The 72,089-nt window shown below is 42.2% G+C and overlaps 1 protein-coding gene across 9 annotated transcripts; it reads left to right on the top strand.

Moving 5' to 3' along the window:
- The first annotated feature begins 13,148 nt into the window (after positions 1-13,148).
- On the top strand, positions 13,149-64,694 carry DDO (D-aspartate oxidase). 9 transcript variants are annotated; one of them, XM_044290019.1, is made up of 7 exons: positions 13,999-14,136; positions 20,417-20,771; positions 24,190-24,365; positions 43,753-43,814; positions 52,660-52,768; positions 57,472-57,648; positions 63,878-64,694. In XM_044290019.1, the coding sequence occupies exons 6-7, from the start codon at positions 57,542-57,544 to the stop codon at positions 64,443-64,445; spliced, it is 675 nt and encodes a 224-aa protein (XP_044145954.1). In that variant the 5' UTR covers positions 13,999-14,136; positions 20,417-20,771; positions 24,190-24,365; positions 43,753-43,814; positions 52,660-52,768; positions 57,472-57,541; the 3' UTR covers positions 64,446-64,694. The 9 variants fall into 9 exon arrangements, with proteins under 9 accessions (XP_044145950.1, XP_044145954.1, XP_044145949.1 ...); XM_044290015.1 differs by lacking the exons at positions 13,999-14,136; positions 43,753-43,814 and adding an exon at positions 13,149-13,187 and having other exon boundaries at positions 20,417-20,833; XM_044290014.1 differs by lacking the exon at positions 43,753-43,814 and having other exon boundaries at positions 20,417-20,833.
- Positions 64,695-72,089: the final 7,395 nt, after the last annotated feature.

Below are 72,089 nucleotides of genomic sequence, written 5' to 3'. Positions count from 1 at the left end.
ACTGTGATCTAATCACATTAGCAAGCCCGTGTGTGTCAGGCGCTCACACATACTCTATTGTGTCCACTGGCTAGTGGCTGGTTTGGCCTGCACTCATACCGTTGCAGGGTGTCATTCGCCCAAATACCTTTCAGAAAAATAAATTCTATTTAAAATTTAACTGTGATCTAATCACATTAGCAAGCCCATGTGTGTCAGGTGCCCACACATACTCTATTGTGTCCACTGGTTAGGCCTGCACTCATACCGTTACAGGGTGTCATTCACCCAAATACCTTTCAGATTTTTTTAAATCTATTTTAAATAATTAAATTTCTAATCACATTTGCAAGCCCGTGTGTGTCAGCCAGGCCCACACAGACTGTACTGTGCCCACTGCCCACCACTTATATAGAGTGGCACAGTACCTTGCACGCATAGTAACACTTATCTAATAAAAAATGACAGGCAGAGGCAGGCCACGCCGCAGGGGCCGTCGTGTTCGTGGTGCTGTGATTTCCACTGGCCCTGGAATAATGCCCAGTGTTCAGAGGCCACGTACCCTGAACCCAAAAAATTCTGAGAAAATAGTTGACTGGCTTACAAAGGACACCCAATCTTCAACAGCTTCCGCTAAGAACCTTGACGCACCATCCTCCTCCAGCTCAGCTTTGGTCACCACTCTCCCACTCGCCGCCACCACCACCACTACCACCACAGCCACCACAGCCGCTTCACTTGATCCCTCAGAGGAGTTATTTACACATCAGTTGGATGAAATTAGTGATGCGCAACCATTATTGCCAGGGGATGTAGATAACAGGGATATGTCTCAGTCAGGCAGCATTACACACATGGACGTACAGTGTGATGATGATGATGATGTTGTACCCGCTGCTGCTTCCTTTGCTGAGGTGTCAGATACAAGTGAAGCGGTTGATGATGACGATGTGTCCGTGGATGCCACGTGGGTGGCTGCTCGAAGAGAAGAAGAATAGGGGGAAAGTTCAGAAGGGGAGACAGAGAGAAGGAGGAGACGAGTTGGAAGCAGGGGGAGGTCGTCGCAAGGAGCTAGTGGCACAGTCAGACAGCATGTATCGGCACCCGGGGTCAGCCAGACAGCACGCCAATCAACGCCTGCTGTTGCCACCACCAGAATGCCGTCATTGCAAAGCTCAGCAGTGTGGCATTTTTTGTGTGTGTCTGCCTCTGACAACAGCGATGCCATTTGCAACCTGTGCCAAAAGAACTGAGTCGTGGGAAATCCAACACCCACCTAGGTACAACTGCTTTGCGAAAGCACATGATCGCACATCACAAACGCCTATGGGATCAACACATGATGACGAGTAGAAGCAGCACACAAGCTCAAAGCCACCATCCTCCTCCTGGTCCAGCATCTTCAGCCACGTCAACCACTGCTGTCCTCCTTGCCCCCTCTCAACCACCCGCCACTCCGCCTCTCACCTTGAGCAGTTCCATCTCATCTGCCCACAGTCAGGTGTCTGTTAAGGAAATGTTTGAGCGTAAGAAGCCAATGTCACAGAGTCACCCCCTTGCCCGGCGTCTGACAGCTGGCTTGACGGAACTCTTAGCCCGCCAGCTTTTACCATACCAGCTGGTGGAGTCTTAGGCCTTCAAAAAATTTGTCGCTATTGGGACACCACAGTGGAAGGTACCCGGATGATTTTTTTTTCTAATAAGGCAATCCCAAACCTCTACTCGGTGATTGAAAAGGAAGTCATGGCATCTCTGGCATACAGTGTTGGGGCAAGGGTCCATCTGACCACTGATACCTGGTCTGCAAAGCACGGTCAGGGAAGGTATATCACCTACACTGCGCATTGGGTCAACCTGCTGACGGCTGCCAAGCATGGAATGCGTGGCTCTGCAGCGGAGTTGGTGACACCGCCACGACTTGCAGACAGGCCTACTGCCACCTCCTCTACTCCTCCTACTTCATCCTCTTCCATAACCTCCTCGGCTGAGTCCTCTTCTGCTGCGGCGTCTGGCTGCACATCAACTGAACCCCCCCAGCTCCCCAGGGGCTATTCCACATCCCGGATACGACAGTGTCACGCTGTCTTGGAGTTGACTTGCCTGAAAGCAGAGAGCCACACCGGACCAGCACTCCTGTCCGCCCTGAACGCACAGGTGGATCAGTGGCTGACCCCGCACCAACTGGAGATCGGCAAAGTGGTGTGTGACAATGGAAGCAATTTGTTGGCGGCATTGAATTTGGGCAAGTTGCATGGCACATGTGTTGAATCTCATTGTACAACGCTTTGTGTCTAAGTACCCAGGCTTACAGGATATCCTCAAGCAGGCCAGGAAGGTGTGTGGCCACTTCAGGCGTTCCTACACGGCCATGGCGCACTTTGCAGACATTCAGTGCCGAAACAACATGCCAGTGAGGCGCTTGATTTGCGACAGCCCGACACGTTGGAATTCAACACTCCTAATGTTCGACCACCTGCTCCAACAAGAAAAAGCTGTCAACGAGTATTTGTATGACCGGGATGCTAGGATAGCCTCTGAGGAGCTGGGAATTTTTTTGCCACGTTACTGTACGCTCATGCGCAATGCCTGTAGGCTCATGCGTCCTTTTGAGGAGGTGACAAACCTAGTCAGTCGCACCGAAGGCACCATCAGTGACCTCATCCCATTTGTTTTCTTCCTGGAGCGTGCCCTGCGAAGAGTGCTGGATCAGGTTGTAGATGAGCGTGAAGAGGAAGAGTTGTGGTCACCATCACCACCAGAAACAGCCTTGTCATCATCGCTTGTCGGACCATCGCTTGTCGGACGTCTGAATGGAGCCTTACAGGGGGGTGATCACGCCATATAGACTCCCTGATCACCCCCTGTCATTGATCACCCCCCTGTAAGGCTCCATTCAGATGTCTGTATGTGTTCTACGGATCCACGCATCCATGGATCGGATCCGCAAAACACATACGGACATCTGAATGGAGCCTTACAGGGGGGTGATCAATGACAGGGGGGTGATCACCCCATATAGACTCCCTGATCACCCCCCTGTCATTGATCACCCCCCTGTAAGGCTCCATTCAGACGTCCGTATGTGTTTTGCGGATCCGATCCATGGATCCGCAAAACACATACGGATGTCTGAATGGAGCTTGACAGGGGGGTGATCACCCCATATACACTCCCTGATCACCCCCCTGTCATTGATCACCCCCCTGTAAGGCTCCATTCAGACGTCCGTATGCGTTTTACGGTTACACGCATCCAGGAATCGGATCCGCAAAACACATACGGACGTCTAAATGGAGCCTTACAGGGGGTGATCACCCTATATAGACTCCCTGATCACCCCCCTGTCATTAATCACCCCCCTGTAAGGCTCGATTCAGACATTTTTTTGGCACAAGTTAGCAGAAATAGTTTTTTTTTGTTTTTTGTTTTTTCTTACAAAGTCTCATATTCCACTAACTTGTGTCAAAAAATTAAATCTCACATGAACTCACCATACCCCTCACGGAATCCAAATGCGTAAAATTGTTTAGACATTTATATTCCAGACTTCTTCTCACGCTCTAGGGCCCCTAAAATGCCAGGGCAGTATAAATACCCCAAATGTGACCCCATTTCGGAAAGAAGACTCCCCAAGGTATTCTGTGAGGGGCATATTGAGTACATTAAAGATTAAAATTTTTGTCCCAAGTTAGCGGAAATGGAGACTTTGTGAGAAAAAAAACAATAAACAATTTCCGCTAACTTGTGCCCAAAAAAAAAATTCTATTAACTCGCCATGCCCATTATTGAATACCTTGGGGTGTCTTTTTTCCAAAATGGGGTCACATGTGGGGTATTTATACTGCCCTGGCTTTTTAGGGGCCCTAAAGCGTGAGAAGACGTCTGGGATCCAAATGTCTAAAAATGCCCTCCTAAAAGGAATTTGGGCCCCTTTGCGCATCTAGGCTGCAAAAAAGTGTCACACATGTGGTATCTCTGTACTCAGGAGAAGTTGGGGAATGTGTTTTGGGGTGTCATTTTACATATACCCATGCTGGGGGAGATAAATATCTTGGTCAAATGCCAACTTTGTATAAAAAAAATGGGAAAAGTTGTCTTTTGCTGAGATATTTCTCTCATCCAGCATGGGTATATGTAAAAAGACACCCCAAAACACATTCCCCAACTTCTCCTGAGAACGGCGATACCACATGTGTGACACTTTTTTGCAGCCTAGATGGGCAAAGGGGCACACATTCCAAAGAGCACCTTTCGGATTTCACAGGGCATTTTTTACAGATTTTTATTTCAAACTACTTCGCACGCATTTGGGCCCCTAAAATGCCAGGGCAGTATAACTACCCCACAAGTGACCCCATTTTGGAAAGAAGACACCCCAAGGTATTTCGTGATGGGCATAGTGAGTTCATGGAAGTTTTTATTTTTTGTCACAAGTTAGTGGAATATGAGACTTTGTAAGGAAAAAATAAATAAAAAAATTCATAATTTTCCACTAACTTGTGACAAAAAATAAAAAGTTCTATGAACTCACTATGCCCATCAGCGAATACCTTAGGGTGTCTACTTTCCGACATGGGGTTATTTGTGGGGATTTTCTACTGTCTGGGCATTGTAGAACCTCAGGAAACATGACAGGTGCTCAGAAAGTCAGTGCTGCTTCAAAAAGCGGAAATTCACATTTTTGTACCATAGTTTTAAACGCTATAACTTTTACCCAAACAATTTTTTTTTTACCCAAACATTTTTTTTTATCGAAGACATGTAGAGAAAAATTTATATATAGATGTCGTTTTTTTAGAAAAATTTTACAACTGAAAGTGAAAAATGTCATTTTTTTGCAAAAATTTCGTTAAATTTTGATTAATAACAAAAAATGTCAGCAGCAATAAAATACCACCAAATGAAAGCTCTATTAGTGAGAAGAAAATTAGGTAAAATTCATTTGGGTGGTAAGTTGCATGACCGAGCAATAAACTGTGAAATTAGTGTAGTGCAGAATTGTAAAAAGTGGTCTGGTCATTAAGGGTGTTTAAGCTAGGGGGGCTGAAGTGGTTAAGACACCACTCATATAGGGTGTCACAGCACATTGCTCCGTGCACGCGCAGTGCCCCAACTTGGGAGTAAGAGGACCGACCAAGCTGCTTTTCCATCTCCCGGTTCCTAAAATCAATTCAGTTTGGTGTATCAGAGTTTGGTCTGTCACTGTGAAGGCAGTCGAAGATACCCAACCTAAAAATTTTTTCACAAAAGGCAATCCCACCCTGATATGGGACGTAACAGGGATTAAACTGATGAGAATAGTACTACAGAAAATAGCACTCATATCAGGTGTGACAGTTAATTGCACGGCGCAGACGCAGTGACCGTGGTGTGGATTCAAACAAAGGGGAGGGAGCCAGCAATTTTTTAACCATCTCCCCGTTCGAAAAATCTATTTAATAAATGGACCCCAGATTGGGGACGTAACAGGGATTAAACTGATGAGAAGAGAGAACTACAGGAAATACCACTCATATCGGGTGGGACAGTAAATTGCACGGCGCAGACGCAGTGACCGTGGCGTGGATTCAAACAAAGGGGAGGGAGCCAGCTATTTTTTAACCATCTCCTTGTTCGAAAAATCTATTTAATAAATGGACCCCAGATTGGGGACGTAACAGGGATTAAACTGATGAGAAGAGAGAACTATAGAAAATAGCACTCATATCGGGTGGGACAGTAAATTGCACTGCACAGACGCAGTGACCATGGATTCAAACAAAGGGGAGGGAGCCAGCGTTTTTTTAACCATCTCCCCATTCGAAAAATCTATTCAATTTACCTTTCCGGGACCCTTGGTGTTGTACGTGGCTGGGTGGAGGAAGAAACCTTCAATGACATCAACGGGACATGGCTAGCTTGGTATCCAACCTTGTGCAAATGGGAAGTTTGCGGTTGGGCAAATGGACTGTTTGCGGTGCATTAAAAGGGGAGTTTGGTCTGTCAATGTCTGTGAAGCGGGCGTAACCCTTACACTACCTGATCGATACAACATCATACCTGATCGTTTACACACACTGGATGTTTTAAACCACGTTGTTAAAAAAAAAACGGATTGTTAGGTGATTTATGCCCTTTATGGATTAAAATCCAACTCTGCGTCAACTATGTAATTTTCCATGGGAGTTTTGCCATGGATCCCCCTCCAGCATGCCACAGTCCAGGTGTTAGTCCCCTTGAAACAACTTTTCCATCACTATTGTGGCCAGAAAGATTCCCTGTGGGTTTTAAAATTCGCCTGCCCATTGAAGTCAATGGCGGTTAGCCCGGTTCACCCGTTCGCGAACATTTGCAAAAATTTGCGTTCGCTGTACGCGAACGGAAAATTTTATGTTCACGACATCTCTAGTGACAGTACCCCCCCTTCTACGGGTGACCTCCGGGCACCCATGACCAACCTTATCCGGGTGTGCCCTGTGAAAGGCCTTCACAAGGCGACTAGCATTGACATCGGTAGCCGGAACCCACATTCTTTCCTCAGGGCCGTATCCCCTCCAACGCACAAGGTACAGAAGGGAGCCATGAACAACACGCGAGTTGAGTATTCTGGAGATCTGAAACTCCAGATTACCATCTACCAAGACAGGGGGAGGTGGAAAAGGAGATGGTTCAGCAGGTTCAACATACTTCTTCAACAAAGACCTGTGAAACACATTATGGATCTTCCAGGCCTGCGGAAGTTCCAGACGAAACGCAACCGGATTAACAATGGCCAAGATTTTGTAAGGACCAATAAATCTTGGGCCCAACTTCCAAGAAGGTACTTTCAACTTAATGTTATTAGTAGACAACCACACCAAATCACCCACACACAGGTCCGGACCAGTCATACGTCTCTTTTTAAATTAGTTTGAATCTTCCGCCAGATAGAAGACAACGAAGAAGAGAATCTCTCCTCTTCAGGTATACCAGAAGATTTAGTCCCAGAAAAAGTACTAAACTAAGGGTGTAAACCATATGCGCCAAAAAATGGTGACTTATCAGTGGACTCCTGTCTACGGTTATTCAAGGCAAACTCAGCCAAGGACAAAAACAAAGACCACTCTTCCTGATTCTCGGCGACAAAACACCTCAAATAAGTCTCCAGGTTCTGGTTAGTTCACTCAGTTTGTCCATTCGAATGACGATGGAAAGCCGAAGAGAAAGACAACTGAATATCCAGAGGAGTACAAAAACGCCTTTCAAAACCTGGAAACAAATTTTGTCTTCCTATCAGACACAACATCAGAGGGGACGCCGTGTAATTTTACATTGTTATCAACAAACACCTGAGCGACAGTTTTAGCATTGGGCAGACCTGACAATGGTACAAAGTGAGCCATCTTACTAAAGTGGTCTACCACCACCAAAATCACAGTTTTTCCAGAGGAACTCAGTAAATCAGTGATGAAGTCCATGGACAAATGCGTCCAAGGACGAGACGGGATGGACAAAGGAAGAAGAGATCCTGAAGGCCGAGTGTGAGCCACCTTAGCACTTGCACAGTTCTCACAAGCTGCTACATAGCCCTCAACACATTTACGCAAACCTGGCCACCAGAATCTCCAGGAAATAAGATCCACCATGGATCTAATCCCAGAGTGTCCCGCGAAGACAGTATCATGATGTTCCTTAAACACCTTGTGTCGAAGTTCAGAAGGAACAAACAACTTCCCTGAGGGACAGGAATCAGGTGCCTCACCTTGAGCCCCCAACACTTCCACCTCCAGTTCGGGATAAAGAGCGGATACAACCACCCCATCAGCCAAAATCGGAGTGGGATCCTCATAATTCCCCCCCCCCCCCCCAGGAAAGCTACGTGACAAAGCATCCGCTTTGACGTTTGTGACTCCAGGGAGATAGGTGACCACAAAATTTAATCTGGTAAAAAACACTGACCATCTGGCCTGCCTAGGGTTCAAACGCTTTGCTGATTGCAGGTAAGCCAGATTCTTATGGTCAGTAATTACTGTAATCGGATAAATCGCCCTTTTAGCCAATTACGCCATTCCTCAAAGGCCAATTTAATGGCCGGCAACTCTCTATTCCCAACAACATAATTTCTTTTGGCAGCAGAAATTTTATTTGAGAAATTTTTATTTGAGAAAAAAAGCACACGGGCGCCCTTTTGCTAGGAGAGGGATCCTGCGACAAAACTGCTCCGACTCCCACTTCTGACGCGTCAACCTTCACAATGAAGGGTTGAGACACCTCGGGTTGCATCAGAATGGGAGCGGAAGCAAAACATTCCTTTATAGCAGAAAAAGCCTGTAATGCTTCTTCCGACCAGACTGAGAAGTCCACACCCTTCCTAGTCATATCAGGCTTGACAATATAATTCAGGATACATTTTCTGTAGTAATTAGTAAAACCCAAAAACTGCATCAGAGCTTTCTGATTCTCCGGCTGATCCCATTCCAGTCCCGCACGGACCTTTTCAGGATCAATGTGAAAACCTGAGGCAGAAAGTAAGTAACCCAGAAACTGCAGCTCCTGGACAGCAAACACACATTTCTCCAACTTAGCATACAATTTATTCTCCCGAAGGATTGATAATACTTGTCTTAAATGATCGTGATGAGTCTCCATATCGGGTGAGTAAATTAGTATGTCATTGAGGTAAATAACAACCAACCTCCCCACCAAATGATGAAAAATGTCATTGATAAAGTGCTGGAAGACTGCGGGGGTATTAGTCCAACCAAAGGGCATGACCAGGCTCTCGAAGTGGCCCTCATGGGTATTGAAGGCCGTCTTCCATTCATCCCCTTCCCTGATTCATCAGATTATAAGCTCCTCTCAAATCCAACTTAGAAAACACCTTAGCTCCGACAATCTGATCAAATAAATCCAGGATCAAGGGAAGAGGATAAGGATCACAGACAGTAATGAGATTCAGTTCCCGGAAATCTAGACATGGTCTAAGGGTCCCGTCTTTTTTTTTAACCAAAAAGAATCCAGCTGCCATAGGTGACTTAGATGGCCTAATATGCCCTTTTGTCAAACTCTCGGCAATATATTCCCGCATAGCTACTCTTTCGGGTTGGGAAAGATTATATAGCCGAGATTTTGGCAATTTAGCTCCGGGAATAAGATTGATTGGACAATCATACTCTCGGCAACTCCTGATCTCCACCCTCAGCAAAATTAGAAAGAACGAAGGTAACGCCTTAGTGGAAACCGAAATAGATACGCCGAGACAGTTGTCCACACAAAAATCACTCCAATTACTGATTTGTCTAGTTTGCCGATCAATCGTAGGGTTATGTTTGATCAACCATGGTAAACCCAGTACCAAAGGAGTAGGCAAACCTGGACTCAACATAAGAATCACCCACCCTCAAATGAATATCCTGCACAATATGAGTTAGATACTTTTGCGAGAGAGGAGCGGAATTAATAGCAAATACTGATATCCCTTTGCTTATCCCTTTGCTTAATGCGCTTGTTATAAAACCATGACTCTGAACAAATTGATAATCAACAAGGTTAACCCCTGCACCAATGTCCACAAATACTTCTAACTCAATATTTTCAGAGTCTAGCGCCACCATGGCAGGCAGGAGAAATCGGGTACTGCAGGTAGAATACAAATATACCTTTTCTGACTCCCCATTCACGCTACCAAGGGTAATGGAACTCGTTTTATTGGAAATAACCCCCTTTTTTCCCCCCACTTTTAAACTTCCTAAAAGGGCACACATTAATGAAATGTCCTTCTTTACCACAGAAGAAACAGAATCTTCTCTGACCTCTAGAGTTCCTATTACCAGGGCAAGAAGAGACCTGACCTAACTGCATAGGTTCATCCTCAGGCACTGGTTCAAGTGTCACTGTGCACCGAGGGACAGGAGGAAGAGTTTTCCCACATGATAGTGCATCCTGGTTGAGGGGAACCTTGCACCTCTCCCTCAGGCGTCTATCAATCCGTATGGCTAGGGACATGGCCACCTCCATAGCTTTAAAACTAAAGGTTTACAAACAACATCTCTTAGCAACCATCAGTGAAAAACGTATTGCATCCGCACTTGCTTCCGGATGCAATGCATTTTTCACTGAAGCCCCATTCACTTCTATGGGGCCAGGGCTGCGTGAAAAACGCTGAATATAGAACATGCTGTGTTTTTTATGCTATGTCACTATTTGGATGTAACTACGCCCACAGATTTCATACTGCCTGTGCCTGCGCGATGTAAAAGGTCCTGAGGGCAATAGCTTTAAATTTGTCACTGGGCTCGGTGCATGCCCAGTGACACATTTGAAGCTGTTGCCCTCAGGAGCTTCTACATCGCGCAGGCAGTCCACGGTACTGCGCCTGCGTAAGATTTCGCCAAGCGGACGCAAAGAATCTGTGGGCGTAGTTACATCCAAAGAGTTTGGGTGTGGGCAGTTACTTATGCTGGAAGAGGCGTGCTTGGGTTCTAAAGGAAGGCGGGCTGGGCATTGTAGGGGGGAGTTACTGGACACCAGAGAAGGATAATAACGCCCCACTGGGCATCTTCGACACTCATTTGCATAACAGAAAAAGTGTATTTTATCGCTAATGAAACAATGAAACCAAAAATGAAGACTACAGCATGAACGAAGGTATTTTATTGTACATGGCAGTAGTAACACTTTAATATGCTCAAACCAGGTGACAGATTCCCTTTAAAGGGGTTGAAGGGTTTTTCTCACTTCAGTAAATGGCATTTATCATGCAGTTAATACAAGGCACTAAGTAATGTATTGTGATACTCCATATTGTCTCCTTTCCATCACATTATACACAGCACATATCCGTGGTTATTACCACCGTGTAATCCAGCAGTGGTCGCCGTGCTTATACACTATAGGGAAAGGCTTGAAGTGCGAATAGGCCAACACCTTTACCTATAGTGTGCAAGCACAGCCACCGCTGCTGGATTGCAGAGTGGTGAAAACCATGGATACGTGCTGTGTATAATGTGATGGAAAGGAGGCAACATGGACAATCACAATACAATACATTGTAGTAAATGCCTTGTATTAACTTTCTCTACATGATAAATGCCTTAACATGTATAGCTTGGAAGAAAGACGAGACAGAGGGGATATGATAGAAACTTTTAAATACATAAAGGGTAAAAGAGGAGAGAATATTGAAAAGAAGAAAAACTGCTTCAAGAGGACATCATTTTAAATTAGAGGGGCAAAGGTTTAATAGTAATATCAGGAAGTATTACTTTACTGAGAAAGTAGTGGATGCATGGAATAGCCTTCCTGCAGAAGGGGTAGCTGCAAATACAGTGGAGGAGATTAAGCATGCATGGGATAGGCATAAGGCCATCCTTCATATAAGATAGGGCCAGGGGCTATCCATAGTATTTAGTATATTGGGCAGACGAGATGGGCCAAATGGTTCTTATCTGCCGACGCATTCTATGTTTCTAATGCCAATTGCTGAAGTGAGACAACCTCTTTAAGTGTGCTACACTTAATAGGGTTAGGCATAAATGTCTTGGTGTGTGCATTGCGTGTTTCCTTTGTGTGATTGGTGTGTGCTATATATGATCTATATATCAGTGGTGTATGGGCAGTATGTGACATACGCATCAGTGGCATGTGAGCCATGTATAAGTGTCTTGTGTGCCACATCTGTCCAATGAGTGATTGGTGTGCACTGCATGTGTCTTGTTTCTGACTGACTTAAAGGGGTTGTCCCACTTCATTAAATAGGGTTACATTAAATCATTGCCCCCCACTGAACATTTATTCTAATACATATCATTAAAAAAAACATAGCATTCAGCCTAAAAACGCTCCTTTCACTCCCCTTTGTTTGTGCTGGTATCCCATGGATACGGCCGCATCTCGCCGGCCGCATCCATGCCGCACCTGCGCACTGGTAACTATTGCGATCCTACAGCCGGCCTCTCACTCACACTGTGAGCGCACACGTCGCATAGTTCTGCGCATACGCAGGCGCCCGATCATATCAATGTATTACTGTTTTCTTGTAGCAGGAGGGAGCGCACAGCGTCATAGCAACCGAGGACGCTGTGCGCTCCCTCCTGCCGCCGGAATACAGTGATACTCTCTTATAAATCATAGCAGTGTATTACTGTTTTCCGGCAGCAGGAGGAAGCGCACGGCGTCATAGCAACCGTGGAAGCCATGCGCTCCCTCCTGCCGCCGGAATACAGTGATACACTGCTATGATCTATAAGAGATGATGACATGATGTGCTGCTAATAAACATTGAGTGCGCCCCCCCCCAGTATAATAAACATTGAGTGAGGCCCCCCCCAGTATAATAAACATTGAGTGCGCCCCCCCCCAGTATAATAAACATTGAGTGCGGCCCCCCCAGTATAATAAACATTGAGTGCGGCCCCCCCCAGTATAATAAACATTGAGTGCGGCCCCCCCCAGTATAATAAACATTGAGTGCGGCCCCCCCCAGTATAATAAACATTGAGTGCGGCCCCCCCCCCCCAGTATAATAAACATTGGTAGCGCAGTGGGAAGTGCCAATGAGGGTTAAAAATAAAATAAAAAATTAACTCACCTCAACCAATTGATCGCGCAGCTGCCGGTCTCCTGTTCTTGCTTCAGGACCTGTGGTGACGTCACTGAGCTAATCACATGGTCCATTACCATGGTGATGGATCATATGATGTACCATGTGATGACCACAGTGATGTCACCACAGGTCCTTTGACAGGTCCTAAAGAAAGAACAGGAGACCGGCAGCTGCGCGATCAATTGGTGGAGGTGAGTTAATTTTTTATTTTATTTTTTTAACCCTCATTGGCACTTCCCACTGCGCCACCAATCTTTATTCTACTGGGGGGGGCCGCACTCGATGTTTATTCTACTGGGGGGGGGGGCACACTCAATGTTTATTATACTGGGGGGGCCGCACTCAATGTTTATTATACTGGGGGGGCCGCACTCAATGTTTATTATACTGGGGGGGGCCGCACTCAATGTTTATTATACTGGGGGGGGCCTCACTCAATGTTTATTATACTGGGGGGGGGCCTCACTCAATATTTATTATACTGGGGGGGGGGGCCTCACATGTATTGTCGGCTCCAGAAGGATGACTCATCCACATGAACGAGCACGCAAGGACTGAGCTCTCAGGGTGAGTCATGAGGAGGCGTGGCCGGCCTTCACTCAACTGCCGGAGCCAAACCAGGAAGTTATCAGGACATCTACTGCTGGTAAGATTGCAAAAAGCAAAGTGGAACAACCCCTTTAAGTGCAGTATATCTATATATGTGTAAATTCTGCCACATGTATGTTTGTGCATTTTGGAGCCTAAATGTGGGCGCCCAGAATCAGTTACAATGGTAGGACCTAAGTACGCAGTCCGACACTGCTTGGGTCTCTGCACGGTTCTTTATACCTGGCGCTAACATTGTCCTGTAAGGCTGAGTTCATACTTGAGTTATTTGGTCAGTTTTGGCCCCATAACTGCCCAAATAAGTGAAGTGTGCAGTGATTCTAAGTGCGACGCCTGTCATCTGTATGTGATACTAACTCAGAGTATTGTTTCACTACTACAGCAGACTCCCTATGCGTGTTACTGCAAGGCACAGTGTTCTACACCACTATAAAGGCTCTCTGCAACTAGGAAATAGCCGTTTTTTAATGCAATTCGACACAAATAAATTTGGATCGTACCAAATTTTTTCTGAATATCTGGCGAACCGGCTGAATCGAATTTTTGAGAAATACGCTCATCTCTAGTTGTAACATGAAAAAATGTTCAGGGATATGAATATTTTTTCAAGGTACTGTATTTGCCGTTGGGGTGCACCAGACCTTACCATCCCTTCTAGAAAGCAGCAACACATGTTGACAGCTCAACAATTTCCAGAGGACCCAGCTTGCCTTTAGAGCCACCCCAAACTCGGCTATTGCATAAACAGGCTTCTTAAAAGCAAAAGCAGAATGCAAAGCTGTTTCCTATAGTAAATACACACAGAACTCTATCCTGCTTGATGCCCTGTCATTGTCCTGATAGCTGTAGCTGCATGACGTACCAGGCTCTACACACGTTTGATTGGAGGACGCTAGCATTCACCCTCCCATCTCTGTTTCTAACTGTGAAGACTGCACACCTCTTCATTTCCAGAGAAGCCACAGCAAGTAACATGATCCTATAATGTAAGTATACATACATATATATTTCCATACAGATGTAAGCTATCAGCCTCACATGCTGAGATTTACACTTGTTTAACTGGATATGCAGGTAATTCATACACAGAATTGTTCCTGTAGACCAACAGCAGCACAGACTGATGGGGTTAATGAGGACAGATGGTTAGCTTAGCCATTCACATAAATAGCCGACCCTACCCCCATCCCCACTCACCATGTAATCAGAAAGACGTGTTTAAATGTGAACATGTCAGCGATTATTCAGTTTTGCAAACCCATGATGTGTGCAATTTCACACCCTGGTACCGCGTGGCACAAACACAACATCTGTACACACACGGCAAGTAAAGATATCGTAAAGATTCTACTTGTCCTTATTTTAATCCACACTATGCTTTGGCTTCAAAAACTGTATCAAAATAGCACATGTAACAATGCCTTCAACCTACCACCTTCAATTATATGAGAAGATTTACGGTACTACTGTGCTTATGACTATCCTTGCAAGTCGCATAAGAGAGGATTGTTACTCAGTTGTCCCAGATCCAGGTCTGAGCCCGGCCATGCTCCTCTCTTGGCTTCTTCAGAGCCTCTGTCTCCTCTGCGTGTTGGGTTTTCATGGCAACCTGACACATAGCAGTAACATGGGGCCAGTGGTTATTTAAAGGGGTTGTCCTAGTTATGAAAAAAAAAATATACATCACTGTAAATCTGATGGGCAGCAATATATAACTAAGCTAAGCAAGTTTTAGGCAAAAAAAATCTATTTCCTCATTTCCCTGGTTCTCTTCTGGCCCTTTGTTTACCTGCAATAACAACAATCTCTGCCCCTCCCCATGCACTGCTAAGGGAGTGAATACAAGTGCTGCCCTGAGTGACATGTCTACCTGCTGGGAGACTCTGCAGCATGTTGTATGTGTAGGACTACAAGTCCCAGCTGTACAAGGACACTGTTGATACACACAGGATCTTCCCCCCACCTTTTCTTGCGCAATGCTCTGCAGAACTCCTCTGTCAGCTCCTGTGCCCAGCATTTGTCTCCTCACTGCCTGCAGCTATTCAGTAAAGCCTTCAGCCCTGATTCTGTGCGACTGAAGGGGTTAATGTTTTCCCTCAAGAATCCAGGGAGAGAGCAATAAGCAGCAGCCTGCAGTACAGGGGGCGTGGCCAGCACAGTGAGCTCACGTGTACAGGCTCATATCTGCTCTCTCAGGCTTGTGCATGAAGCATCATCAGAGCAGGGAGAGAGGCTGACATGACAGGTCATGTGACCCTCAGTGAAATCTGAGAAAGCAGCAACTGGAGAGTAAGTGAATTGTAAAGTCCTTACATTTGCCTAGTTAGAAACATGCAAAGAACAAAAAAATAACTTAGACCCTTTAAGGCTACTTTCACATCTGCGCTTTTGCTGTCCGGTTTTTAGATCTGGCATGGGATCTTTAAAACCACAGGAAAACGCTTCCGTTATAATAATACCACCAGCTGTATCTTTTCTGAACGAATGCTGTTGTATTTTATCGAAAATAAAAACTGTGTATATTTTTTTATTGAGTTTTTTTACAGAATTTTTTTTAAAAACCATGAAAAAAATATATTTTTTATTTTAGTCTCCATATTCTGACCCTTATAGCTGTTTTGTAGTTATAGGTATGGAGCTTTGTGAGGACTAATTTTTTGCGGGGCAATCTTTACTTTTCACTGATACCATTTTGGGGTGTGTACAACTTTTTGTTTACTTTTCATAAAAATTGTGGGAGGAGAAGCCATTATGACCTTTCTTTCTGTTCCGCCATTTTCATTTTTTGCACGCCGGGATACCTATGATGCATTTTTTTTTATATATATATATATACAGGTCCTTCTAAAATTCTAAAAAAATTTGCATATTGTGATAAAGTTCATTATTTTCTGTAATGTACTGATAACTATTAGACTTTCATATATTTTAGATTCATTACACACCAACTGAAGTAGTTCAAGCCTTTTATTGTTTTAATATTGATGATTTTGGCATACAGCTCATGAAAACCCAAAATTCCTATCTAAAAAAATTAGCATATCATGAAAAGGTTCTCTAAACGAGCTATTAACCTAATCATCTGAATCAACTAATTAACTCTAAACACCTGCAAAAGATTCCTGAGGCTTTTAAAATCTCCCAGCCTGGTTCATTACTCAAAACCGCAATCATGGGTAAGACTGCCGACCTGACTGCTGTCCAGAAGGCCATCATTGACACCCTCAAGCACGAGGGTAAGACACAGAAAGAAATTTCTGAACGAATAGGCTGTTCCCAGAGTGCTGTATCAAGGCACCTCAGTGGGAAGTCTATGGGAAGGAAAAAGTGTGGCAGAAAACGCTGCACAACGAGAAGAGGTGACCGGACCCTGAGGAAGATTGTGGAGAAGGACCGATTCCAGACCTTGGGGGACCTGCGGAAGCAGTGGACTGAGTCTGGAGTAGAAACATCCAGAGCCACCGTGTACAGGCGTGTGCAGGAAATGGGCTACAGGTGCCGCATTCCCCAGGTCAAGCCACTTTTGAACCAGAAACAGCGGCAGAAGCGCCTAACCTGGGCTACAGAGAAGCAGCACTGGACTGTTGCATGTCATTCGGAAATCAAGGTGCCAGAGTCTGGAGGAAGACTGGGGAGAGGGAAATGCCAAAATGCCTAAATGTCCAGTGTCAAGTACCCACAGTCAGTGATGGTCTGGGGTGCCATGTCAGCTGCTGGTGTTGGTCCACTGTGTTTTATCAAGGGCAGGGTCAATGCAGCTAGCTATCAGGAGATTTTGGAGCACTTCATGCTTCCATCTGCTAAAAAGCTTTATGGAGATGAAGATTTCATTTTTCAGCACGACCTGGCACCTATTCACAGTGACAAAACCACTGGTAAATGGTTTACTGACCATGGTATTACTGTGCTCAATTGGCCTGCCAACTCTCCTGACCTGAACCCCATAGAGAATCTGTGGGATATTGGGAAGAGAAAGTTGAGAGACGCAAGACCCAACACTCTGGATGAGCTTAAGGCCGCTATCGAAGCATCCTGGGCCTCCATAACACCTCAGCAGTGCCACAGGCTGATTGCCTCCATGCCATGCCGCATTGAAGCAGTCATTTCTGCAAAAGGATTCCCGACCAAGTATTGAGTGCAGAACTGAACATAATTATTTGAAGGTTGACTTTTTTTGCATTAAAAACACTTTTCTTTTATTGGTCGGATGAAATATGCTAATTTTTTTAGATAGGAAATTTGGGTTTTCATGAGCTGTATGCCAAAATCATCAATATTAAAACAATAAAAGGCTTGAACTACTTCAGTTGGTGTGTAATGAATCTAAAATATATGAAAGTCTAATGTTTATCAGTACATTACAGAAAATAATGAACTTTATCACAATATGCTAATTTTTTTAGAAGGACCTGTATATATATATATATTTATCTGGGTTTTTCATTTTTTTCATTTTGGGGAAATGGGATGATTAGAATTTTTGTATTTTTAACTTTTTTTTATTTATAAAAACATTTTATTTTTACACTTTTCTTTATAGTTCCCATAGGGAACTATATCAAGCAATCATTGTATTGCTTTTATCATAGACTCCAATGCATGAGGATTTTACTTTATTTCTATGGAGCCCTGCTACAGACAAGGGGTCCATAGAAATTACTAAGGCCTCATGTACACAGCCGTTGTGGGTCCGCTCTATGCATTGGGGACCGCAATTTGCCACGAAAGTACTCAAGCGAATGGGTCCACATCCATTATGCGGAGTGCACACCAGTGCGGGCCGCAATATGGCCACGGGCACAGAACGGCCATGTGCAAGAGGCCTAAACAGTAGCCTTCTGTCACACAGGAGGAGAGAGGCTGCAACCGCCAGTTACGGATATTAGCCGCAGTTGCTTGCTGTATGAAACAGCAGACACAAGGCACTATGGTGCCCGCTCCGCTCAGGAGCGTATGCCATCTTTAAAGTCCTTACCATCTACGTAAATAGCCATATGGCGGTTGGGAAGGGGTTAATAAATTTGCCCCAAAGTAAACATGTAGTTAGCTCACTGGCACACTTAGGCTAGTTTCACACTAGCGGCAGCCTTCTCCAGCAGGCTGTTCCAGCGGGGCAACAGCCTGCCGGATCTGTGCTGCCGCTAGTGCACCGTGTCACTAGAGGTCCGACGGCAGCACATAAAACATGCCGAGAGGCAGCCGGAATAAAACTATGACATGTCTTACAGGGAATTTGTCAGTATGACTTTTCTACCTATCGTTTTGCATAGACACACAACTGTAATTCATAGAAAACACCAAACGGTTCCCATCAAGAGTCAATTTGATAACAAATAAAATACATACAGTATGTAAATACAATTTGTAGTGGCTCTCCCTCTTTTTCAAAGTTGGTGAGGGTGCTCTGTATTGTGTGACTCACCCCATCACAAAAATAATGATTATAAATGATAGAGGAAAAAAAAGAGACTCACCATCTGGAACCAATTGAAAATATACAGGAATACTTTATTAGACTTGATACGAATATTTAAAAACAGCCTAAAACTAGCTCTGACTATAACTGTCTATAATACATCAAGGTGGTACTATCAGATTGGAGTGTAAACCTCATTACCTCACAAATAGTGCATACATAAATTGGTGTGATTAATACATATACTGAAATACAAATAATAGGAATAAATAAAATATATAAATGGCTTGAAATGAAAAAAAGGTGTGTACAAAGGAGTGTCTCTTGATTCCACCGACAATTCCAGGAATTATATAATAGAAGAATAAATTATAAACAAATGTCCCAGATATAGGAATCTTGTGCAAATGTGTTACCCCGTGTGGTCACTCAGGGTTAGTGGACAAGGTTAAAGTTAGTATAAATCTTGAGCAAAAGTCAATGGCAGATGTATTATCCCGTGTTTTCATTCAGGGATAGTGAAAAAAGGTTAGAGTTGGTGTATAAATCTTGAGCATAAGTCAATTGTTACTTGTATCCACCTGATAGGAGTTACAATTGATGGGTAGATCAGCAAAATAGTTGTTATGCTGAACGTATTGGTATCGAACGTCTCTACTCACAAGAGACTCTTGTGTTTTTTGGCTGGAGTCAGGGGCGTTCCACCCGCTACACAGCCACTCACCTGTCCTGGTGTGTCTGCGCCGGCACTGTGTGTTTCTGTCTGGTAGTTTTGTGTAGCTGGCCTCGCTACACAAACGGTGTCTCGCGTGATTTGGGGTCGCTCACGTGATGAAACAATAAGGCACGTAGTATTATCAAAAGGGTCCCATCCAATACCACCAGACGCGTTTTGAGGTGTACCACCTCTTCCTCAGTGGCCATGAATAAGACCCGGGTCTTTCCTGCTTTTATATGCCCATCTTCTGGATTTGCCATAAAATGTGGGATGGATTGGTTATAAAATGTGGGATGGATTGGTTATAAAATGTGGGATGGATTAATTATTAATAATTGCTATACAGAGTAATAATTGGTATCTTGTATTCCCATTAATAATCTTTCTTTGCCAAATATTTAAGAAGTAAGAAGCATTTTAAAGAAAAAAGTATAAAATATTATAAAATATTGCATGTGTTTGTATTGCATTTTTGATGCGGTTTTATTTCAGTATGATGCATTTTTTTGTTGCTATTGTTTGCTAGTCTAAAAAGTATTCTAGATGGAAAAGAATTTGTTATTGAAACCCTCATCCTTGTTAAATCCCATTTTTCTTTTTTCTTAAATTCTTTCAAGGTAAAAAGCATTGCTATGTTGATGGATAAACACTCTTGTTCTAACTTGTATTAGTAGTTTTCTTGAGGCTCTAATGCAATCTGTTTTGATGGATATTACTACAATTTTCATATATGCATTACGTATGTAATATTCGTATGTAGTAAAGGGTTGTAGGTCTTACTCCGAGGGGAAATCGTGGTGCCAAGAAATCGGCCAGACACACGATGTCCCATCAGTGAAAGACCCACACCCAATGTTTACAGGAAACCGAAGATCTCAAAAGAGTTGAGGCCTCCAGGCATTAAAGTTTCAAAGTCATAGATACGTCTAGACTCCTGTCTTGACATTTTTGAAATATGATTCACACCTCTTCACTGTACTTCCACTTTCTCAAAAGCTGTGAATATCATTCAACTTGGGTCTTTATTGTGGTGTTGTTTGAAATGAAGGGATAATGCGTGTTTTTCAAATCCTTTTCTAATATTAGTAATGTGCTCTGATACTCTTTTTTTCACATTTTATGTCAAATCCAGAAGATGGGCATATAAAAGCAGGAAAGACCCGGGTCCTATTCATGGCCACTGAGGAAGAGGTGGTACACCTCAAAACACGTCTGGCGGTATTGGATGGGACCCTTTTGATAATACTACGTGCCCATGTCACCTATCCTTAAAGTTGGAACCTGTGTAATTTATGAACAATCCGAATAATACTCCGTTGCAAGTACAACAGAAAATCAGCATCTCGCAAATAGGGAGTAACACATGACTTATCGTGTCATCATGTGAGCAACCCCAAATCACGTGAGACACAGTTTGTGTAGCGAGGCCAGCTACACAAAACTACCAGATGGAAAAATACAGTGCCGGCGCAGACACACCAGGACGGGTGAGTGGCTGTGTAGCGGGTGGGACACCCCCGACTCCAGCTGAAAAACACAAGAGTCTCTTGTGAGTAGAGACGTTCGATACCAATACGTTCAACTATTTTGCTGATCTACCCATCAATTGTAACTCCTATCAGGTGGATACAAGTAACAATTGACTTATGCTCAAGATTTATACACCAACTCTAACCTTTTTTTCACTAACCCTGAATGAAAACACGGGATAATACATCTGCCATTGACTTTTGCTCAAGATTTAAACAAACTTTAACCTTGTCCACTAACCCTGAGTGACCACACGGGGTAACACATTTGCACAAGATTCCTATATCTGGGACATTTGTTTATAATTTATTCTTCTATTATATAATTCCTGGAATTGTCGGTGGAATCAAGAGACACTCCTTTGTACAAACCTTTTTTTCATTTAAATCTTTTATTTATTCCTATTAATTTGTATTTCAGTATATGTATTAATCACACCAACTTATGTATGCACTATTTGTGAGGTAATGAGGTTTACACTCCAATCTGATAGTACCACCTTGATGTATTATAGACGATTATAGTCAGCGCTAGTTTTAGGTATTTTATCTGTTTTTAAATATTCGTATCGAGTCTAATAAAGTATTCCTGTATATTTTCAATAGGTTCCAGATGGCGAGTGCCTGTCTTTTTCTCTATCATTTAAAATACATACAGTGCAAATACAAATACAAAGCTCTGAACCCATTCAGTACCAAGCCACTTCTGGCATCAGAAAAATCGTTATGTAGCTGGCTGACATTAGCGATGTGCTAATGTCAGCAGAACATAACTGTATGACTTATATCTTCCTGCCGCCGTACGCGCTAAATAATGACTTTTATTACATAATATGCAAATGAGCCGCTAGGTGCTAGTGGGGCGTTGCTGCAGCACCTAGAGGCTCCGTCCTCTCATCGTTTGGCACGCCCTTGTAAAGGTGATTGACATCCTCGGTCTCCTCCATGCCCCGCAAATGGACGGCGCAGGCGCAGTGAGTGAAGGACGGCAGCAGGCGAGCGTCCTTCACTCACTGCACCTGCACCTAATACTAAAATGGACGGCGCAGGTGCGGGATTTGCGGGGCACGAAGGAGACCGAGGATGTGACCCCATTTTGGAAACTACAGTATAAGGAGACAGTTTTATTGGTACTATTTTGGGGTACATATCATTTTTGATGGCTTAATAATACTTTTTTTGTGAGGCAAGGTAACCAAAAATGGCTGTTCTGGCACAGTTTTTATTTTTAGTTTTTTTTTTACGATATTCACCTGACAGGATAGATCATGTGCTTTTTTTTTTTTTTTTAGAGAGCAGGTCGTGACAATACCAAATATGTCAATTTTGGGGGTTTTTTTGTTTCAGTTTTACATAATAAATATAATAAAGCACTTTAGAAAAAATATAATTTTTTGTGTCTCCATTTTCTGAAAGCCATATTTTTTTTATTTTTCGGCCGATCATCTTGTCTAAGGGCTCATTTTTTGCAGGAAGAGTAGATTGTTTTTATTGGTACTTTTTTGGGGTATATATATGATAGTTTGATCGTTCAATATTAAATTTTTTTGGGCCATGTGACCAAAAAATGTGGGTTTTGGGATTTTTTTTTTTTTTTACAAAATACACCTGAGGGGATGATATTTTTATAGAGCAGACCATTACGGATGCAGCAATACCAAATTTTTATTCTGTTTTACACAATCATGTTTTTGTTTCTCCGTTTTCTGAAAGCCATATTTTTTTTTTTTATTGACTGTCAGTGTATTACCAGTGTAATAGGGAGCTGGGTCTCACAGGCTTTTGTAGGAGGCAAGCCTCGATGCCTGTGTTAGGCATTGGGCTGCCGTTCCTGCCATTGGCTCCCAGTCACTGCAGCGCAGGGACCGATGGGGACAGGGATGGAGCCAGTACCCTCTTCAAACCCTGTGTATGCCGTGGTCAGTACTGCTGAACAAGTTGGCGGAGGCTCCTGCACCCGATCAGAGCGCCTTACCTGTAAGGCGCCTGGACTCAAGTCACGTCCTGCAGCACCATACATGAACAGCACTGGGATCCTACAGGTTAAAAACCATAGCTTTTCATTCAAATATACAGTATGTCCTGCATTATTAGGAAAAGAACCACAATGGTCCTGTTTTCTAGGTCAGCAGACGTCTAATGTTCAATTAACGTTTTATGACCTATACTTTCTAATCATTTCAATAAGTCTTTAGACCAGTGCTTCTCAACTCCAGTCCTCAGGACCCACCTACTGGTCATGATTTGAGAATATCCCACACAATGAATACCTGTGGTAAGTCCTGATGCACTGACACTAATTATATCACCTGCTCAATGCTAAGGAAATCCTGAAAACATGACTGGCAGGTGGGTCCTAAGGACTGGAGTTGAGAAATACTGCTTTACACGAATCTGACTACTTGTGTTACGTTCCAGTCTTTACTGAATATAGGTATCAAGAAGGTTTCTTTCTGTATTCTCAGAACTGCAACACAATGGACCACATTTAGGCCTAGTTCACTTAGTCAGTGTTGGGTCAGTGATGCCATCAGTGATTTTGAGCCAAAACACAAAACAGGTGTAAATCTTTCCATTACACCTTATTCCTGTGTAGGCTCCACATCTGGTTTTGGCTCACAATAACTGATGGAAATCACTGACCAAATCACTGAAGTGTGAAATAGGCCTTATGATTGTTGGCTGCCCCGAAATTCTGCAGTAATTTAGTACATCTCATATATATGAAGCAAGTAAGCCAGAAGGAATAACCCACTACACCTCGACTCCAGTTGAGGGCCATGGCTTATTGTTTAAGATGTGCCATTCTTCCACAAAATGGCCCCTGTGATAAAGTTGGGGGATTTTTGGACTGCCTGTCTACATTTTAGACAAGATTAATAAATCCGCCCCTATGTTTAGTATAAAGTGTGGGCACATTATATGTTGCAACCTTGTAACATGCATTTATAGTAGTACAGAACTTTTTTCCTATTCTAGATTTACATTGCTCTTTTATTTGCATCTCTCTATATATTCTGTACCATTTTATTTTTCTTTTATTAAAGGGACTTTTCAAGACTTTAATACTGATGACCTATCCTCTGAGTACGTCATCAGTATCTGATCGTTAGGGGTCCGACACCCGGGACCCCTGCTTATCAGCTGTATGAGAAAAAACGGCACTCACAGTAAAGCTGTAGCCTTTTCGCAGCTTAGCCTAGGCAATGTGACGTCACGTTCATCGTTCTCATAGCCTTAGCACAGCTCAGCCCCATTGAAGTGAATGGGGCTGAGCTGTGATAACAAGCACAGCCACTATACAATGTATGCTTATTGTCAATGGTTTCGGAAAACCCCTTCAATAATAAGGCTAATACATAATGTTTCACCACAGGTCAGTGCAAAAGATACAAGTGGCGGTAATTGGAGGAGGACTGGTTGGTCTCTCAACAGCACTTTGCATTACAGAAAGTCTTCCGCAGTGCTCAGTCACTGTCATTTCTGAGAAGTTCTCCCCAAACACCACAGGGGATGTTGCAGCAGGATGCCTTATCCCTCACACCTATCCTGGTTAGTGTGACCCAGCTAATAATGCTTCTACAATGTACAAAAGCTAATACGTTAATCAGGAGACTGTAGATACCAAACCCTGAAACCTTTTTAGAATATAGTACATGTATGAAAAATCCTAGTAACATAATAATCTCCTTTTCATCCCTTCTCATATTGGGAAACAAATCTACGTGTCCCTGGAGGTATATATTACGTCGGCAACTCTGCAAGGGTACTGCAAGGGTTAATACTTTTGTTGGCTCTGCTGCTGCTGCTAGGCTGTTTCCAATTTGCTAATCAGCTTATGCTAGAAGGGCTCATTCACATGTCCATTGCCGTATTACGGCCCGTATACTGCGGGTCCGCAATACACAGGGCACCGGCGTGGTAGATTCACGAGGTGGACCTACGACAGTTGTCCCATGAATATGAGAACAGCTGTAGGGTCTGTTCCTCACTTTGGAAGAGGGTTGTGTGCCAGATGGTATACACTCCCGTGTCCCTTTGGATCCCTTTTCGCCATAAGCTCTTATTTGGACTCTATGAGTCTATATATGTATACGGGTGTTGGATTGTCTGACCAGTGATTGAAATGGCACGGTATGTCACTTCTACTCATACTGCGCTTGCGCCTATATATCCTTATAGTTTGCCATTTCCAATATGTCCATCGCAACCTCGGCGCGCTTGTGCGCAAGCTCCAACAGCGGCGTCATTGCAATTAAGGGCGGAACCCAAGCATGTGCTGTTGTGTTCTCTACACGCCAAGTTTGGCGAGGTCTGCGCACTGGTTGGTGTATTTTTAATCCTCCCCCCATCTTATTTTAACACATCATGATTATTGCACACGTCACTTTATTTTCACATATGTTATGAATTGGTGTTCATTTTCAATTATATGAAATATTGCTCTTTTTATTCTATTTATTATTTCACTTTTTAATGAATTGTTGTAATCACGTATGTTTGATTCTTATCCACTATTTTTATTTCACTGTATGATTATTGTACACTATGTAAGCATTTTCTTTTTATTTATTGAATAATTAATCAGTATTCATGTATGCAATCCACCATTCACATGGGTGAAAACTGTTTTTTTCAATTTTATTTTTTGGAGTGCAGCCCTTTTTTCTATTTTTATCTATCTATTGTAACTGCCACATCCTCTCCATTTTGATTGACAGGGCCAGGCAGTTGCAAACAGAGTAGTGCCTCTAGGTGTAACGCCAATGCCCCCTTTGCCCCTAGGGGCTTATTTGCATATATTTAAACATAATTTTTCTCAGCAATGCGGGACATATGAACATGGGACCAACTCAGATAACTTCAGCTGCCAAGCACACATGCAAAAGGTCAGGGGATTTCATAGGTGCAAATCTGCTGACCGATGCCCTTTAATACCCCATAATGACAAAATGAGAACAGAATTTTCTATTTGAAAAGGAAAAACTAAAGTATTGAATTGACATAAGACCATTTATTTTGTACTTAGTTGAAGCACCTTTACACTACAGCCTCCAGTTTTCTTGGGTATGATGCCACAAGGTTTGCACACCTGGATTTGGGGATTTTCTGCCATTCTTCTCTGCAGATCCTCTTTGTCAGCATGGAGAACATCAGTGGGCAGCCATTTTTAGGTCTCTCCGAGAAGTTCAATTGGGTTCAAGTCAGGGCTCTAGAGGGCCACTCAAGGACATTCACAGAGTTGTCCCTAAGCCACTCCTGTGTTGTCATGGCTGGGTTCTTAGGGTCATAGTCTCTATGAAATGTGAATCTTTGACCCAGTCTGAATGAAGAACACTCTGGATGAGGTTTTCATTAAGCGTCTCTCTGTAGTTTGTTCCTTTAGGTTTTAACCCAATCCTGTAAAAGCTGCTGAAAAACACCCCACAGCATGATGCTGCAACCACCATGCTTCACTATAGGCATGTTATTTGACAGGTGATGGGCAGTGGCTGGTTTCATGATTCTTAGAATTCCGGCCAAAAAGTTCAGTCTTGGTTTTATCAGATTAGAGAATCTTGTTTTTCACAGTCTGAGAGTTCTTTAGTTGCTTCTTGTTGATTTTTTTTGGTTTTTGCTCTGATATACATAGTCAGCTGTGAGACATTATGTAGACAGGGGTGTATCTTTCCAAATCATGTCCAATCAACTGAATTTCTCATAATCCGATCAAATTGTAAATTATCAAGAAAACGGAAGGCCCCAGAGTTAAATTTCCAGTGTCATAGCAAATGGTCCGAATACTTATGCCCATGAAAAATTTTACCTTTCCTTTTTAATACATTTGTAACAATTGCTATTCTTTCACTTTCTCATTATGGTGTAACCGTGTATTGAGTGCAGATTGAGGGGAAAAACTTTTTTTTATCTATCTATCTATCTATCTATCTATCTATCTATCTATCTATCTCCAGTAATGTATCCCCCCATTGTTTCCTGTGAGCATAGAGGCTGTTGGGGAACCTCCATACATACCTGCTCTAGCCTTTGACTGTGCAGGTCACCCTCTTGCAAAGAAATGCACAGCTCCAATAGTGTTTGGTGTTTTTGTGCAAAGGCCATCATTGTGATGTCATGGAAGGACATGATGTCATGTGCTAATATGCATCTGCAAATCTTTTTTTGCCTCGCAGATTAAAAACTTCAAACCTGTGGATGCAATAAGAAATGGGGCCAATATCCGCTATTAGCTGCTAGATGGGTGTCTGTAATATACTAACCGTACAGTGCATTTCATATCTATCATCTATCTATCTCATATCCAGTGTTGAAGTGGCTCACCAGATTACCAGATGATCTTCTAGTGGGCGCAGACATTGATACAATATTGGGCCCCAAAGGTCCAGGAGAAAAGGAACCTCAGTCCAATCCTGAAGAGGAAGTTGTATTTTTACTACATTGCCGCTACAATGTAAATAGGTACCACTTGGAACCAAAGTTCGGGAAATGTTTTTTTACAGTAGAAATCAATTTCTGAAGTTATTATGCGAAGTTTTGCGAGACTTCGCAAAGTAATAACTTCGGCTCATCGGAGCCAATGCATTCTTATACTGTATGGAGCACTCGCCCTGTACAGTATTGAAACTAAGTTTTATGCAAATCGACTTCAGATGTTTAATCCAAAGTCGATTCGCCCATCCCTACTTACAGTCTTGGCAACTACAGCGACCCCTCAGGGGAAATGAAGATGGGAGGAGTATTTTGCGAGGTGTACAGTAAAAGTCCTGAAATGGGTGTATATCTCACCCAGGTTCCTCAGCTGGGTAAGATAAGTAAAATCCAGGAGGATGGCGCTGGCTTCAGCAAACATAGTTGCTGGAGATATTTGTTTTGTTGGAGTACAAGGGCTGGATTTTATTTGGATTGGACAGGTAGGTTTGGTAGTGGGACCTTCCCAGTACACCCCCATTCCACGGCAGGTTTTTCCCTAGCCTGAGGTCATCAATCAAGGAGGCATAAAACCAACCCTCTGTGTGTCAGTCTGTGAAAAGAGAGGACTTGGAAGCAGAGGCCTAGTGAGGCTCTGGGTGGTCTCAGCCAGAAGGGCTGAGGAGCCACAAGGCTACGCAAAGCCAAACCTCTTCCCCATATGGACTTGTGTTTGATGACCGGATCTCCTAAGGCTTGGAGCCTGTGACCCTGTGTGTAAACCTGTGCTTAGAGGGGAGTCAGGGAAAACTACTGTGTATTAGTTAGAGCCCAGATGGGCAGGTGTTTATTTCATTTTGATGCCTATGTTTGTGTGGGTGCTGAAGTGTCACAATAAAGCAACAGTTTGGACATTAAATCCAGTTGTCTGCGAAGAAGTCTGTGACTGCAACCCCCTGAGAGAGAGTGATCCCTTACAAGTGTTAGTGGCTATGCTGGTGGTCGTAGTAGTAGTACTCAAAGTTCACAGTGGCAATGTTCCCTCTGGAACTCCCTGGGGCCATGCAGTGACTGGAGAACTTACCCGTTCTTGCTTTGGGCACACCCTGGTACTGGGGCTCCTGCTTGGTGGTAGTGGCGGTGCACTTTAAGTTAGGTATTTGGTAGCATGCAAGGCAGGTGGGCAGAGTCAGAGATCGACAGATGGAGGACTTAATAATAAGGCCCATAGGTTGCAATAAAGAAGGTCTTTCTTTACTGACTTGAAAATTGGAGCAGTAGTACACACAACAGTAAAAGGTACAGTTTCAAAAGAAAACACAATATAGACCTCCCAATAGCAGGGTATAGACAGCAACAATAATGGTAATTGCAGTACTCCGTGTCTCTCTTTCTTAGAACACTTTGCAATCTGCCAACAAAAGCACAGGCATGCAGTTAGGTCCCTGTTAACTCCTCCTGCAACTCCCAGGCTGAGGGGGTGCAGATTTGTAGATTTGGATGGCCAGTCCACCTCAAAATGTGGTAGGTGCTGAAGCAATATTCCCTTTCCACAGCAGAAAACTCTTTATGCCATAAATGTGCAAATACGTTGTTGTCTGAAGCTTGCACGGACTTCGAACCTTCTTATCGCCTTCCTTTAGGGTTAGTCTGATAAGAAAGTTGCTTCCTTGGCAGCTAAAACCCCAGATAGCAGGTGCTTTTACACAATATTTTCTCCTGCTCTGCTCAGACTAGACTTTCTACAAACCTGGGGGGCAAACCAGGTCCATTACACTTGTAACCTAAACAGTCTGTCAAACTGTTAACCTTTTGGTTGCCTATACATTGCTATTAGGGCACAAGGCACAACAAATCATAACATTTAACTCAATAACATTGCATTAACCCTTTTAGCTTTTGTTAACCCTTTGCAGTAGTTCTCCTGGGGTGCTACACAACTATCTCCTATCTGTCATCTCTTCTACCATCTGTAGGTTAAAAAAAACGAGGCAGTGGCTTAACAAATCACTGTAGGATTAGTTTACATATCATGTTAACATTGAGGTTAATTAAATTGCAAGGGCTTTGACAAAAGAGAGAAGTTGCTCCAAAATTGAACAATGCTATTGGTGTGTGAAGGATCTCCTGATTATAATGTATTTCCCCTTACTCTCAAAGTTCTCTGCAGTGCTGTATACAGGGAGTGCAGAATTATTAGGCAAGTTGTATTTTTGAGGATTAATTTTATTATTGAACAACAACCATGTTCTCAATGAACCCAAAAAACTCATTAATATCAAAGCTGAATATTTTTGGAAGTAGTTTTTAGTTTGTTTTTAGTTTTAGCTATTTTAGGGGGATATCTGTGTGTGCAGGTGACTATTACTGTGCATAATTATTAGGCAACTTAACAAAAAACAAATATATACCCATTTCAATTATTTATTTTTACCAGTGAAACCAATATAACATCTCAACATTCACAAATATACATTTCTGACATTCAAAAACAAAACAAAAACAAATCAGTGACCAATATAGCCACCTTTCTTTGCAAGGACACTCAAAAGCCTGCCATCCATGGATTCTGTCAGTGTTTTGATCTGTTCACCATCAACATTGCGTGCAGCAGCAACCACAGCCTCCCAGACACTGTTCAGAGAGGTGTACTGTTTTCCCTCCTTGTAAATCTCACATTTGATGATGGACCACAGGTTCTCAATGGGGTTCAGATCAGGTGAACAAGGAGGCCATGTCATTAGATTTTCTTCTTTTATACCCTTTCTTGCCAGCCACGCTGTGGAGTACTTGGACGCGTGTGATGGAGCATTGTCCTGCATGAAAATCATGTTTTTCTTGAAGGATGCAGACTTCTTCCTGTACCACTGCTTGAAGAAGGTGTCTTCCAGAAACTGGCAGTAGGACTAGGAGTTGAGTTTGACTCCATCCTCAACCCGAAAAGGCCCCACAAGCTCATCTTTGATGATACCAGCCCAAACCAGTACTCCACCTCCACCTTGCTGGCGTCTGAGTCGGACTGGAGCTCTCTGCCCTTTACCAATCCAGCCACGGGCCCATCCATCTGGCCCATCAAGACTCACTCTCATTTCATCAGTCCATAAAACCTTTCAAAAATCAGTCTTGAGATATTTCTTGGCCCAGTCTTGACGTTTCAGCTTGTGTGTCTTGTTCAGTGGTGGTCGTCTTTCAGCCTTTCTTACCTTGGCCATGTCTCTGAGTATTGCACACCTTGTGCTTTTTGGCACTCCAGTGATGTTGCAGCTCTGAAATATGGCCAAACTGGTGGCAAGTGGCATCTTGGCAGCTGCAAGCTTGACTTTTCTCAGTTCATGGGCAGTTATTTTGCGCCTTGGTTTTTCCACACGCTTCTTGCGACCCTGTTGACTATTTTGAATGAAACGCTTGATTGTTCGATGTTCACGCTTCAGAAGCTTTGCAATTTTAAGAGTGCTGCATCCCGCTGCAAGATATCTCACTATTTTTGACTTTTCTGAGCCTGTCAAGTCCTTCTTTTGACCCATTTTGCCAAAGGAAAGGAAGTTGTCTAATAATTATGCACACCTGATATAGGGTGTTGATGTCATTAGACCACACCCCTTCTCATTACAGAGATGCACATCACCTAATATGCTTAATTGGTAGTAGGCTTTCGAGCCTATACAGCTTGGAGTAAGACAACATGCATAAAGAGGATGATGTGGTCAAAATACTCATTTGCCTAATAATTCTGCACTCCCTGTACAGATTGCAGGCACTATCATTAGTTTCTACTCTTTGTCACATCAACATATGATGGGTAGCAGACAGATCTCCGCCGGGAATTCCGGATCCAAAGAGCTCCAGCAGGTTGTTCTCTGCTGGAACAGTCTGACAGAACTCCTGCCGGAAGTTGCCAGCAGTGCGAAAGAAGCCTAATAGATACAGCCAAAGCTTTGTTTTGTAATACACAGCTCCAAATCTCCTGCATAGACATAGATTTAAAGTAAATCTGCAATTTTTTATTTATTTTTTGCTGCCCGCATTTTGGCTAATATCAAGTATAGCATCTGTTTTTCTCAGTGGTTATGTCCGAGACCATTATGTCTGTTATGTTATGCAGGTAAGCTGATGGCTACCAGTACATGACTCTGATAGTCTGGATGGAAGCCATGGGCTGAGTTGTTTGAAAGCCTAAGATGCAGAAGTTCCCCAGGAGTGGTGACCCTAGGGTGCCTGAACTTACTGGGTGCTGGATTCCACTGTGTGATAGCACTATTGCGCACACTTCACTTTCTCATATTTTGAGGGTGCTCACTCTCTTTGCTTGGGCTTTCTAGCTTGGTAAGGCTGCTTTCACACTAGCGTTCGGGTGTCCGCTCGTGAGCTCCGTTTGAAGGGGCTCACGAGCGGACCCGAACGCAGCCGTCCAGCCCTGATGCAGTCTGAATGGAGCGGATCCGCTCAGACTGCATCAGTCTGGCGGCGTTCAGCCTCCGCTCCGCTCGCCTCCGCACGGACAGGCGGACAGCTGAACGCTGCTTGCAGCGTTCGGGTGTCCGCCTGGCCGTGCGGAGGCGTGCGGATCCGTGCGGATCCGTCCAGACTTACAATGTAAGTCAATGGGGACGGATCCGTTTGAAGATGCCACAATGTGGCTCAATCTTCAAGCGGATCCGTCCCCCATTGACTTTACATTGAAAGTCTGGACGGATCCGTCCCAGGCTATTTTCACACTTAGCTGTTCTATGCTAAAATAATGCAGACGGATCCGTTCTGAACGGAGCCTCCGTCTGCATTATTATGAGCGGATCCGTTCAGAACGGATCCGCCCGAACGCTAGTGTGAAAGTAGCCTAAGATGAGGAAATGGAAAGCATTCGTTTATTTATTGTCTCACTTCAGTAAGTGGCATTTATCCTGTAGAGGAAGTTACAGGGGTTGGCCACTATATAAATACTTTACACAACATTGTTGGAGGCAGGGTACAAATGAGTTTCCAAATATATTTTATTTAAAAACAATCTGTCTGCTAATCTTTTTATAGTAAGCCACGCCCCCCTGAGCCCCGCTCTGCAGTGCAGCCAGTTCGTCCATGGCTGCACGCGACATGGAAGAGCTTTAGAGAAAGCTCGTCCATGCCTTTATTGTAACTGCACATGCGCTGCTTTTGCTAACCTGCTTAAGAGCAGCGCATGTCCAGTCTGCCTCCTGGTGATCGCTCTGATTGGCTAGTTTGTACAGACTAGTCAATCACAGAATCCTAATGCCGGCTGAAAGGTTCTGATCCCCACAGTCCATGATCAGAACCTTCTAAAATGTGTGTGTGTGTGTGTGTGTGTGTGTATACAGTACAGACCAAAAGTTTAGACACACCTTCTCATTCAAAGAGTTTTCTTTATTTTCATGACTATGAAAATTGTAGATTCACACTGAAGGCATCAAAACTATGATTTAACACATGTGGAATTATATACATAACAAAAAAGTGTGAAACAAATGAAAATATGCCATATTCTAGGTTCTTCAAAGTAGCCACCTTTTGCTTTGATTACTGCTTTGCACACTCTTGGCATTCTCTTGATGAGCTTCAAGAGGTAGTCACCTGAAATGGTTTTCACTTCACAGGTGTGCCCTGTCAAGTTTAATAAGTGGGATTTCTTGCCTTATAAATAGGGTTGGGACCATCAGTTGCGTTGTGGAGAAGTCAGGTGGATACACAGCTGATAGTCCTACTGAATAGACTGTTAGCTGCTTTTTTCTTGCCATAATACAAATTCTAAGTAAAGAAAAATGAGTGGCCATCATTACTTTAAGAAAAGAAGGTCAGTCAGTCTGAAAAATTGGGAAAACTTTGAAAGTGTCCCCAAGTGCAGTCACAAAAACCATCAAGCGCTACAAAGAAACTGGCTCACATGCAGACCGCCCCAGGAAAGGAAGACCAAGAGTCACCTCTGCTGCGGAGGATAAGTTCATCCCAGTCACCAGACTCAGAAATCGCAGGTTAACAGCAGCTCAGATTATAGACCAGGTCAATGCCACACAGAGTTCTAGCAGCAGACACATCTCTAGAACAACTGTTAAGAGGAGACTGTGTGAATCAGGCCTTCATGGTAGAATATCTGCTAGGAAACCACTGCTAAGGACAGGCAACAAGCAGAAGAGACGTGTTTGGGCTAAAGAACACAAGGAATGGACATTAGACCAGTGGAAATCTGTGCTTTGGTCTGATGTGTCCAAATTTGAGATCTTTGGTTCAAACCACCGTGTCTTTGTGCGAGCCAGAAAAGGTGAACGGATGTACTCTACATGCCTGGTTCCCACCGTGAAGCATAGAGGAGGAGGTGTGATGGTGTGGGGGTGCTTTGCTGGTGACACTGTTGGGGATTTATTCAAAATTGAAGGCATACTGAACCAGCATGGCTACCACAGCATCTTGCAGCGGCATGCTATTCCATCCGGTTTGCGTTTAGTTGGACCATCATTTATTTTTCAACGGGTCAATGACCCCAAACACACCTCCAGGCTGTGTAAGGGCTATTTGACCATAAAGGAGAGTGATGGAGTGTTGCGCCAGATGACCTGGCCTCCACAGTCACCGGACCTAAACCCAATCGAGATGGTTTGGGGTGAGCTGGACCGCAGAGTGAAGGCAAAAGGGCCAACAAGTGCTAAGCATCTCTGGGAACTCCTTCAAGACTGTTGGAAGACCATTTCAGGTGACTACCTCTTGAAGCTCCTCAAGAGAATGCCAAGAGTGTGCAAAGCAGTAATCAAAGCAAAAGGTGGCTACTTTGAAGAACCTAGAATATGTCATATTTTCAGTTGTTTCACACTTTTTTGTTATGTATATAATTCCACATGTGTTAATTCATAGTTTTGAAGCCTTCAGTGTGAATCTACAATTTTCATAGTCATGAAAATAAAGAAAACTCTTTGAATGAGAAGGTGTGTCCAAACTTTTGGTCTGTACTGTGTATGTATGTATATGTATATATATATATATATATATATATATATACACACACATACATATATATATACAGGGGCGTAACTATAGGGGAAGCGGCTGCTTTGGGGCCCTGACCCAGAAGGAGCCCGTCCAGGAGGAGGAGGACTAAAAGATTTTGTCAGGGCCCCCTCAACAGTATTAAACAATGAAATTATATACAGTGACAGTATATACAGTTTAGAAAACGGATGGAACAGCTGCCAGGCCTGCTGTGTGGCCCAGTCATTTCTAGCTACGCCACTGTATATATATATATATACAGACGTGGACAAAATTGTTGGTACCCTTTGGTCAATGAAAGAAAAAGTCACAATGGTCACAGAAATAACTTTAATCTGACAAAAGTAATAATAAATTAAAATTCTATAAATGTTAACCAATGAAAGTCAGACATTGTTTTTCAACCATGCTTCAACAGAATTATGTAAAAAAATAAACTCATGAAACAGGCATGGACAAAAATGATGGTACCCCTAACTTAATATTTTGTTGCGCAACCTTTTGAGGCAATCACTGCAATCAAACGCTTCCTGTAACTGTCAATGAGACATCTGCACCTCTCAGCAGGTATTTTGGCCCACTCCTCATGAGCAAACTGCTCCAGTTGTGTCCGGTTTGAAGGGTGCCTTTTCCAGACTGCATGTTTCAGCTCCTTCCAAAGATGCTCAATAGGATTGAGGTCAGGGCTCATAGAAGGCCACTTTAGAATAGTCCAATTTTTTCCTCTTAGCCATTCTTGGGTGTTTTTAGCGGTGTGTTTTGGGTCATTGTCCTGTTGCAAGACCCATGACCTGCGACTGAGACCAAGCTTTCTGACACTGGCTAGTACATTTCTCTCTAGAATTCCTTGATAGTCTTGAGATTTCATTGTACCCTGCACAGATTCAAGACACCCTGTGCCAGACGCAGCAAAGCAGCCCCAGAACATAACAGAGCCTCCTCCATGTTTCACAGTAGGGACAGTGTTCTTTTCTTGATATGCTTCATTTTTTCGTCTGTGAACATACAGCTGATGTGCCTTGGCAAAAACTTCGATTTTTGTCTCATCTGTCCACAGGACATTCTCCCAGAAGCTTTGTGGCTTGTCAACATGTAGTTTGGCATATTCCAGTCTTGCTTTTTTATGATTCGTTTTCAACAATGGTGTCCTCCTTGGTCGTCTCCCATGTAGTCCACTTTGGCTCAAACAACGACGGATGGTGCGATCTGACACTGATGTTCCTTGAGCATGAAGTTCACCTTGAATCTCTTTAGAAGTCTTTCTAGGCTCTTTTGTTACCATTCGGATTATCCGTCTCTTAGATTTGTCATCAATTTTCCTCCTGCGGCCACGTCCAGGGAGGTTGGCTACAGTCCCATGGATCTTAAACTTATGAATAATATGTGCAACTGTACTCACAGGAACATCTAGTTGCTTGGAGATGGTCTTATAGCCTTTACCTTTAACATGCTTGTCTATAATTTTCTTTCTGATCTCTTGAGACAGCTCTTTCCTTTGCTTCCTCTGGTCCATGTCGAGTGTGGTACACACCATATCACCAAACAACACAGTGATTACCTGGAGCCATATATATAGGCCCAATGGCTGATTACAAGGTTGTAGACACCTGTGATGCTAATTAGTGGACACACCTTGAATTAACATGTCCCTTTGGTCACATTATGTTCTGTGTTTTCTAGGGGTACCATCATTTTTGTCCATGCCTGTTTCATGAGTTTATTTTTTTACATAATTCTGTTGAAGCATGGTTGAAAAACAATGTCTGACTTTCATTGGTTAACATTTATAGAATTTTAATTTATTATTACTTTTGTCAGATTAAAGTTATTTCTGTGACCATTGTGACTTTTTCTTTCATTGACCAAAGGGTACCAACAATTTTGTCCACGTCTGTATATATATATATATTCCCCCCCTGTGGGCTCCAGCTCCCATTGTGCCCCCCTAATTTCCGGACGGCCGGCTGCAGCACTGCTGATCCCACTTTAGCCCCCCCCCCCCCCCCACCTCTCGCCCTGATCTGTTTCAGGATTAGCAGAGTGGTAGCTATAATATACAGCTCACACTCTGCTTGGAACAGCCGACATCGGTGTTGGCATTGAGGTCAGCCGTTTAACCCCTTTCATGCTGCAGTCCATAGGGACCGCTGTATGGAAGGGGTTAAGAGATAGAGGGAGCTCCCTCCCTCTCCCATCGGGCTGCTGCAGTGCTGTGGCAGCGGCCCGATGCTTAATGGGTTAACAGAGGGAGGGAGCTCCCTCCCACATTGGGCGCTGCGCTGCTGTGGCAGCATCCCGATGGTTACCATGGCAACCAGACGCCTTCACAGGCATCCGGCTTGCCTTGGTATAGCCGATCAGGCTCCTGCTAAAGGCAGGAGCCTGATCAGGCTTACTGTGAGTGGCAATGCACTGCAGTACACTATACAGTGTACTTCAGTGTATTGTAAACCATCAGACCCACTGGATCTTCAAGAACCAAATCGGTCTGGTTAAAAAAAAATGTAAAAAGAAAAGTGGGAAAAAAGGAAAAAAAAGGAAAAAGGAAATCTCTTCTTATAGCCACACATTTATAATTGATAAAAAATAAAATAAATACATTACACGTTTGGCATCATCGCGTCTATAACGACCTGATCTATAAAAGGATCACGTTACTTTCCCCGCACGGTGAACGCCATAAAAAAAAAGAAAACTATGATGGAATTGAAATTTTTCCCACGTTACTTCATAAAAAAGGTATTAAAAGTGATAAAAAAAAGTTGTATGTACCCCACAATGGTACCAATCAAACTGTCACCTCATCCCACAAAAAATTAGTCACTACATGAGACAATTGCTCAAAAACTGAAAAAAATATGGCTTTCAGAAAATGGAGACACAAAAACATGATTTTTTTTCCAAAAATGCTTTATTATGTAAAAGTGAAACAAACAAGAAAGTAGACAAATTTGACATCATCGCATCCTTAACAACCTGCTCTATAAAAATAGCACATGATCTAACCTGTCAGATGAACGTTGCAAAAAAAAAAACAACGTAATATAGCAGACATCCCAACCTGCAAAAACTCATTTCAGGGAGGTGCACTTCTCATTTTCAGGAGGTTTTCTTTTTTTTTTTTCTTTCACAAACTTTTTATTACATTTTCCAAACATATGCAGTATCTGCACACCTTGCTCTATGGTGTGGAGGACTGGGCTCATTACCCTGCCCCAAATTATCATATTTATATATATGATTAAAGGGATTCTGTCACCACCTATAAGCCCTGTGAGCTAAACATATGCTCATGTCCAGGGTAGCATTCTGATTTCTAAGGTGGCCTTATAAAAGCTATTTGTGGCTTTAGTCTGCGGAAAAACAGGTTTTACTAACCTGTCAATCATTGAATTAAGGTGCCCAAGCAGGGGAGGTCTGTGGATGCATGGTGCCCGGCCGCACACATCGCTGTTCGTGCCCAGCGCCACCTTCTACTCCTCAGTGCCGCCTCTCCCTCCCTCCCCCTCCTCCCGCTTTAAGATTCCGCATGCGCACAGGCTCAGCCTGATGCGCCGTTGCGGACTGCTGGCATCGGCTTCTTCTTGCACTGTGCGCACGCGCCGAGAAGGGGACACTGCTACAGGTTGCCAGAAAGGTTTACTGCGAGTAAACCTTTCCGGGATTTATTGTTTCACATGCGGGCGTCAGGGAGCCGCTATCTAATAGCGGAAGACTTGAGATCCCTGATATAGAGCAGTTAAAAATCATATGTAACACAGAATAGTATCAATAAAACTGTCACCTTTTCCCGTAGTTTCCAAAATGGGGTCACTTTTTGGGAGCTTTTACTGTAGGGGCGCTTCAAATGGGACATGGTGTCTAAAAACCATTATGCTGACTTGTCTGTGATGAAATGACACCTGAGGTGCTGTTGTTACTATGGCATCACAGTTGGCCAGGGATGTCGTGTGACCACTCCTCTGAGGATGCTTGCTGTGATGCATGCTGGGATATAACTTTCACTTTGCAGCTGCTCCGCCCACACAGGCTCTCATCTATGGGAGCATACTATGTTGAACACATTAGAAAAATTATACATACACAGTATATCTCTCATTATACTAATACCTCTTGGCTTTAGTTATTCTCTGGGACTATTTTTTATTTTTTTATGCGTATGGTGGCCAACCCCTTTAATACAAGGCACTTACTAATGTACTGTTATTACGCATATTTCTTTCTTTGCTGGCTTGATTAATTTTCCCATCACCTTATACACTGCTCATTTTCATGGTTACAGACCACCCTGCTTGCACACTATAGGAGAAAGCGTCAACCTCTTTGGTGGCCGGGACCATGGGAGTGGACATAGGCTAGTGCTTTTTCCTATATTGTGCAAGCACGACCACAACTGATGGATTGCAGGGTGGTATGTAACCATAGAAACGAGCAGTGGATAATGTGATGGAAAAATGAATCTAGCCAGCACTGGAAGCAATATGAATAATAACATATTAGTAAGTGCCCTGTATTAACTTTCTCTACATGATAAATACTATTTGCTGAAGTGAGACAACCCCTTTAACCACTTCAGCCCCGCTAGCTGAAACCCCCTTAATGACCAGAGCACTTTTTACACTTCTGCACTACACTACTTTCACCGTTTATCGCTCGGTCATGCAACTTACCACCCAAATGAATTTTACCTCCTTTTCTTCTCACTAATAGAGCTTTCATTTGGTGGTATTTCATTGCTGCTGACATTTTTACTTTTTTTGTTTTTAATCGAAATTTTACGATTTTTTTGCAAAAAAATGACATTTTTTTTACTTTCAGCTGTAAAATTTTGCAAAAAAAACGACATCCATATATAAATTTTTTGCTAAATTTATTGTTCTACATGTCTTTGATAAAAAAAAATATGTTTGGGCAAAAAAAAAAATGGTTTGGGTAAAAGTTATAGCGTTTACAAACTATGGTACAAAAATGTGAATTTCCGCTTTTTGAAGCAGCTCTGACTTTCTGAGCACCTGTCATGTTTCCTGAGGTTCTACAATGCCCAGACAGTAGAAAAACCCCACAAATGACCCCATTTCGGAAAGTAGACACCCTAAGGTATTCGCTGATAGGCATAGTGAGTTCATAGAACTTTTTATTTTTTGTCACAAAATGCCAACTTTGTATAAAAAAATTGGAAAAGTTGTCTTTTGCCAAGATATTTCTCTCACCCAGCATGGGTATATGTAAAATGACACCCCAAAACACATTCCCCAACTTCTCCTGAGTACGGTGATACCAGATGTGTGACACTTTTTTGCAGCCAAGGTGGGCAAAGGGGCACATATTCCAAAGTGCACCTTTAGGATTTCACCGGCCATTTTTTACAGATTTTGATTGCAAAGTTCTTCTCACACATTTGGGCCCCTAAATTGCCAGGGCAGTATAACTACGCCACAAGTGACCCCATTTTGGAAAGAAGACACCCCAAGGTATTCCGTGAGGGGCATGGCGTGTTCAATTTATTTTTATTTTTTGTCGCAAGTTAGTGGAATATGAGACTTTGTAAGGAAAAAAGAAAAAAAAAGAAAAATCATCATTTTCCGCTAACTTGTGACAAAAAATAAAAAATTCTAGGAACTCGCCGTGCCCCTCACGGAATACCTTGGGGTGTCTTCTTTCCAAAATGGGGTCACTTGTGGCGTAGTTATACTGCCCTGGCAATTTAGGGGCCCAAATGTGTGAGAAGTACTTTGCAATCAAAATGTGTAAAAAATGGCCTGCAAAATCCGAAAGGTGCTCTTTGGAATATGTGCCCCTTTGCCCACCTTGGCTGCAAAAAAGTGTGACAAATCTGGTATCGCCGTACTCAGGAGAAGTTGGGAATGTGTTTTGGGGTGTCATTTTACATATAACCATGCTGGGTGAGAGAAATATCTTGGCAAAAGATAACTTTTCCCATTTTTTTATACAAAGTTGGCATTTGACCAAGATATTTTTCTCACCCAGCATGGGTATATGTAAAATGACACCCCAAAACACATTCCCCAACTTCTCCCGAGTACGGCGATACCAAATGTGTGACACTTTTTTGCAGCCTAGATGCGCAAAGGTGCCCAAATTCCTTTTAGGAGGGCATTTTTAGACATTTGGATCCCAGACTTCTTCTCACACTTTCGGGCCCCTAAAAAGCCAGGGCAGTATAAATACCCCACATGTGACCCCACTTTGGAAAGAAGACACCCCAAGGTATTCAATGAGGGGCCTGGCGAGTTCATAGAATTTTTTTTTTTTTTGCATAAGTTAGCGGAAATTGAATTTTTTTGTTTTTTTCTCACAAAGTCTCACTTTCCACTAACTTAGGACAAAAATTTCAATCTTTCATGGACTCAATATGCCCCTCACGGAATACCTTGGGGTGTCTTCTTTCCGAAATGGGGTCACATGTGGGGTATTTATACTGCCCTGGCTTTTTAGGGGCCCTAAAGCGTGAGAAGAAGTCTGGAATATAAATGTCTAAAAATGTTTACGCATTTGGATTCCGTGAGGGGTATGGTGAGTTCATGTGAGATTTTATTTTTTGACACAAGTTAGTGGAATATGAGACTTTGTAAGAAAAAACAAACCAAAAAAAATATATATTTCCGCTAACTTGGGCCAAAAAAATGTCTGAATGGAGCCTTACAGGGGGGGTGATCAATGACAGGGGGGTGATCAATGACAGGGGGGTGATCACCCATATAGACTCCCTGATCACCCCCCTGTCATTGATCACCCCCCCTGTAAGGCTCCATTCAGACGTCCGTATGATTTTTACGGATCCATGGATACATGGATCGGATCCGCAAAACACATGCGGACGTCTGAATGGAGCCTTACAGGGGGGTGATCAATGACAGGGGGTGATCAGGGTGATCACCCCCCTGTCATTGATCACCCCCCCTGTAAGGCTCCATTCAGACGTCCGTATGATTTTTACGGATCCATGGATACATGGATCGGATCCGCAAAACACATGCGGACGTCTGAATGGAGCCTTACAGGGGGGTGATCAATGACAGGGGGGTGATCAGGGTGATCACCCCCCTGTCATTGATCACCCCCCCTGTAAGGCTCCATTCAGACGTCCGTATGATTTTTACGGATCCACGGATACATGGATCGGATCCGCAAAACACATGCGGATGTCTGAATGGAGCCTTACAGGGGGGTGATCAATGACAGGGGGTGATCAGGGAGTGTATATGGGTGATCACCCGCCTGTCATTGATCACCCCCCTGTAAGGCTCCATTCAGACGTCCGCATGTGTTTTGCAGATCCGATCCATGTATCCGTGGATCCGTAAAAATCATACGGACGTCTGAACGGAGCCTGACAGGGGGGTGATCAATGACAGGGGGGTGATCAGGGAGTTTATATGGGGTGATCATGGGTGATCAGGGGTTCATAAGGGGTTAATAAGGGGTTAATAAGTGACGGGGGGGTGTAGTGTAGTGTGGTGTTTGGTGCGACTTTAATGACCTACCTGTGTCCTCTGGTGGTCGATCCTAACAAAAGGGACCACCAGAGGACCAGGTAGCAGGTATATTAGACGCTGTTATCAAAACAGTGTCTAATATACCTGTTAGGGGTTAAAAAAATCAGATCTCCAGCCTGCCAGCGAACGATCGCCGCTGGCAGGCTGGAGATCCACTCGCTTACCTTCCGTTCCTGTGAGCGCGCGCGCCTGTGTGCGCGCGTTCACAGGAAATCCCGGCCCTCGCGAGATGACGCGTATATGCGTCGTTGTGCGCAGGGCTGCCGACTCCGGACCGCACATCTGCGTTAGGCGGTCCGGAGGCGGTTAAGTCACTGTGTGTCCACCATTCACGTTTGTTTGTCACAAGGACTTTTCAGGGTGGAGCAAGGAGGATACTTGAGCACATTAATGACGTGATCAAGAAGGCGGTAACACCAGTAGCCACCCATTTTAATGAGTGTCATGGGGGCGACCCTACATCCCTTCAATTCACGGTTTTGGAGCTGGTACCTCCCTCCCCCTGCGGGGGTGACTGGGACAGGAGGATCCTGCAAAAAGAGAGCGAATGGATCCACAGACTTCGTTCCCAGTCCCCCCGTGGCCTCAATGAGAGATTAACATTTTCATGTTTTCTATGACTATGTAGGCTGGGGGTACTTTAGCTCCTCCCCTTTTCCGTATCCCCATTTCCCCGGTCCATCCACCTATCTATTTCTAACTTAATCCTTCTCTCTCATATTTCTCTTATATTCCTCTACTAGTAATCATCATCTTCTGTGCCTGACCATCTGGCCCAGCAGCGGGAGATCTATGCCCTTCTTACCCCTCCCCCCTCCCCTTTCCCTTTTCCCCTCCCCTTTTTCCCAGTCCCATAAGCATGTAAGGCCATCATGAAAGCTTTGTCCACATAACTTAGCCTGGGTGCGTAAAGCACCCTAATGTCTAATTATCTTATAAAATGGACACTAACTGGTTCATTTTGTACTAGTATGCCCCCCTCTTATCATGAAGGGTTGGCATGTATCAGTGAAGCTGACGCTCTCCTCTATATCCCCAGGTTACTCTCTTCTATCTGGCCCTCATATAGGGGTCTCTTTTTGTACCTCCCATAATAGGGCTGCTTCTGTACCATGAGAGGACAATGCCGCTCCTCTGGCTTTCTATCATTCTTTACCCTTTTTACTCGTTAACGCCCACTTGCGGTATACACCAGCCTTCTTTATCTGAGATGGAGCGCATACGACAAGGGACCGTAAGTGCAGTGCGGTCCAACGGCCAAATATACATCACGGTATGTGAACAGGCAGATATTCACTAACCGGAAGTAGGCGCCTCTGCGTGCATTCCACAGTGGAACGCACGCGTTTATCGAGTATCAACGCCGGCCAGCGGAAGTGATAACGTCATGGTCCGGGCAGAAATTGCGTCTGGGACTAGTGTAGGAGGGAGTTTTAAATAGGGTGAGGACTGGGGAACACAGCATTGGACCCAGAGGAAGAAACTTTATGAAGGATCAGACTCGGCCGATATCGGATGTAAGTACGCTCTGGGCATCTTATCGTTACCTTAAGGATATGGATGATTGGTAACTGAGTACCCTTTGTAACACAGGAGATACAACGTAACCAGTTGTCCAATATCAGTCTGGATCCTTCCATTGAGGGGCGAATTATAAGGTAGCCTTCTGTAAATTTGGTGTGTTGTATTGACTTATTTAGGTTAGATTTATGAATCGGCTTTATTAGTATGGTCAAATGTTCTCACTCCACAGCCATTATCCTTAAATTGCGTCACCTGGTCCAAGATTCGACCCGCAGGGTAATTCATATGGTTGTCAATTGACCATTGTAGCTAAATCTGCCGTACCACCATCTACCCAGTGCGCCGCACTGAATTTGAGACTCGGCACCCTATGGACACAGTGAGTGCCTCTCTGATCACGGTGCTTATTGGTGATGGTCATACTTTTTAATGCATCTAATAGTTCAGCATTTCCAATATACAAATATATATATATATAAATGTCTTTTTCTTCCACATAGGATCTCCCTCTATTCATGACCGCTTCGAGACTCTTATCCGCTCTTTGAGTAGTCACCGAACCGTATGTGTTTCTTCCTCCTTTAAATAATATTGCTGGGTCTAATATAACATGTAAGGACACCGAGGTATCAACAACGGTGTTCTACACCCGTTTAACGGAGTTCGGTTTATTTACCTGCTCTCCGTTCTCTGACTATCTAAGTTTATCTGTTTTTATTGATTATCTATATATCTATCGTCATCACCCCCTGATGATCCCACATCGTGGGGGAAACGCGTCAGGGTTTTTCAGTTCACTATCATAACTATCACATTAATTATTTGGGTGTTTTTTAGATTACTCAGTGCACCTTGTACCTCTTGGTGTGTTCTCACATCAACAGGGTTGTATACATAGGGCACCCTTTCTATATGTTTGTCTGTCTGTTTAATAGGTAGTCCACCACGTAGCCAGCATCCACCACCTGTCAATTTTTTATTTTTTAGCTATTTAGGGAATGATAGGAGGTGGTAGTTTAGGCTTGAGGACAGGGAGTCCCTACCATCAGGGGGCGTCTCTGGGCTGAGGTGTAGTTCAGGGTATCAGTGTAGGGATACTATTCCCCCACCCATTATCAGCTCACCTAACCCCTGGTGAATCTACCTTAAAACAGTGTAGTGTAGTTTGTCATGTCATACGTGTTTGAATTTCATTAAAGTATTTATATTTTTATAAGGGTTGACTCTATTGCTGGATTAGGTGGAGCACCCTTATGGATTACCTCCGGAAGGTCTACGGGGGAGGTGTGTGGCCATCAGGTTCCTCACCATTTTACAACCCCCCCTTTTAGACCTCAACTGAGGCTCTTGTCTGACATCTGGGGTGGCAGCCTAGATGAAAGTTAGAGCACGACAGGCTCTTCCTTGACTTTGGCCAAGGAGGATGGCCACCTGACACTCGCTGGGCCTCCTTTTTCATAAAAAAAGAAATAATGATATATATATATAGCTGCCCTAGTGACATGTACCCTTAGTAAAATGCTGGGTCACTTAAGAAAGTGTCAATCAGGTAATCAATCACCTTGAGTAGTCTGGATAAGCTCTCAATTTTTTTCAGAAATTCTGCTTCATATTCATGCATCATATTCTATGCTATTCTGTGTATCATATTCATGTTTCATATTCTATGAATCATGGAACTGTACTTTGAACCCTCCACAATATGTTGCTCTTAGACAAGGCAGCTTACATTACCCAGAGATAATAATTGATGACCTGCAGCCATCAGACAGTACAGGAATTACTGTATTATTATTGAGTATGCAGGTCTTAAAGCTGCTCTGTCAGGAAACTAAACCAGTGATTCTAGCTGTTTCTAAGCAAAACACTCACTAAACTAAATAAATTACACAAGGCTAGGCAGGCTGGGTTTATGCGCAGTGGCTGCTGCATGTGACTGAAACAGTGCACACATGAGTTTGTGGGTAAAACGGAGGTATTACCCTTAAAATGGTGCAGCATTGCCCATCATTGGTGAGGGGGATTTGGGCTGCATCTCACAGCTGGGGTACCCCAACCCAACCATAGTGTACAGTAAGTACCCCCTAGAGACATGGTATGCAAGTCCTCGTGTACATGCACCACAGGTTTAGAACCTATTTCATATGCCACATCTGTACTAGGGGAACATAGGATGAGGGTAAGGGGGGAGGGGGGGGGGGGACTCTGCACTTTAAACCCTTTAATGACCAGGAAATGTACACATTTTTTTTTTTTGTTTTTTTACTCCCAGCCCTCCCAAAGCCAAACTTTTTTTTTTTTGCCATATTATGCCTGATTCACACGTCAGTTGTTTTGGTCAGTGATTTCCATCAGTGATTGTGAACCAAAACCAGGATTGGAGCCTTTAGGTATAAAGGAAAGATCGGCACATGTTCTGTGTTTAGAGCCGCATCTGATTTTGCTTTAAAATCACGATGTGTGAATGCGGCTTTAGGGCTTGTTTTTTGTGGGACAAGATGCAATGTTTAATAGCACCATTTACAGTTAAAATGTGGTGGGAAGTGGGAAAGAAATTCCAAATGGGGTGGAATTATACCATTTCATATGCAGTAAAACTGACCTATTACTTTTATTCTCCAGGTCTGTGTCATGTTCTAGCGAGTGTCCTACCGACCCCTAGTACATATCTCAGGCAAACAAACACAAGGCAAGCACCAACACAAATTATTTTCCGCAAAGATACAGACATGGCAGGATATTTGACCAGCAGGTAAGGGACCAGTGGCAGGTAATACCACTGGACCAAGTGCACCGGTTTGACTTGGGGCCAAACCCAGAGACTCAGTGAGCCCCGTTATTCACAGAGCCCCTGATGGTGGGGGTGAACTTAGCTGAGGTCTCACTTGTCGCACCTCCAGGATGATCCCAGTGCAGTAGTCCACTTACCTGCAGAGACTGACAGTGCAAGTGCATGCTGGTCCACACAAACACAAGGACTGGAACCCAGGCACACAAACTGGAACCCAAACAACTGCACAGGACACAGTTCAGACAAGACAAATTGGAACCTGAACACAAGCAGATACCTGGACCCCATGTGGAAAGGATGCATGGCAGTTAGAGATGAGCGAACTTCTGTTTTAAGTTCGGCGTCTAAAGTTCGGGTTTGGATTAGCGGAGAATCCCGATCTGGAACCGGATATGGATTCCGACTTCCGTTGTGGTCCGTGGTAGCGGAATCAATAATCGGCCATTATTGATTCCGCTACCACGGACCACAACGGAAGTCGGAATCCATATCCGGTTCCAGATCGGGATTCTCCGCTAATCCAAACCCGAACTTTAGACGCCGAACTTAAAACAGAGGTTCGCTCATCTCTAATGGCAGTCACACGCAAGGCTGCCCAAACAGGCACACAAGCAGCTGCCTGGACCCCATGCAAAACAGATGCATGGTGGTCACAGGAAGAGATGCCCAGAAAGGTAGACAAGCAGATGCCTGGATCCCATGCGGAACGATACATGCCGGTCACAGGCAGAGCTGCACACATAAACTAGATGTAATCCCTCTGGAGAACCCAGGAACCCTCTCACCAAAGGCAAAGACATGGACTAGCAGATGCCTGTTCCCCATGCGGCATTAGTCCATGGGCGAACAGACAGCTGCACCACAAGACACAGAACCAGACAAAGTGTCCTTGATGTCTCACTAGGTGACCACATAGACTGGGCAGATTGAATATCCCCAGGTCAGGTGCAAAGCTGGAGACAGACTCACTCCCAAACCCCCAGCTCACAGGTATATAAAGAGCAGAATAACGAGGTCATCTGACACCTAGCAGACACACCCAGAACAGACTATTAACCCCACCAGAACCAAGACAACAAGGAAGGGAGCATGCATACACAAGGAGCAGTTCACACACAGGCTGCCGCAACTACATATAGGTCATAGCAACCAACCTACAGGAAATCCACCGCGGCTAGTATGCCAGAGAGCTACTAAAGCGAGTACGTACGACAACCCGTGACACAGTGAACTACACTGTAACAGTCAGTATGAGTATGGTGATGCCATATAACTATTTTTTTTTTTTATAGCCATATTTTCACCTGAAATTATGTATACAGAGATGTATGAGGGCTAAATTTTTGGGGTGTGTATGACTTTTTGATCACTTTTTATTAAATTTTTTGAGGTAGATGAAGCGACCAAAAAAACGCAAATCAGCCATTTAGACTTTTTTTTTCCATTTCACCATTTGCCGTACGGGAAAAATATTTTTATATTTTAACAGTATGGGTGTTTTTGCATGCAGCAATGCCCATGATGTGTAATTTTTTATTGTTTACATATTTTTATTTTGGGGAAAGGGGGTGATTAGATTTTTTTTATAATTTTTTTTTCATTTTTTAACCTCTTGGGGACACAAGACGTACTGGTACGTCATGATGTCCTGGTACGTCATGTGTAGTTCCGATCGCCACTGCTGAATTCCCAAAGTGGGACCAAAAATTAAGTGAAAAAAAAGTTGGAAAAATAAAGTTTCCCCCCAAAAAATAAAAGGTTTCAAGTAAAAAAAACTAAAAAAATGTAATTTCCCCCAAATAAAGTTAAAAAAATTAGGTATTGCCGCACCCGTTTCGACTGCCTCTATAAACATATCACATGACCTAACCCCTCAGATGAACACCATAAAAAATAAAAACTGTGCTAAATAAACCATTTTTTTCACCTTACATCACAAAAAGTACAACAGCAAGAGACCAAAAAGGCGTATGCCCACCAAAATAGTACTAATCTAACCATCACCTCATCCCGCAAAAAATGAGCCCCTACCTAAGACAATCACCCAAAAAATAAAAAAAAACTATGGCTCAGAATATGAAGACACTAAAACTGTTATTGTATTAAACTTAAGTAAATGAAAAAACTATACATATTAGGTATCGCTGCATCCATAATAACCTGCTCTATAAAAATATCTCATAACCTAACCCCTCAGATGAACACCGTAAAAAAGAAAAAACTGTGTAAAAAAAGCAAAAAGTGTAATAGCAAGCGATCAAAAAGTCATATGCCCCCTAAAATAGTGCCAATCAAACAGTCATCTCATTCTGCAAAAAATTAGACCCTACCTAAGATAATGGCCCAAAAAAAAAATTATGGCTCTCAGAATATGGAGACACTAAAACATGATTTTTTGGTTTCAAAAATGATATTATTGTGTAATACTTACATAAATAAAAAAAAGTATACATATTAGGTATCGCCGCGTCCGTAATAACCTGCTCTATAAAAATATCACATGACCTAACTCCTCAGGTGAACACCGTAAAAAAAAAAAATGTGCAAAAAAAGCTATTTTGTCACCTTACATCACAAAAAGTGTAATAGCAAGCGATCAAATAGTCATACGCACCCCAAAATAGTGCCAATCAAACAGTCATCTCATCCCGCAAAAATATTACCCTACCCAAGATAATCGCCCAAAAACTGAAAAAACTATGGAGACAATAAAACATTATGTTTTTGTTTAAAAAATGAAATCATTGTGCAAAACTTACATAAATGAAATAATACTATACATATTAGGTATAGCCACATCCGTGACAACCTGTTCTATAAAAATACCACATGATCTAACCTGTCAGATGAATGTTGTAAATAACAAAAAAAAATGTGCCAAAACAGCTATTTCTTGTTTCCTTGCCTCACAAAAAGTATAATATAGAGCAACCAAAAATCATATCTACCCTAAACTAGTACCAAAAAAACTGCCACACTATCCCGTAGTTTCTAAAATGGGGTCACCTTTTTGGAGTTTTTACTCTAGGGGTGCATCAGGGGGGCTTCAAATGGGACATGGTGTCAAAAAAACAGTCCAGCAAAATCTGCCTTTCAAAAACCATATGGCATTCCTTTCCTTCTGTGCCCTGCCGTGTGCCCGTTCAGCAGTTTACGAACACATATGGGGTGTTTCTGTAAACTACAGAATCAGGGCCATAAATATTGAGTTTTTTTGGCTGCTAACCCTTGCTTTGTAACTAGAAAAAAAAATATTAAAATGGAAACTCGCCCAAAAAAGTGAAATTTTGAAATTGTATCTCTATTTTCCATTAATTCTCGTGGAACACCTAAAGGGTTAACAAAGTTATTAAAATCAGTTTTGAATACCTTGAGGGGTGTAGTTTCTAGAATGGTGTCATTTTTGGGTGGTTTCTATTATGTAAGCCTCACAAAGTGACTTCAGACCTGAACTGGTCCTTAAAAAGTGGGTTTTTGAAAATTTCAAGATTTGCTTCTAAACTCACAGAATGGCCTGGATAAGTCAAAGCATTTTAAAGTTATCACCACATAAAGTGACACTGGTAAGATTTGCAAAAAATGGCCTGATCCTTAAGGTGAAAATGAGCCCGGTCCCTAAGGGGTAAATAAATTTATTTTTTTTACACTTTTTTTTATAGTTCCCATAGGGAACTATAACAAGAAGTCATCAGACTGCTTCTCTCATAGACTTCAATCCATTAGCATTAGAGTCAATGAGAATTTTACTATGTAATATGCAGCAGCCTCTTGTCAGACAGGATCTAGTATTAGGCCTCTTGCACACAAACTTTTGATTTTTCGTTTCCGTTCTGTTTTTTGCGTTCCATATACGGACTGTATGCGGAACCATTCATTTCAAAGGATCCACAAAAAAAAGGTACTCCATATGCCTTCTGTTTCCGTATTTTCATTTTTCCATTCCGTTCAAAGATAGGACATGTCCTATTATTTTCCGCATAACGGACAAGGATAGTACTGTTCTATCATGGGCCAGCTGTTCCGTTCCACAAAAAACGGAATGCACACGGATGTCATCCGTATTTTTTGTGGATCCGTTTATTGCGGACCGCAAAATACTGAAAAAGCCATACGGTCATATGCAAGAGGCCTTAGGACTTTGTTTTCCGTCTTGCATAACGGGACCCAAACGGATCCGTTATGCTTTCCCATAGACTTCTATTAGGTCGGAAAGCAAACTGAATGACTTTTAAAGGCTTCCGTTTTTGCATTCTGTCTGGGCATTCAGTTATTTTCCGTTATAACTATGTTATAACGGAAAGCCATAACGGAATCCCTAACGCTAGTTTAAACCCACCCTTAGGAAGATGTTTTTGAGAACCCACAACTTAAGCTGTGCAGCACGCGGCCAAAGCTGGAACATGCAACCCACAATCTCAAACTATTTGGAAAAAGTGACTTCTAACCAGCTTTTAGGCCTCATGCACACGAAGATATTTTCATTCAGTGTCTGTTCAGTTTTTTTTGCGGACTGTATATGGAACCATTTATTTCAATGGGTCCACAAAAAAAACCAGAAGGTACTCCATGTGCATTTCATTTCTGTATGTCCGTATTTCCATTCCGCAAAAAAATAGAACATGTCCTATTATTGTCCGCATTACGGACAAGGATAGGACTGTTCTATTAGGGGCCAGCTGTTCCTTTCCACAAAATACGGAATGCACACGGATATCAGCCATAGCTTTTGCGGATACATTTTTTGCGGACCGCAAAATACATACGGTCGCGTGCAGGAGGCCTTAAGAAATGGCAGAATCCTTGTAGGCTATATATACACAAGCAAAAAAACAAAAGTTCCCACAGTTTCAGCACAGAAGAAATGTTTTTTGTGACTGGTTGAACCTGGGCAGTATAGCTTGGTACACAGTGGTAGCTCTGACCAAGCACAGAGAGCAGTATACTACAGAGAAATATAAGAGAGAGTGGAATGCTGTTCATTTGTGGTAAGAAAGACATTGTTGTAGAGACTACCTGTATGTCACCATGTCACCAGTGTGAAAATGAATTCTTGTCAGTTTGCTATTATTAATTAAGCTCCGAAACTTGTTTTTAATTTATTTGCTTGGGAGCAAGAAACCCAATTAATATGCATATCATGCATGCTCCCCTGTCTTTCAGCCACTAATTGACACAGTAATATGGAAAACATGTCAGTCAGGGGCTGGAGGATGGGGGAGGCCACATGCCATGAATACATCAGACTCCTTCCTTCATAGCGAACTCCTCACTGGCCACTCACTCTGCAGTTCAAGTTGTGAGCTGTTAAAGACAACTTCACATTAACTCCTAAGTGACAGACTTCTGAAATCAGCATGTCTGTCACTACATTATGCTGCCCTGTCACTATACCTGAAAAGTTCTCTTTAGAAAGTTATTGTAGTACAGGTGAATATAACACATTTTGTAATATATCTTATCAGAGAAATGCCTCTTTTACCCTCTAGAAGCTCACTCTTCCTCACCCCTTTCCTTTCTATAGACGTATATTGACGCCTGCACTTCCTCCATTTTCCCACCCTCTCCTCTCCAGACACACAGTCTTGTCTCTCAAGATGGATTTCAGTGAGAATGTTAGTTTAGGAGGGGATGGGCAGAGAAAGAGACATTTTACTCTGATAAGTTATATTACAACGTTGCTTACAGTACAGAAACATACACAAAAGGTTGAAAGGGGAGGTGTCTGATAGCAGTCAGGATGCATTTGATAGGGGAGGATGTAATTCTGTAGTTCACAGGAAATCAGCCACACAAGAGATGGATCTCCTGACTATGCAGGAAAGCATGTCCTAAACTGTAGATCAGTATGGAGATCACATGACTAGGTACCCCTAATTAAAAGGTTCAAAAAGTATGGATTCAACTGAGCTGGGATGAAATAAAGAACATTGCTAGAATATTATGCAAAAATAAATTGTGCTTCTTAAAAAAAAAATGCTGAGTGTCTAGATATTAATGTTAGATACTTGTTATTGTCCATCCAAAGTGTTCAGTGCTGTTGGCCACACATGCTCAGTCCTACTGTTCGGATGTAATATGTAATCATGGGGCAACCCATTCAAGGTTTTGTTCACAATGAGCAAGTTGAAGAAATGTTGTCACTTTTTTCTACACTGTGTGCTGAATGTCATGTGAGGTTTAATACTGTATACAGTGTGGCAGATTTATCAATGGACCAAATTCCATATGTCTGAAGCCTCTTCACCACTTTTCTTTTTAAATATTTGGATAGGGCTTCAGAGTTGTGCCAAAAAAATTCCATTTATTAAAATTTTCCAACATACTTTGGTGGAAAAGAATGCTTTGTCCATCACCCCATATTCATCGAAAGAGCAAATCTGGCATATACTACATGGGAGAGAGATAAAGTATGTGACTCACATGGTGTGTGTGTATTAATAAATCCCCCTCATTGTATTCTCACTAAACAAAAATGACAAATCTATGGTTATAGAGGAGAAAAATAAAATCATGTAATAATTAAGATACCAGCTAGTATTCGAGAACTACATACATGTATGTGAAATATGAAAAGTTAACAAATTTAAATTCACGATTTGTCTCTCTATTTTGTAAGATACATCACTTCATCAGCAGAAAGCCTGGTTTAAAAAAACTTTTGACTACTTGTTTAAAATAGCTAATTCCTCAGAGGCTCGTGAAGCTGGCATCCATTTGATTTCAGGGTAAGTAAAAAAGTTGACAAGGAAATTCTACCCTTATACCATTTAATTGCCAATGAGTTGTATGCTGTACTCCATAAGAAAGAATAGGTCTTTCTGTTTCTTTGAAAAAAGCTAAATACCTCAATACACTAAGTATAATCGTGTAGAGGTATATTGTCTCACCCGGGTATACTATTAAAACAACTTTTACTATAATTGTTTAAAATTGTAGACAACCAACAATTGCAATGAGTGAACAGTGAGGCTGCAGTATTATAATAATAAAGGGTAGGTCTTACCACTTCCAGTATTCAGGTCCACCTCAGCTGTGTGATGTAAATATCCTAATGTTCGGTGGCAATAGGACACAAGTGACCAGTGCTCATAATGTTGGTGGCCCTGAGCGTAAACCCTGCCTGCCGGATGGTCAGGGAACTAATTATCACCTGCCTAACAGACACAGAGCACCCGCCCTGATAGGGGCGACCCCATACGGAACCTTTCCCTGTTATGGGGCCTAATCTCTACAAATACCCTCACTAGAATTCCCTACATGCCACGTTTCGTTCCACCAACGGAACTCATCAGGGGACTTAAATAAAGTGAAGGGGAATACTAAAAAAACAAAAGGGAAACAAAAAACAAACACAAAAATGGTCACTCAAAAACCTCCACATAAATCTCCACATAAAACACAAGGAGATAATGCACCATCCTCTACTTACTAGTTCGAAGTCAAGGACAATGTTCTTGTAGTGTGGAGGATATAGGCACAGTCAGTGATGGTCGTCCGTACCTGGTGTGGGGAAGTGTCCCCTATCCACCTACGTCTCACCGCAAATTATAGTAAACTGGGAGAGCGCAACCTTATGTGCCATCTCCCTTTTAAAATCATCCGGCTGTATCTGCCTCTGTTTAACTGAGCTGAATCGCCCCATAATGGATTTAAAAAGACAGGTACCACAGAGTTTGTTATTGATAAAAATTACCAATAACTAGGAGGATAACTCACAAAGAACATCAAAGTTGATCAAATACTATGGCTAAATTGAAAGAATATTAACATTGGAACTAATAAAACACTGAAAAGAAGGGGAATGAATAGATCCTATGAGTTTGCTTATATGATTCAAATAAAGCAGCTAAAGTTCTGCTACTCATTCAGACCAAAAGGGTGTACGGTTTTTAGATAGAAGATCCACCTTGCCTCACATTGGAGAATTCTTCTATCCTAATCTCCTCGTCTTACTGTTGGTTTAATTCTCTCTATGCCCATAAAGGAAAGACACTCTGTCTTACCATCGTGTTCTATTCTCATGTGGCGTGAGACAGAAGTGTCCCTTAAATTATTGATTTCGCCAATATGCTCCCCAATTCTCCTTCTCAGCTCTCTCGTTGTTTTACTGACATACTCTTTTCCGCAGGAACATGTGATTTTATAAACCACCCCTTTAGATTTGCACTTTATCAGGTCCCTGGTTTTATACGTTCTATTAGTGCTGTTACTCTTAAAAGTTTTTCCGCACTTCATATATTTGCAGGCTACACAGCCTCCGCATCTGTAATTCCCATGGGTACGTTTATCAAACCATGTTCTCAATGCTGGTGCTGGTGAAAAATGTTAACCGTTTCATCTCATACACTCCTCCCTCTCCTATATGTAATGCTAGGACCTTCTTTGATAACTCCACAAATATCAGGGTCCATTCTAAGTACATGCCAGTGCTTAGAAATAATTTTCCTCACTCTGGTAGACGCCTCATTATAATTGCTAATGAGGCAAATCTCCCTTTTTTTTTTGGGGGGGGGAGTTAGTCTATTTTTAGGGGTAAGGAGGGCTGTACGGTCAAATGCCAGGGCTGCCTGATAAGCTGATTTAAGTGTGTCTATAGGATAACCACGGTCCGAGAATCTGTTTTTCAGATTAGCTGCCTTCCTCAGGTAGTCAGGATGTTGAGAGCAGTTCCGCCTTAGCCGCAAATACTGGCCTTGGGGGTCCCTTTTTTTTAGGGAGAATGGATGGCTGCTCTCCCACCTCAAAAGAGAATTGGTAGAGGTGGGTTTCCGGAAGATAGGGGTGTCAAGTGTACCATTGCAATTTTTGATAATGCAAATATCCAAAAATGGCAATTGTGTCGGATTACATTCAGACGTGAACCGCAAGCCAATATCATTGATATTCAGGCTTTTGCCCATGTGGAAAATGATTCTGGACTACCCTTCCAGATGACAAACACGTCATCGATATAATGTGCCCACATCTGGACATTCTGAAGCTCCATCATGGTTTCATCCTTAAAGACCACAGTATTCTCCCACCAGCCCAGGAACAGATTAGCATACGATGGGGCACAGGGGCTCTCTATCGCAGTGCCCCTGAGCTGGTGGTAGAATCTGCCATTGAAAAGAAAATAATTTCTTTTCAGAGAGAACTCAAGCAATTGGAGGACAAAATTATTATGGACAAAAAATGTGCCACTACATGTAGGCTCCATTCATGTGGAATCGAGGAGTAAGAGGCCTCAACATCAATACTGCCCAATATGCACCCTTCTTCCAGTTGGATGCCTTTGAGTTGTTTCATAAGGTCCCCAGTGTCTCTTACATGTGAGGGGAGAGAAAGTACAAAAGGTGACAGGATCTTATTGAAATAAATGCCCACATTCTGGCTTAAACTATCTACTCCCAAGACGACCGGGCGCCACTTTGATGTGTGTACTTTTTGAAGGCAATAAAGCGTGGCTATTTGCGGGTGCTGTGGAAGGAGAAAGTCATATTTATCTTGATTAATTTTTTTTTTTTTGCTGAATCGAGGAGGGTCTTGAGTTCCTGTTTATAACTCACAGTGGGATCCTCCTCTAATATCTCATAACTTTCTCATGGGGCTAGTAGGGCCTCGCACATAGATTTATATCTAGTTGTATCAAGAATTCAGTATTCCCCTTCACTTTATTAAAGTCCCCTGATGAGTTCCGTTGGTGGAACGAAATGTGGCATGTAGGGAATTCTAGTGAGGGTATTTGTAGGGATTAGGTCCCATAACAGGGAAGGGTTCGGTATGGGGTCGCCCCTATCAGGGCGGGAGCCCTGTGTCTGTTAGGCAGGTGATAATTAGTTCCCTGACACTCTGGCAGGCAGGGTTTACGCTCAGGGCTATTTAAGAAATTGACTTCTCACTGCCACCGACATTATGAGCACTGGTCACTTGTGTCCTACTGCCACCGAACATTAGGATATTTACGTCACACAACTGAGGTTGACCTAACTACTGGAAGTGGTAAGACCTACCCTTTATTAATATAATACTGCAGCCTCAGGAGATGGTGATTTTGTTTGTTTGTTCACTCACTGCAATTGTTGGTTGTCTACAATTTAAACAATTATAGTAAAAGTTATGTTTTAATAGTATACCCAGTCCACAGTGTGTTTTGATACTTTCTGTCTCTTTGCCAGAATTTACATAATTAATACATGTTCTTTAAAAGGAATTTCTGGGACTAACATATTGATTGTACACTGTGTAGCGGTAGTTCTCGGTTACTGCAGTCCATTCACTTGAATAGGAGGATCAGCTGCTGAACCTGAGAATGGTCACTACACAATGTACAAAGTTGTGTTCTGGCTCCATACACTATTTACTCCCAGAACCTGTGGATGCAGCGAATAAATGATCGTGTAGGTGTTGTGTGTTGGATGCCCACAATATCATATTGATGACCTATCCTATGGATAAGTCATCAATATGTTGGCCCTAGAAAATTCCATAGTTTTCATCCTAAATTATGTTAACTTATATAGTAGAGAGTTCCAGCAGAATTGACCCTTTAAAACATAACTTTTACTAATTTAATCAATTAAAATTATACCACCTTTGGGTATTCACCAGTGAAAAAATTGTGAAACAAACAATATAGAACCATAAACACTGTTTACACGGGATAGCCAACCAGTAAAACTGGCTATAGAGGTATGGTCTGTGAAAGGCAGTATTCAGGGGAGTGTACAAATTTCTAACCTGTCCCTGCTCTCGCCCTGAATCACTGCTCAGCCCAGGGACGTCCCCTGATGGTGGAGACTCCCTGTCCTCGTTCCTGGGCTGACTGCCCTGTGCACACCCTCCTCTCAATAAGCGATACCTGGCTGTCCCGTATAGATAACGGACATTACATGTGTCACAGTTAGTTGATACCTGTACAAATCACAACTCACATAGATGAAAAAACTGAAACAAATATAGAGGTGCAGAGGAAAGGATAAATCCTCCAACACCATTATGAGAAGCCTGAAAGGAACGTCATGATGACAGTATGTTCCCAGGCTATTTCTCATCAATACCCCGACGCGTTTCCCCTACTGCTAGGTTCATCAGGGGGTCAGAAAACAGTCATGGGTAAACCGTTACATAGACAGATCATTTTAAGATATACTCATGATATGTATGGAGGACATAGGACCAAGCTGACCATTAGATATTTCCCACTTAAAGTCCTGGACAATCGGCTTGGTCAAAAGCCCATTTAGATGAGGCCATATACTTTATCCAAAGGATTTCTCTGGCGTTCCGATAGCTTCCTATGCCTCCAGATGGACCAATATAACTTATATAGTACCTTGATATAATGGGATGGGCTATACTATGTGATGTCTGCTTGACTACTGTTGTGAATCTTTGGTGTGTTATTTCACATGGTTCGTGGTTGAAAATATTCTTTTAACATTATTAGATGGCAGATTTTCAAGTCACCTCCTAAAGAAACTCACCCATTTTGGTGGCAAATTGTCTTAGGCTTTCGCATGATGGAAGAAGCAGAGCTGGCAAAATTTCCATCTCACACATTTGGCCAGGCTTTTACAACATTAAAATGCCAAGCTTCACAATATCTACCATGGATGGAGAAAAGGTATGGTTTTTTTTAAATCTGTTTTCGGGAACATATCTGCAGTGCACGTTTTCCAGGTTCCAAGCTCCTAGACAAATGCCACATATATCTACTTGGTGTAACGGCAGTTGCTGACCGCCAATGTGTACCTACTCACTGCCATGGTCCTGGGCTCCATGTTCGGGTGAGCACTGTCCTTCCTGGCCAACTCTGTCATTGTCCGCGTCCGGCTGCATTACAAGGCTGGTAGCTGCAGTGATCGGTTGCCGGTGTTTTCCCATTTACTGCCGCAGTCCAGGGCTCTGTCCTTGCAGGCATCATCCTTCCTGGAATCTGCTCCATGGTTTCCTTCCAGCCCTGTACACAGCATGTCTTCCAGCCTGTTCCCTGTAGCACCTTGTTAAGGGCTGGCACACATCACTTCCTGTTCTTTAAAGGTTTTGCACATGGGACCAGTGTGACCCCCTTCCCAGGTGTCTGAGCATCAAGGTCCTTGTGTCCTGCTAAGGTTGCATTTGTTTGTGCTTGAGTTCCTGTATTCCTGAACCATGCTTGTCTTCTGGATTCAGCTGCCTGTCTGATCCCTGCCTGTTATGTCTTGACTCTCCTATTCCTGACCCAGATTACCTGACCTGTATCTATGCTGCATGCCCAGACCCTTTGCTTGTATGAATACGCCTCTGCCTCATCCTTTGGTCCTGTTCTGTTGCTCCTGGTTATGACTCTGCCTGTTGACTATGTCTGTACCTCTGGTACCTTGCTCTGGTACCTCCTGGTCTGCCTGGACCAGCTACTTAGTGTGCCAATCCACCTCAAGAGGTAGTGACCTGGTGTTTCCCCCTCAAAAGTCTATCCCAACCATCAGGGGTACTGTGAAGAATGAGGGGTTCACTTAGACAATGACCTTAGAGGAGGTTGGTAACGTGGCACAGTGGGTTCACACCCATTGGTTCGTGACACTTGGCGACATACGCTGATGTGCTAGGCTAGTTGCACACTAGTATTAAAATCTACAGAGGGGCTGTTCCAACAGAGGAATAGCCTTCTGGAGTTCATTGTATCTGGCATATCTGGATACTGCCTTTTTTCCACTGGAGCCCATTGACTATAATGGGACACGCAACAGTTTTTATCTGGCCGAATCTAGGCACTATTGCCGTTATAGTCAATATGGCCTGGCGGTACAGAGGTTCATTTCAGATAGTGTGCAACTAGCCTTATATGAAAACTGAAATTCTCAAATAAATATCATTTTTATTAAAGTAATTTATGGCTTTTGTGAGGTTTTTGATTTTGGGTCATCATATTGGCCAACTGCATTTATTTTTTTTGCTGACACAACGGCCACTTTCACACAGTCAGTGTTTGGTCAGTGTTTAACCAGTATGATACCAGCGCAGTACATATATGGTGCTGGAAACAGGGTCACAAATCAAAGCGCCATACAGCTACGGCGCTCTGATCAGGCAGGCGCAGGAGCTGCGCCTGCCCGATCGGCTGCAGGGGTCAGATGCCGGCGCATTAACCCTTGCACTGATGCGGTCAGCGCTGACCACAGCACATGCGGTATCCTGCCGGGTGTCCATCGGGTCCCCGTGCTGCTGTGACGGGGACGCGATGGCTTGTACGGGAGCCGATGCCTTCCTTAGGCTTCAGAGCTGCTATCCGTGTCACCTTGTGAGATCCAGCCCCCTGGATCTCACAGGAAGCAGGCTGTAAGTGTATTACTTAGTGCAGGCATGCTCAACCTGCAGCCCTCCAGCTGTTGCAAAACTACAACTCCCAGCATGCCTGAACAGCCTACAGCTATCAGCCTACAGCAGGGCATTGTGGGAGTTGTAGTTTTACAACAGCTGTTGGGCCGCAGGTTGAGCATGCCTGACTTAGTGTAATACACTTACAGCCAATGCTTTATAATACAGAAGTATTCTAATGCATTGTAAAGGGGATGAGAACCCCAAAAGTGTAAATCCCAGAGTGGGACAAAAAATAAAGTTAAAAAAGAAATAATTAAAATCAAGTTTTGCAAAAAAGCATCCTTTTCCCAAAATATATATATATTTTTTTAGAAATATTAGGTATCCACCGGCTCTATAAAATATATCACATAATCTACCCTGTCAGGTGAACGCAGTAAAAAAAAAATTAAAAGTGCCAAAACAGACATTTTCTGGACACCTTGCCTCACAAAAAGTGTAATACCAAGTGATCAAAAAGACGTATTTAGCCTAAAAAGGTACCAATCAAACTGTCATCTCATCCTGCAAAAAATGATACCCTACCTAAAACAATCGCCCAAAAAATTAAAAAAATATGGCTCTCAGAAAATGGCAACACAAAAACAAGATTTTATTCTGTTAAAAAAGGCTTTTACTGTGTAAAACTTAACAAAAATAAAAATGATAGACATATTAGCTATAGCAGCATCCGTAACAACCTTCTCTATAAAAATATTACATTATATGCCCCCTCAGGCGAATGCTGTAAAAAAAATTAAAACTATGCCAAAACAGCCATTTTTTTTACCTTTCCTCACAAAAAGTGTAATACCAAGCGATCAAAAAGTTTTATGTACCCGAAAATGGTACCAATCAAACCATCATCTTATCCCGCAAAAAATGAGACTCTACCTAAGACAATCAGCCAAAAAAAACTATGGCTCTGAGAAAATGGCAACACAAAAACAATATTTTAGTCTGTCCAAAAAGGCTTTCACTCTGTAAAACTTAACAAAAATAAAAATGATAGACACATTAGGTATTTCCGTGTCCGTAACAACCTGCTCTATAAAAATATCACATTATATGCCCCCTCAGGTGAATACTGTAAAGCAAATTTTAAAAAAAACTATGCCAGAACAGCCATTTTTTCACCTTGCCTCACAAAAAGTGTAATACCAAGCGATCAAAGTCTTATGTACCCCAAAATGATACCAATAGAAACATCACCTCATCCTGCAAAAATGAGCCCCCACATAAGACAATCACTTAAAAAATAAAAACCAATAACACTCGTAAACCAATTAATCAAAATCTGCGCTGAAAAAGCAATATGGCGCTCCTTCCCTTCTGAGTCCTGCCATGTGCCCCTACAGCAGTTTACCACCACATATGGGGTGTTGCCGTATTCAAGAGAAAATGGTTAACAAATTATGGGGTGCTTTTTCTCCTGTTACCCATTGTGAAAATGAAAAATTTGGGGATAAAGCAACATTTTCTTGGATGAAATGAAACTTTTCATTTTCACAGCCAAGTGTTTCCAAGTTCTGTAAAACGCTTAGGGGGTCAAAGTGCTCAGTAGCCCCCTTAATATATTCTTCAAGGGGTTTAGTTTCCAAAATGGGTTTCCACTGTAGGGGTACATCAGGGTCTCTTCAAATACAAAATGGTGCCTAAAAAAATTCTAGCAAAATCTGCCTCCAAAATCCATATTGCGCTCCTTTCTTTCTGACCACTGCCAAGTGCCCATAAGACAGTTTACCGCCACATATATGGTATTTCTGTAAACTGCTGAATCAGATTAATGTATATTGAGGTTTATTTTGCTGTTAACCCTTGCTACGTTGCAAGAAAAAAATGATTAACACAAAAAATCTACCCAAAAACTGTATTGGTGCTTAAAAAAATTGTTTTGGATATTTTGTTGAAAACTTGGAAAATGGCTTTTAAACTTCTAAACCTTCTAACGTCCTAAAAAATGAAAAATTACATTTACAAAATGATGCCAACATAAAACAGACATATGGGTAATATTGATTGATAACCATTTTATGAGGAATTACTATCTGTTTTAAAAGTAGAAAAATTCAAATTTAGTAAATTGTTAACATTTTAGATTTTTTTTTTATAAATAAAGGTGAAATATATTGACTCAAATTTACCACTATCATGAAGTACAATGTGTCACGAGAAAATAATCTCAGAATGGCTTGGATAAGCAAAAGTGATCCAAAGTTATTACCACGTAAAGTGACACATGTCAGATTTGAAAAAATCGGCCTGGGATTTAAGGTGAAAAGTGTCTCAGTACTGAACGGGTTAATCAGTGATTGTGAGCCAAAAGCAGGTGCAGGTCAAAACACAGAACAAAGTACCAATCTTTCTATTATACCTTATCTCTGTGCGGCAAATAAATAATCACCCCCAGCTCCAATACAGAAGTCTGGGACATGGTGTGGCACTCCAATACATTCAAACTGAAAAACATACAAAGTCATAGGATCTCCATCTGGTGCCTGTGTCCAGTACTGCATTATGGAGAATATATCCCTTAGAAGCCATTCGAGGATTTCTTCATTTTACAGCATCCAGTGGAGTATGCCATGTTTTCTTCTGTAAGTTTCAATGTGAATCAGACAGGAAAAAAATAACTATATATGGTCGGAATATCCTGTTGAAAAATTCAAGAAAATTTTAGCATAAGGTCTGGAACCTTGGATGACTATGTTTATTTTAGCCATATTGTAGATTCTCCCTTCATATACTGAGCAAAAATATAAACGCAACACTCTCAGTTTTGCTCCAATTTTGCATGAGCTGAACTGAAAGATCTGAAACATTTTCTACATAAAAAAGACCCATTACTCTCAAATATTGTTCACAAATCTGTCTAAATCTATGTTAGTGAGCACTTCTCCTTTGCCGAGATAATCCATTCCACCTCACAGGTGTGGCATATCAAGGTGCTGATTAGACAGCATGAATATTGCACAGGTGTTCCTTACACTGCCCACAATAAAAGGCCTCTCTGAAATGTGCAGTTTGATCACACAGCACAATGCCACAGATGTTGCAACGTTTGAGGGAGCATGCAATTGGCATGCTGACTGCAGCGATGCCCACCAAAGCTGTTGCCCATGCAATGAATGTTCATTTCTCTACCATAAGCCGTCTCCAAAGGCGTTTCAGAGAATTTGGCAGTACATCCAACCGGCCTCACAACCGCAGACCACATGTAACCGCACCAGCCCAGGACCTCCACATCCAGCATGTTCACCTCCATGATCGTCTGAGACCAGCCACCCGGACAGCTGCAGCAACAATTGGTTTGCATAATCAAAGAATTTCTGCACAAACTGACCGAAACTGTCTCAGGGAAGCTCATCTGCATGCTCGTCGTCCTCATCAGGGTCTGGACCTGACTGCAGTTCGTCGTCGTAACCGACTTGAGTGGGCAAATGCTCACATTCAATGGCGTCTGGCACGTTGGAGAGGCCTTCTGTTCACGGATGAGTCCCGGTTTTGGTGGTGGGGTTATGGTATGGGCAGGCTTATGTTATGGACAACGAACACAGGTGCATTATATTGATGGCATTTTGAATGCACAGAGATACCGTTACGAGATACTGAGGCCCATTGTTGTTCCATTCATCCACGACCGTCACTTCATGTTGCAGCATGATAATGCACGGCCCCATATTGCAAGGATCTGTACAACATTCCTGGAAGCTGAAAACATCCCAGTTCTTGCATGGCCAGCATACTCACCAGACACGTCACCCATTGATCATGTTTGGGATGCTCTGGATCGGCGTGTTCCAGTTCCTGCCAATATTCTGCAACTTTGCACAGCTATTGAAGAGGAGTGGACCAACATTCCACAGGCCACAATCAACAACCTGATCAACTGTATGCGATGGAGATGTGTTGCACTGGTTTTCTGACCCCCTGTGCACATTTCAGAGTGGCTTTTTATTGTGGGAAGTTTGAGGCACACCTGTGCAATATTCATGCTGTCTAATCAGCACCTTGATATGCCACACCTGTGAGGTGGGATGGATTATCTCGACAAAGGAGAAGTGCTCACTAACAGATTTACACAGATTTGTGAACAATATTTGAGAGTAATGGGTCTTTTGTGTATGTAGAAAATGTTTCGGATCTTTGAGTTCAGCTCATGCAAAATAGGAGCAAAACCGAAAGTGTTGCGTTTATATTTTTGCTCAGTGTATATACTGGGAATGGTAAAAGAGAATTATTTTTGCCCCTTCTTCACCTCTTACTTTATCTAAGCCTGTGTTATGGTCTGTGTCTCCCTGTTGCCTATTCTAATTATGGAGCTTGAAACAATTAGGACATCAGTGACACATAGTGGCTTCAGGATGTCATGCACAGAAATACATTATTACAGCATAGAATCATAAAATGACCGTGAGGTCCTGAACTGTTTTTCTTTTAGAATGCACATATTTACAGTATCTGATAATTAACCTTAACTGCTGTTTCTGTTTCTATACTATTCCTGAATATAGGTTTAAAGGCAATGGAGGATATTTGGAAAGCAAAAAAGTAAATGATGTCTGGGACCTACACAGTGCATATGATGTGGTTGTCAACTGTTCAGGACTAGGATCAAGGGATTTGTTTGGTGACCAGTCTATATATCCTGTCAAAGGACAAGTACTGGAGGTCAATGCTCCGTGGATAAAACATTTCATTAGAGACGGTGATGGGACCACTTACATTTACCCTGGAATATCTGCTGTTACTCTAGGAGGAACAAGGCAGAGGGATGACTGGAGTTGCTTACCAAATGCAAAGGCCAGTAAAGGTATTTTAGATAGATGTTGTCACCTGGAACCTTCCCTGCATGGGGCGTCCGTAATTCAAGAGAAAGCAGGCCTGAGGCCAACTCGTTCAGCCTTGAGGATAGAAAAAGACATTCTTATTAGAAATGGACAACAGCTCCCAATTATTCATAACTATGGTCATGGTGGGGGTGGGTTTTCTATTCACTGGGGAACTGCCAAAACAGCTACAAAACTACTGCAAGAGTTAATTCCTTCACTACATAAGGTTTATTCAAAGTCAAAATTATAATTTTAAACAAAAACCTGGGAAATTTACACTTACATCAGCTCACATTATGTTTCCAATTTAAATTTTAGGTCTAGATTCTTTCTGATTTCGAGCACAATGTAATTATGAATGATTACAACATGTTTTTATCATGTCCTGTGCTTTTAGACTTGAACAAATTATAATATTAATATCTGTACTGTTAATATGGTTATAGTTGTATTGTATATGTATTTGCACCTATAATTGAAAATAAAATGAAGAAATAAGTTCCCCTAATTCTTTTTCCTATTATCCTGACTAAGTGCGTATCTTTACCACTTTTCTATGCAGCCAGTTTTCACTTTAGCGTTTTTGTTTTTCACTCCCTGCCTTCCAAAAGCCATTTTTTTTATCATAGCTGTAGCTGTATTATTTTTTGTGGTACAAGTTGTACTTTCTATTAAGTTAGAATTGGCTGGACAAAAGATTTTTAATAGGGTGAAATTGGAAAAAAATGCAATTGCACCTTTGTTACTGGTTTAATTTTTACAGCGTTCACTAGGCAGTAAAAAAAAAAGACCGATTTCCTTTATTCTACAGGTCAGTACAATTGCAACAATATATAATTTATGCTGTTTTTGTTATGTTTGAATGCTTTTAAAAAAAAAAACTTTGAAAAAACTTTGTTTGCATTGCCATATTCTGATAATCATAACTTTTTTATACCGGGTATTTCTATCTACAGAGTTGATGGAAGCGCTCATTAGTACCGGAGGACCAGGAAGCGGTTAAGGCTCTGTACCCACCGCTTCCTTGTCCTCTGCTGTCCTTGGCTGTGTGCACCAGTTCACAACACAGCCGACAGCAGGAAGAAGAGGATCGTGATGTAGGTGAGGAGCGTCGTCGTCCAGGAGCAGGAGAGGTGGCTGCATAATGGGGGCTGAGAGGCATAATGGAGGCTGAGGGCCATAATGGCTGATATGGGGGCTCTTATCAGAGGTCTGATTGGGGGTCATTTACATTGGGGTCTGAGCTGAGGTCTGATTGGGGGTCTGATTTTAGGTCTTATTAGGGTCTTATGAACATTGGGGGTCTGATTTGGGCTGTCAGCTGAGGTCTGATTGACATTGGGGGGGTCTGATTGGTCGTCTGACCTGAGGTGTAATGAAAAATATATTTTTCTTATTGTCCTCCTCTAAAACCTAGGTGCGTCTTATGAGCTGGTGTGTCTTATAGGGCAAAAAATATGGTATTTCTATCTACAGAGTTGGGTCAGGGAACTTTTTGCAGGACAAGCTGCATATACTCCTATGGGGTATATATGACTTTTTGATCATTTTTTATTCCATTTTATTGGCAGGTGAAATGAATGGATCCGCATTTTTTGCCTACTTTTTAGACCTGGCATGCGACAGAATCTGCAAGTTCAGAAAATCCAGTGATAATGTAGTGTGCTCAATAATTAAATCAGTGCAGCACAAATAAACAATCTAAGGCTACTTTCACACTAGCGTTTTTGCTGGATCCGGCAGGGTTCAGCAAAAACACTTCCGTTACTAATAATACAACCATCTGCATCCGTTATGAACAGATCCGGTTGTATTATATTTAACATACCCAAGACGGATCCGTCATGAACTCCATTGAAAGTCAATTGGGGACGGATCCGTTTTCTATTGCGTCAGATTGTGTCAGAGAAAACGTTTTGCTCCACATCCGAGGGTAGATCTCAATACCAGAAAATCTTAGCGTTAGTGTTAGCAAAAAATGTGTGCAGCAAAAAAAAAATTAGGCGAAATACCACACAATTAATAAACGTATTAATGTGCACATGATATTACATCATGATTGTGAAACTTGTTGCTGTAAACCTAATATTACACCATGATTGTGAAAACAACTAATATAAAAAATATACCATGATTATGGTTATTTTTGTTATTTGTGTTGTTTTCACAATCATAATGTAATATTATGTGGGGACTTTGCATTTTATTTCTTTTGCTGCATGCATTTTAAATTGTTTATTTGTGCTGCACTGATTTAATTATTATTATTATAACGAAAATATTTTGTTGGACCGCCTTTAGCTTTGATTACGGCACGCATACGCTGTGGCATTGTTTCGATAAGCTTCTGCAATGTCCCAAGATTTATTTCCATCCAGTGTTGCATTAATTTTTCACCAAGATCTTGCATTGATGATGGTAGAGTCTGACTGCTGCACAAAGCCTTCTCCAGCACATCCCAAAGATTCTCAATGGGGTTAAGGTCTGGACTCTGTGGTGGCCAATCCATGTGTGAAAATTATGTATCATGCTCCCTGAACCACTCTTTCGCAATTTGAGCCAGGTCCTGGCATTGTCATCTTGGAATAAGCCTGTGTTATCAGGGAGGAAAAAATCCATTGATGGAATAACCTGGTCATTCAGTATGTTCAGTTAGTCAGCTGACCTCATTCTTGGAGCGCATACTGTTGCTGAACCTAGACCTGACCAACTGCAGCAACTCCAGATCATAGCACTGCCCCCACAGGCTTGTACAGTAGGCACTAGGCATGATGGGCGCATCACTTCATCTGCCTCTCTTCTTACCCTGATGCGCCCATCACTCTAGAACTGGGTAAATCTTGACTCATCAGACCACATGACCTTCTTCCATTGCTCCAGAGTCCAATCTTTATGCTCCCTAGCAAATTGAAGCCTTTTTTTTTGTTTGCCTCACTGATTTGTGGTTTTCTTGAGTTCCCTTCACATTTTACATGTGGAAATGCTCTTACTTTCATTATTAAACATAGCCCTGAGTTCTACTGCTGTTTTTCTTCGATTTGATTTCACCAAACATTATAGTGATCGCCAATCACGATCATTCAGGATTTTTTTCCGGCCACATTTCTTCCTCGATTACAGTGGGTCCCCACTATCCTTCCAGTTTTTAATAATGCATTGGACAGTTCTTAACCCAATTTTAGTAGTTTCTTCAATCTCCTTAGATGTTTTCTCTGCTTGATGCATGCCAATGATTTGACCCTTCTCAAACAGACTAATATCTTTTCCACGACCACGAGATGTGTCTTTCGACCTGGTTGTTTAACCCCTTTAGGACACAGTCATATTTCACCTTAAGGACCCGTCCATTTTTTGCAAATCTGACCAGTGTCACTTTAAGTGGTGATAACTTTAAAACACTTTGACTTATCCAGGCCATTCTGAGATAGTTTTTTTTCGTCACATATTGTACGTCATGACACTGGTAAAATGAAGTCCAAAAAATTAATTTTTATTTATAAAAAATACCACATTTACCAAAACATTTTAAAAAATTGCACATTTCCAAGTTTCAATTTCTCTACTTCTATAATACATAGTAATACCTTCAAAAATAGTTATTACTTTACATTCCCCATATGTCTACTTCATGTTTGGATCAATTTGGGAATGATATTTTATTTTTGGGGGATGTTACAAGGCTTAGAAGAAGTTTAGAAGCAAATCTTGAAATCTTTCAGAAATTTTCAAAAACCCACTTTTTAGGGACCAGTTTAGGTCTGAAGTCACTTTGTGAGGATTACATAATAGAAACCACCCAAAAATGACCCCATTCTAGAAACTACACCCCTCAAGGTATTCAAAACTGATTTTACAAACGTCAGTAACCCTTTAGGTGTTCCACAAGAGTTAATGGCAAATGGTGATAACATTTCAGAATTTAGATTTTTGGGCAAATTTTCCATTTTAATCAATTTTTTCCAGTAACAAAGCAAGGGTTAACAGCCAAACAAAATGCTTAATGATTCTGTAGTTTGAAGAAACACCCCATATGTGGCTGTAAACTACTGTACGGGCACACAGTAGGGCGTAGAGGTAAAGGTGCGCCGTATGGTTTTTGGAAGGCAGATTTTGCGGGACAGTTTTTTTGACACAATGTCCCATTTGAAGCCCCCCTGATGCACCCCTAGAGTAGAAACTCCATAAAAGTTATCCCATCTAAGAAACTACACCCCTCAAGGTATTCAAAACTGATTTTACAAACTTTTTTAACCCTTTAGGTGTTGCACAAAAGTTATTGGCAAATGGAGATGAAATTTGAGAATTTCAATTTTTGGGCAATTTTTCCATTTTAATCAATTTCTTCCAGTAACAAAGCAAGGGTTAACAGCCAAACAAAACACAATATTTATGGCTCTGATTCTGTAGTTTACAGAAACACCCCATATGTGGTCGTAAACCGCTGTACGGGCACACGGCAGGGTGCAGAAGGAAAGGAGTGCCATACGGTTTTGGAAGGCAGATTTTGCTGGACCGTTTTTGTTTTGACACCACGTCCCATTTGAAGCCCCCCTGATGCACCCCTAGAGTATAAACTCCATAAAAGTGACCCCATTTTAGAAACTACGGGATAGGGTGGCAGTATTGTTGGTACTAGTTTAGGGTACATTTGATTTTTGGTTGCTCTATATTACACTTTTTTGTGAGGCAAGGTAACAAGAAATAGCTGTTTTGGCACCGTTTTAATTTTTTGTTATTTTCAACATTCATCTGACAGGTTAGCTCATGTAATATTTTTATAGAGCAGGTTGTCACGGACGGGGCGATACCTAATATGTATATAATTTATTTATTTATGTAAGTTTTACGCAATGATTTCATTTTTTAAACAAAAACAAAAAAATCAAGTTTTAGTATCTCCATATTCTGAGAGCCATAGTTTTTTTAGTTTTTGGGCAAATATCTTGGGTAGGGTATAATTTTTGCGGGATGAGATGACGGTTTGATTGGCACTATTTTGGGGTGTGTATCACTTTTTGATCGCTTGCTATTACACTTTTTGTGATGTAAGGTGACCAAAATAGCTTTTTTTACAGCTTTTTTTTATGGTATTCACTTGAGGGGTTAAGTCATGTGATATTTTTATAGAGCAGGTTATTACGGATGCGGCAATACCTAATATGTATACTTTTTTATGTAAGTTTTACACAATTATTTCATTTTTGAAACAAAAAAATCTAGTTTTAGTGTCTCCATATTCTGAGAGCCATAGTTTTTTCAGTTTTTGGGAGATTATCTTAGGTAGGGTCTCATTTTTTGCGGGATGAGGTGACGGTTTGATTGGTACTATTTTGGCGTACATTCGACTTTTTTGATCACTTTTATTACCTTTTTTGGGAAGTAAGGTGGGCAAAATTTCAATTTCATCATAGTTTTTTTATTTTTATTTTTTATGGCATTCACCGTTCGGGTAAAGTAACATGACCATTTTATAGATCAGGTCATTACGGACGTGGTGATATCAAACATGTGTAGGGAATTTTATTTTTTTCATTTTTAATCAGTGATAAATGTGTTTTTAGATTTTTACATTTATTTCACTGTTTTTTACATTTTTTTGACCCAGACCCACTTGGTTCTTGAAGATCCAGTGGGTCTGATGTCTGTATAATACAGTACACTATATAGTGTATTGTACTGTATTTTACTTACACTTTGTCTGAACAGATCTATGCCTTTAGCACAGATCTGTTCAGCACCATGGACAGCAGGATGCCTGAGAAGGCGTCCTGTTGCCATGGGAACCTTCCTCGTCTGCCACAACTGAGCAGACGGGGAAGGGGAAGGATGGGAGCTCCCTCCCTCTGTGACCCCATCCTGTCTGGGGGCTGCAAAGACACAGCAGCCCCCCGATGGGAGAGGGAGCTCCCTGACTGTTAACCTTTTCCATACAGCGGTCCGTACGGACCGCGGTATGGAAAGGGTTAAATGGCTGACATCACATTCTGCATATATTCAGCTATATTAGGTGAGAAACATCCAAACCTTTGTAGCAGATTATTTTATCACATAGACAGCATCCTTGAAGCCTACAAAAATTTTGGAGGCACTGCATGGTGTAACTACGACGAATCCTTTAGTCAAAAACTAGCAGTATACCCAGATATAAATTGGGGGTCTAAGGACATTGGCCTTTGGATCAACCTAATGTTGCCTCAAAGGACCAACCTTTTTTGTCAACAAAATCCCAAGACAGGAATTTGCTTTGCCTTCAATGAGTCGGTATGCAGATGTCAAACAAATTGCAAATATAAACACGAGTCCACTTTTTGCACTGGAACCCACCCAGCATCAAAATGCTTTAAAAAGCAAAGTTTGCAATATTCACATAGTAAAGAAATATTAATTGAGGGATTCTCATTTGGTTTTTACGTACCTACTTTTTCTGGTTCTGGCTGTTCTTTCATTAAAAACTAGAAATCTGTTACCATAAACAAAATTGCGGTTCAAGAAAAAAATAGATAAAGAAATTTCGGACAATAGAGTTGCTGGTCCTTTTCATTTTCCTCCTTTCAAAAATTTCAGACTGTCACCCTTAGGTTTGGTCCCTAAAAAGGAGGCTAACAGTTATAGCCTCATTCATCATTTATCATACTCTAAAGATGATTCTTTGAACGATTTAATTAACAAAAATTCCGCAACAGTCCACTATGCGTCTTTTGACCGAGCATTATCCTTACTTAATAAAGCAGGAAAGAATGCTCTAAGGGAAAAATCGGACATCAAATCTGCATTCAGGTTATTGCCTATTAACCTGGCAGGTTACAACTCACTGGGTTTTCATTTTGAGGGTAAATACTACTATGACAAAGCACTTTCTATGGGATTTTCTCTATCCCGTTATTACTTTGAGACATTTTCCACCTTCTTGCAATGGATGTTGGAGAGTCATTCAAGTGGCGGATACATAATCCACTACTTGGATGATTTTCTGTTCATAGGTAATTGTAACACTGACGATTGCATCAATTTACTCATGACTTTCAAAAATATTTCCGAATACTTCCAAATTCCACTAGCCGAAGAAAAGACTGTTTATGCCACAAATTTTATCACTTTTTTGGGCATCTCCGTCGATACTGAAAAAATGGAATTTAAAATACCGGAGAAAATTTTTTATTCCTCTCGGATTTTATTAAACAATTTGTTAAAAGCAAAGAAAACCACATTCAAACTTTGCAATCAGCTCTGGGTTTGTTAAACTTTATAGCCAGAGTTATTCCAATGGTGAGAGTTTTTTCTAGACGTATGTATTCTGCCACTAAGGGAAAAAACTCCCCATTTGACTATATTCGTCTATCAAAACAAATAAAAAATAACATTCAAATTTGGTTAAGCTTTTTTGGATAATTATAATGGTAGAACCGTGTGGCAACATGATTTTATTGATTCGGATTCACTAAAGTTATTTACCGACGCTGCTGCATCGGGATATGGAGCAATTTTTTAAAAACAATGGCCATCCGAAAAGTGGCCAATAAGTTGGTTGGGCAAACCATTTATTAAAAATATTGTATTCCTCAAAAAAAATTCTGTGCTGGTGGCATTAACAATATGGCACAAGATTTGAGACATAAACTTATATTATTTTCTGAAAATAAGGGAGTGGTTTTCTCTATAAATTGTTTATCAGCAAAAACTAAAGTAGTTATAAACATTTTAAGACAAGTTGTCTTAACTTGTTTGACTAATAACATCTGGCTAAAAGAGAAATACATAGAAGGTAGGTCTAATATAATTGCAGATTTTTGTCCCAGAAGAACTTTGCTTATTCCAGACAGTAGGTCCCAAAAGCAGAGGAAATTTAAATACCTTGCCCTCAACAGCTTTGGAAGACAATTTGGAATTGATCAAC

This window comes from Bufo gargarizans, chromosome 4 (genome assembly GCF_014858855.1).
Source record: "Bufo gargarizans isolate SCDJY-AF-19 chromosome 4, ASM1485885v1, whole genome shotgun sequence".
NCBI classification, from domain to species: Eukaryota; Metazoa; Chordata; class Amphibia; order Anura; family Bufonidae; genus Bufo; species Bufo gargarizans.
Note: the sequence above shows the minus strand (reverse complement) of the source record. Positions and strands in the feature narration are given on the sequence as shown.

Coding starts and splice junctions, on each gene's coding strand:
- DDO (XM_044290015.1), top strand. CDS start 20,733: ATGGAAAAATACAGTGCCGGCGCAGACACACCAGGACGGGTGAGTGGC. Junction 52,769..57,471: donor GGCATCCATTTGATTTCAGG/GTAAGTAAAAAA, acceptor TAACATTATTAG/ATGGCAGATTTTCAAGTCAC. Junction 57,649..63,877: donor CTACCATGGATGGAGAAAAG/GTATGGTTTTTT, acceptor TCCTGAATATAG/GTTTAAAGGCAATGGAGGAT.